At 37.3% G+C, this 72,089-nt stretch overlaps 3 protein-coding genes and 1 long non-coding RNA gene across 19 annotated transcripts; all 4 read left to right on the forward strand.

Annotated features, from left to right (window-relative positions):
- The first annotated feature begins 12,984 nt into the window (after positions 1 to 12,984).
- LOC145069102 (uncharacterized) lies at positions 12,985 to 17,623 on the forward strand. Of its 15 annotated transcripts, XR_013689286.1 has the most exons (11): positions 12,991 to 13,677; positions 14,430 to 14,732; positions 14,886 to 15,076; positions 15,206 to 15,325; positions 15,429 to 15,804; positions 15,890 to 16,038; positions 16,466 to 16,521; positions 16,743 to 16,836; positions 16,909 to 17,092; positions 17,169 to 17,295; positions 17,373 to 17,623. It is a non-coding gene; the product is annotated as an uncharacterized LOC145069102 (long non-coding RNA). The 15 variants fall into 15 exon arrangements; XR_013689279.1 differs by having other exon boundaries at positions 12,988 to 13,445; positions 13,520 to 13,677; positions 14,886 to 15,804; XR_013689284.1 differs by having other exon boundaries at positions 12,990 to 13,677; positions 14,886 to 15,630; positions 15,695 to 15,804.
- Positions 17,624 to 20,343: 2,720 nt separating this feature from the next.
- Positions 20,344 to 22,967, forward strand: LOC145068652 (uncharacterized). The gene is made up of 5 exons (XM_079015654.1): positions 20,344 to 20,520; positions 20,723 to 20,772; positions 20,873 to 22,266; positions 22,329 to 22,465; positions 22,599 to 22,967. Exons 3-5 carry the CDS (start codon positions 20,874 to 20,876, stop codon positions 22,818 to 22,820), a joined length of 1,752 nt encoding a protein of 583 aa, XP_078871780.1. The 5' UTR covers positions 20,344 to 20,520; positions 20,723 to 20,772; position 20,873; the 3' UTR covers positions 22,821 to 22,967.
- A 1,505-nt stretch (positions 22,968 to 24,472) lies between these two features.
- On the forward strand, positions 24,473 to 28,556 carry PEL1 (Eukaryotic release factor 1 (eRF1) family protein). Its single transcript, XM_079016270.1, has 13 exons — positions 24,473 to 24,586; positions 24,670 to 24,752; positions 25,615 to 25,690; positions 25,777 to 25,851; positions 25,947 to 26,049; positions 26,131 to 26,206; positions 26,310 to 26,385; positions 26,475 to 26,507; positions 26,586 to 26,761; positions 26,845 to 26,956; positions 27,041 to 27,135; positions 27,974 to 28,080; positions 28,254 to 28,556. Exons 1-13 carry the CDS (start codon positions 24,536 to 24,538, stop codon positions 28,325 to 28,327), a joined length of 1,137 nt encoding a protein of 378 aa, XP_078872396.1. The 5' UTR covers positions 24,473 to 24,535; the 3' UTR covers positions 28,328 to 28,556.
- An 8,205-nt stretch (positions 28,557 to 36,761) lies between these two features.
- On the forward strand, positions 36,762 to 45,514 carry PIR121 (transcription activator). 2 transcript variants are annotated; one of them, XM_079012586.1, is made up of 30 exons: positions 36,762 to 36,993; positions 37,108 to 37,217; positions 37,701 to 37,773; positions 37,872 to 37,936; positions 38,095 to 38,172; positions 38,256 to 38,375; positions 38,468 to 38,631; positions 38,720 to 38,789; positions 38,866 to 38,930; positions 39,039 to 39,234; positions 39,312 to 39,463; positions 39,574 to 39,667; positions 39,894 to 40,112; positions 40,209 to 40,420; positions 40,512 to 40,659; positions 40,752 to 40,920; positions 41,006 to 41,082; positions 41,165 to 41,335; positions 41,562 to 41,638; positions 41,727 to 41,829; positions 41,911 to 42,030; positions 42,104 to 42,247; positions 42,313 to 42,462; positions 42,543 to 42,686; positions 43,302 to 43,389; positions 43,533 to 43,660; positions 44,031 to 44,235; positions 44,314 to 44,486; positions 44,770 to 44,970; positions 45,051 to 45,514. In XM_079012586.1, the coding sequence occupies exons 2-30, from the start codon at positions 37,164 to 37,166 to the stop codon at positions 45,243 to 45,245; spliced, it is 3,855 nt and encodes a 1,284-aa protein (XP_078868712.1). In that variant the 5' UTR covers positions 36,762 to 36,993; positions 37,108 to 37,163; the 3' UTR covers positions 45,246 to 45,514. The 2 variants fall into 2 exon arrangements, with proteins under 2 accessions (XP_078868712.1, XP_078868711.1); XM_079012585.1 differs by having other exon boundaries at positions 37,134 to 37,217.
- Positions 45,515 to 72,089: the final 26,575 nt, after the last annotated feature.

Here is a 72,089-nt window from a genome sequence, read left to right on the forward strand (position 1 = left end):
ATGGATACGCGGGTGGTTTCCGAGAGGCCGAGTTCAGTTGAGGAGGTTCCGGTGGTGCGTGAGTTCCCGGATGTATTTCCTGAGGAGTTGCCGGGAGTGCCTCTTGTGAGGCAAGTTGAGTTCAGTATCGATTTGGTTCCGGGGACCGCGCCTATCGCTAAGGTGCCTTATCGCCTTGCACCTCCAGATATGCAAGAGTTATCCTCACAGCTTCAGGAGCTGCTGGGGAAGGGGTTTATTCGGCCGAGCAGCTCGCCGTGGGGAGCGCCTATCCTGTTCGTCAAGAAGAAGGATGGTTCACGCCGGATGTGCATTGATTACCGGGAGTTGAACAAGCTGACGGTCAAGAACCATTACCCGTTGCCGAGGATCGACGATTTGTTCGATCAGTTGCAGGGAGCATCTTGGTTCTCCAAGATCGATTTGAGGTCTGGATATCATCAGGTGAGGGTGCGGGATGAGGACGTCCAGAAGACAGCGTTCAGGACGCGTTATGGGCATTACAAGTTTGTGGTGATGCCTTTCGGGCTCACCAATGCCCCGACAGTATTCATGGATCTCATGAACCGAGTGTGTAGGCCGATGCTGGATCGGTCGGTGATTGTATTTATCGATGATATTCTGGTATATTCGAGATCTAGAGAGCAGCATGATGAGCATTTGAGAGAGGTTCTCGGAGTTCTGAGATCGGAGAGGCTTTATGCCAAATTCTCCAAGTGTGATTTCTGGTTGCGGGAGGTCCAATTCTTAGGACATCTCGTTAACCAAGAAGGGATATTGGTCGATCCGGCCAAGGTTGGGGCGGTGATGAGTTGGGAGGTGCCGAAGTCACCCTCCGAGATCAGGAGTTTCCTAGGATTGGCAGGGTATTATCGGAGGTTTATCAGGGATTTCTCTAAGATCGCAGTGCCACTCACCAGATTGACCCGGAAGGGTGTTGCTTTTTCATGGGGCCCCGAGCAGCAGACCTCCTTTGAGACACTTCGCCAAAGGTTGTGCGAAGCCCCGGTGTTAGCTCTCCTGGAAGGGATGGAGGACTTTGTGGTATATTGTGACGAATCAATTTTGGGGCTGGGAGTGGTGCTGATGCAGAGAGGGCATGTGATAGCATATGCATCGAGGCAGCTGAAGCCTCATGAGACGAGATATCCCACCCATGATCTAGAGTTGGGGGCAGTGGTGTTCGCCCTCAAGATCTGGCGTCACTACTTGTATGGGGTTCGGTGTACGATATACACGGACCATAAGAGTTTGAGGTACTTGATGGATCAGCCCAACCTAAATATGCGCCAGAGAAGGTGGTTGGATGTGGTCAAGGATTATGATTGTGAGATCCTGTACCACCCAGGCAAGGCTAATGTGGTAGCCGATGTGTTGAGCCGCAGGGCGGAGAGCACTCCACTGCGGGATGTATGTTTGAGATTGACTGTGATAGCTCCGGTATTGGACGCCATTCGTGGGGCACAGGCCGAGGCTGTGCAACCTGAGATGCAGAAGAGGGAACGGGTTGTTGGTTTGGTTTCAGAGTTCGTTATCGATGGTCGGGGGCTTATGACTTTTCAGGGGCGTATATGGGTGCCGTTTGTGGGAGGAACGTGTACCATTTTGATGGAGGAGGCTCATCGGTCGAAATTTTCGATACATCCGGGGGCCACTAAGATGTATTTGGATTGAGAAAGGAGTATTGGTGGCCCTGTATGAAGAGGGATGTTGCGTGGTTTGTTGAGAGGTGCTTGATCTGCCGTAGGGTTAAGGCCGAGCACCAGTGGCCGCATGGCAAGTTGCAGCCATTGGAGGTTCCCGAGTGGAAGTGGGAACATATCACTATGGATTTCATCACCAAATTGCCGAGGACCGCCAGAGGAGTTGATGCAATTTGGGTGATTGTGGACAGGTTGACGAAGAGCGCTCACTTCCTTGCCATCAGTGAGAGTTCTTCAGCAGAGAAATTGGCGGAGGTGTATGTGAGGGAAGTGGTATCTCGGCATGGGGTGCCGATCTCGATTGTTTAAGACCATGATGTGCGCTTCACTTCCAGATTCTGGAAGAAGTTTCACGAGGATTTGGGTACTAGACTGCATTTTAGTACCGCATATCATCCCCAGACAGACGGTCAGAGTGAGCGGACGATTCAGACGCTTGAGGACATGCTCCGAGCATGTGTGTTGGATTTCGGGGGTAGCTGGCATGCGTATTTACCCTTGGCAGAGTTTTCCTACAACAACAGCCATCATTCGAGCATTGGTATGCCGCCCTTTGAGCTGTTGTATGGGAGGAGGTGTCGGACCCCCATTTGTTGGTGAGCGGTTGGGCAGAGGGTGATGGGCATTACAGAGATCGTACTTCAGACGACAGAGCAGATTCAGCAGGTCAGACAGAGGTTGTTGACCGCTCAGAGCCGACATAAGAATTATGCTGACAGGCGCCGGTCCGAGCTTGAGTTTCAGGTCGGCGACTTTGTTCTCCTGAAGGTCTCTCCTTGGAAAGGAGTGATTCGATTCAGGAAGAGGGGCAAGTTGGGGCCCCGGTATATTGGTCCTTTCCATGTGATCGCGAGGGTAGGCCGGGTAGCCTATCGTTTGGATTTGCCAGCAGAGTTGGGGTAGATTCACGACACTTTTCATGTGTCGCAGCTGAGGAAGTGTATAGCCGATGAGTCGACAGCGGTTCCATTAGAGGATATTCAGGTGGATGCGAGCCTGAATTATGCCGAGAGACCAGTGGCCATCAGAGATCGGAAAATCAAGGTTCTGAGGAACAAGGAGGTGCCCCTAGTGTTGGTTCAGTGGCAACATCGGAAGGGATCAGAGATGACCTGGGAGCCGGAGCGTGAGATGCGTGAGCAGCATCCGGAGCTATTTTCAGAGCGAGACTTCGAGGGCGAAGTCTAGTTCTAGTGGGGGAGAGTTGTAACAGCCCAGATTTCCAGGTATCTTTTATGCATATATTTTTGGTGTTTTGTGAGGGGACTCGGCGAGTTGGAGCTCAAACTCGCCAAGTAGGATCGCGGTTCTGGATGCGGGTTCGCGCCTGGACTCGGCGAGTCCAAGGAATGGACTCGGCGAGTCCGCGCTGTTTAATGAAACCCTAATTTCTCGGGTTTGGGACCTATTTAAAGGGCCTTAAGGCCGTCATTTGTGCTCACCAGTCCCCTGAGTGAAACCCTAGCGAGCTTGAGTGCTTGGAGTAAATCAAGGAGCCATTATTGACCTTGGAGGTGTTATCTAGCAAGGGAAAGGAAGCAATAGCCAAGGGGAAACAAGAGGAGCCACTTCCTGAAGATTTGAGGTCCAGAACATCACATTTGAGGTACTATCTTTGAGCCATTCTCTGTTATGTTGATGTTTATGTTGATTTAGGGCTTATTGAGCCCTTTTGTGGCTAGATCTAGTGCTTCCTTGGTCCCTTAAGCGAGTTAGGTTCTGGATCTGGACCCTTGGAGGTCCAGAGTGTCCCTTTATCCAAGCTTTTTATGAATCCATGGGGGTTTTGGATTGGAGTCTTTGTGCTTGAGGTCAAAACACCATTTATGAGTCATGGGGTGTGTTATGAGCACCAAGATATGAACTTTACGTGATGAATGAGCTTAGGAGGGCCAGATCTATGAGTTGTTGGAGCGGATCTGACCTCAGAAGCAAGTTTGAGTTGACGCATGGCATGGACTCGCCGAGTCCGAAGAACAGACTCGGCGAGTAGCATGAAGATTGCCCTTAACCACTCAGCGAGTGGTCCTGTCGAGTTATGGGTTAACTCAGTGAGTCAGGGAGAGTTAGAGAGGGTTGGCAGGTGGTTTGAGTCGAACTGGAACTCGCCGAGTTGTTCTTGAGACTCGGCGAGTTGAGTCGTGGTAGCCCCGCGATTCATGCCAGGTGGAACTCGTCGAGTCAGGGGAGTACTCGACGTGTCAAAAAGGGAATCCTAGAGAGTTGGTGAAAACGCTTAGACTCGCCGAGTCGCCCTAGTGCACTCACCGAGTCCGGTCAAAGTTGACCGTTGACCGTTGACCAGAGTTGACCAGTGTTGACTTGATAGGGGTAGTCAACCTTAGTGGTAAAAGTGTTAATTAGAGACATATGATGTTATAGGAGGATTATAGCTCGGAGGATCGAGCACGAGTGATTTCCAGGATTCGCGAGTTATCGAGATACACGAGGTGAGTCTTCTCATTATACTTTACCTTGAGTAGGTAATCAGAGTTATGTGACAGAGTATTTGTATGCTATATGTATGTGATGTGTTGTACTGCATTATTTCTATGTGATTTATGCTGTGCATGTTTATAGAGTTGGAACCGGAAGGTTCACAGAGTTAGAACCCGAGGGTTCACAGAGTTTGGGTGCACGGACCCATAGAGTTATAGCCTCGAGTGGCTAATATGTGTTATGTGTGGTATTTTGGGGAACTCACTAAGCTTTGTGCTTACAGTATTAGTGTTGTTGTTTCAGGTACTAGCGATGACCGTGGGAAGGCGCCGACTTGATTTGTACACACGCATAGGATTTTTGATATATATATATATATATATATATATATATATATATATATATATATATATATATATATATATGATCTTGGGATTTTGTATGATGTGAATTGGGATTTTAAACTTAATGTTTCATGAAAATTAAATGAGAAATGTTTTTATAATTTGTGAAAAATTATTTTGAAATTCACGGTGTTACACTAAACGTGGAAGAAATAGGAACTAAACGTAAGTTTTGACATATGTATAATGAACGATCGGTGTAATTTACCCCTTTTAAAATATATATAATACTAAATGATAAAACATGAGAAAAACAAGCATAAATAATATACACATGTTTATATATTTTGTTTTTGATGTTTTTGATTTCTTAGCATCAATCAAATTTATAAATAAAAAATTAGGGTTTACAATACAAATAAAAAAGAAACTAGAAAAAATTATTAAAATGGTCCTTGTGGTTTGCAAAAATTTCACGTTTTGTCCCTAACATTTCTTTTGCACTCGGATTGGCCTTATTGTTTGATTTCATTATGTTTTTGATCCCTTTAAACATAGAAAGACTATAATGCCCTTTATATTTTCCTTTTCCTTTTTTTTATTATTTCTTAATTAAAAAAATGTATTAATATACAAAAGTCCCACCATCAAAATCTATCCCCAACGACATCGTCAACCACCATCATTTCCGTCGATTGCCACCCACTACTGTCGGCCACACCTGCAGATTCCGGCCGTACCTGCGGATTCCGACCTCATCGACCTCACGCTCTCTATCCAACACCACCAAAAAAACACTAGTGTGTCCTCTCTCTCTTTAACAAAAAACCCACAAAACAAACCACACATTGGAGCTACCATATACACCAAATGAAAGAGACAATCTCTGATGGAAGGAAATGATGAGGTCTTGAAGGATACGACAAGGTTTTTGCGTGACTCTTTTTTAACAATCACATATGGAATTCAAGTTTTTTGAATAAGTAGATATAGAAATGGAGTTTTAAACAAGCATATCTCTGAGCTTATATTTTTGGATCGGGGTTGCATATAAGTCTTTGAGCTCCTAACGGATTATCTAAGACGAAAGCTTTCCGCCAGAGTTTGCATCTGTCACACCCCGTCCACTGGCGGAAACGCCGATGTATGCGACGTAAATCAGTGATCACAGTTATTGAACAATACAAATATAATATTCTATTGTTATCGAAATAGAAATTATATTACCAATGACTATTGCTAAATCGTGACACATGCCTAACAATTTGGCGTTTACAAATGTATAATAAAGTAACGGAGAGTCTTCTGAGCGAACGTTTCCAACCTGCTAAGAAACCTGAGAATACATGCATTAAGATACGTCAACAAAAATTGTTGGTGAGTTCTATAGGTTTTGACACAAAGTACTTTTTATAACCAAAAGCGTTTTATAAAATCTATCTGGTTGGCCAACTTTTATAAATATGTATTTTTATATCAAAAGTATAAAAACAAATGAGTTTTAAAAGTGTATTTGGACTCATTTAGAAATCTCGTTTGTTCGAATCAGAAAGTTCAAAATTTAGTGAATATATAAGTAAATCAATCTTATATCAAAATTTTGTAGTTCTCATGACCAAAATGTATTTTTATATAAAGATTTTGAATACCATATATATATAAAAATAAGGCATGTCACCCTTTGTAAAACATAAGATAACCAACTTTACTCTTACGGGAATTGGTATGCCTTATATGTAAAACTCATAAGTTTTGAGTTTATAAAACTTGTGAGATTGTGTCATAGTAATTATTAAGTATTATCTTACTTAATTTATGAAGTGACACTAATAGTGGGGCAAACTCCTCCCATATAAACATTGTGTTTTCGTACAAAAACAAGGAGTTTTATATAAATAGCTTGTTTTATGTAAGTTAATAAACCTCGTTCAGTCGTGTCATGATATTAATTAAGTGTTATATTACTTAACTTCTGGTACTGACACTTATCTTTTTGAGTCATAATCTATCCCACTACATACATTCTCTTTCAACTAGTATAAGTAGATAGAATCTCCGTATATATCCTATTCCAATCCTATACGGTAATAAAAATACATTTGGGGTATAAAATGAGCTCATAATCGAACTGTGACGAACACCTCTGCACCAACACTTGGAAATTTTAGTGCTGAAAGTCCACACCCACGTTTATTTACTGTCGTGGACTTTATAGTTTAGGAACGCCATCGTTTCGACTTATCAGACGACGGTTGTAACTAGCAACCGATGGCGGGATGTCAACCCATATAAGTCTATAAAACCGAACTTATACCTGACATTCCTCGTTCCATACTAATTAACGTTATGACACAAAGGAATTTCTACTAAGATGTATGGTCTTGGTGTTGTTACAAGGTAGCCCATATAGCTTAGTAAATGATCTTAACTCATATGGCTTTAGAAATGAATGTAGCTTCTACAGAGAGACCTGTGAGTGTTGGATCCTAACAATGAGTCTAGGCATCCTAATCCTAAACTCTCCATTATAAGTATATTGAACACCTATAACTATTTGATGTTTAGGAATAATTATTGATTGAATTCTTATGGTATTTGATATTCGTAAGACTTAACACATTTCCAAATTTTATTATCTGTTGTTTTGAAATTTAGACAACATAACTGTTGTTTTCATAATATTTTCCTGGTTTCAACCAACATGAAACCAACAATTCCCATAACATTCAATAAATTGGATAATTGATGCGATGTATAATTTATTTGGTAACGATTCTTAGAATCTGAGAATTAATTATGTTGTCATACATGATAGATTTCGTATCACAGTAAAAATGATTTATATTTTTATAATAAATATAAAAATAAAGTATACATTATATTTTAAATCATTTCTACATGATGATCTAGAGTAAAATAATAATAATTGATTTTTGGTATATTTTTAATTAATTATTATGTATTTGTTTAAATGTCGCTTATCAACCGTTTAAGGTAATGTATATTTTTTGTACATAATTATGTTGAATATCATATTTGTTTATACGTATAATGTCTTTTCATGCTTTCTCAAACATATTCATGTATATATACAACAAGGCTTTCAATTTAAGATTCGCAAATATACTTATATCTTTATAACAATCTACTTAAAAATCTTGTGACTTTTATTAATATTAAGTAATATTTCATAACAATGTATAAGTATATTATATTTTAGCAATCTACTTTAACTTGTATGATTGATTTATGATTTATAACATTTTAGATTGCTATTTCATAAGCATTTGACAAATAACCTTTATGATGCATTTTAACATATAAAACTTGAAATCATCAAAACTTGAATAGACATGCATGTATTCTCCCCAAAATATTAAAACAGTAAAAGAGGGTCCATAGAAACTTACCCTTGAAGTGTGAGCTTGATTTGTCTGTAGTTGGTCCATTTTTGTGAAATTTGATGTGAGAAACCGCAATTTGACAATTCTCAAACTTTGAAACGTTTCCGAACTATTTTATAACGAATAAAACTAATGGGATTATTTTTGAAATGATGTAAATCGAAATGATTGATTTAAATATTGAAATATGAATGGAGGGTGTTTTGGTCTAAAAACAATAAGGAAGGGCTGATTTGATTAAATAGCTCAAACAAGGGCTTATTTGGATTAATTAATACAAATGGGGGGTTGTTTTGAATAAAAGGAGTCAATATTTGAGGATTGGACTGATCTTGAAATATATTGTCAAGTGAGGGTAAGTTTTGATTAATTTAAATGAAAGTTTGAGATTTCTTTGACTTTTAACTTAGGGGTGTTTGGATAGGGAAAAAAGTGGTTGCTTATTGCTTATTGCTTATTTTCACCACAATAAGTTGAGTTGAAGTGTTTGGATAGGAAGATTAAAAAATCAGCTTATTGTGGTAGGAATAAGCTAAATAAGCTGATTTTAATAAGCAGGGGGGGGGGAATGCTTATTGCTTATTGCTTATTTTTAATGATTTTGGAAATTACCTAATTACCCTTCAAAAAAACGATACATAAACCTATAAATCCTTTTGTCGATCAATCGCTTCACATCTGTTGTCGATCGCTATTCCCTCTTCTCCACTAGCCATCGACGATCTTCAAACTAGCCATCAATGATCTTCAAGCCATCAACCATCGACGATCAGGTAGGTTTGCTGCTTTGCTACTTCTTCCTTTTTTTCTCGTCTGGTAACACAACTTGTTTGCCTTTTTTTGTTCGTTCATGCATAAACAGACGATGAAGCCATGGATTGTTCTTTTTTCTTCATTCTTGATTGTTCTTGTTATTGCTGCTATTGATGCTTCTACCTGTGATGTTGTTTTTTTTGCTCCTACCTACTAAAAAACTGCCACTGTGATGGTAAACTGCCCCTGTGATGCTTGATCATAAACTTCCCCCCTGTGATGCTTCTATTTTTTCTTCATTATTCTTGTGGTTATTTGCTCCTATTGATGGTATTGTTTCTTGTTTGTATTCATAAATTCCTCTGCATGTTTTGATTCAACATCAGGTTGAAATTTAAGAATTTATTTCATTCCTTATCATGATGTAATATAGGTAATGGACACTGTCAATGTTCATGATGTGGATATTGATACACCCAAAGTGAAAGTTACAAATAGGTTTCATTGGGATCGTCATACATTCTAGATATTTCTTGAGGAATGTATGACCGAGCTAAAAATGGGAATATATTGGGTGCTTATTTCAAATAGCCCGTGTGCCAAAATATATGTAAGAGGCTTTTGGAACGAATGGGTATAGAATTGGACAAAAATCAAATGAAAAACAAATGGGACATTATGCGGAAATAGTTCAAATATTATGACCGTTTAACAAGACTAGAAATGGGAACTTCAACTGATCCCATGAGAAATATAATCTTAGCATCAAAGGAATGGTGGGATGAGAAAATAAAGGTAATAATTAAAATTTTTATCTAACAATGTATTATTTGTATTCTGTTTTTCGTGACATTCTCATTTTGTACATATAGGAAGATAAAGAGTATGCTAAGTTTAAGGATAAGAATTTGGATGTATATTAGACATATTATGAGGCTTTATTTCAGGATACCGTAGTTGTTGGAGACAAGGCCAAGGTACCTTGCGAATTTGGCGACAATAACACTCCGGATGATGTACAGTTTGTGGATATTACGGATGGAAAAGTGGATACTGACGAAGTCCGCTTATTTGAAGATGTTGATCATATTCTCACATATGATAGTTCTAGTATGAAAAGGAGGGGAAAGAAGTTAAATCCCAAGCGTGACAACAAAAGAAAATTTGAAGGGAAAAATGGGAAAAAGTATGGCAAACTCGTCATATGAAGAGAAACTGGACACTGTTTTTGATGTTTTGTTAACAAGGAGCACTCAACCCTAAAGACAAACCACACAGTCACCCACAACCGAAGATTGCATGGCAATTGTCTTTACTTTTCCAGGTTTTGAAGAAGGCTCAATAAGATATTTAGAATCGTTAAAGGTCTTTTTAAAGAAGCCAGCTCGTCAGAATTTTATGGTTCCAAAGACTAATGAAACAAAGGTGGAGTTTCCCAAGAGGCTTATAGAGAAAGAGAAGTAGTTGAAGACATGCTCTCCTTTTATGTCATGTGTTAGACTTATCCTTTTATGTCATGTGTTAGACATACTCTACTTTTGTGGTCAATTCTGCCCTTGTCCGATGATTTTGTTTTTGTTTCCTTTTCCATGATTTTATCTATTAGGTAGACTTTAAACGGTTGTCATGTGTTATGTGTTAGACCTTTCCTTTCATCCATTATGTTAAATTTAAACGGTTGTTTTGTGTTTGTTTTATGCAATGTCGTTTCATGTTTGTTTTGTGGTCAATTTTACCCTTGCCCCATGATTTTGCTCTTGTTTACTTTTCCATGATGTTGCCATGATTTTATCTAGAATGTGGTAAATTTCAATCTTACCCTTGTTTCCTTTTCGTTATGTGATGAAATTGAAGAAAATGAAGAGATTCAAACACTTCTTTTATGTGGGTTTGCTGTCAAAGGGTTACTATTGACTCATAAATTGAAATATGTATGTAGACGTCTCCGTTCATCTTTGCGCACAGGAAGCATGCTTATCAATGAAATACTTAACGATCATGAGAGCCGATGTTATGAACTTTTCAGATTACAAGTCTCGGTGTTCAACATGTTATGTAGGGATCTTGTTGCACATTATGGGTTAAAGAAATCATGTCGTGTATCTATTGTAGAGTCCCTTGGTATTTTCTTGTTGTACTTAGAGCATGGATGTGGAAATCGGTTAGTGCAAGAGTGTTCTTTAATCATTCTGGGGAAACAATCCACGGACATTTTCATAAAGCCTTGGATGTTGTGGTTAACCTAAGTAAGGACATCATCAAACCAAATGCTAACTACAACAAAACTATACCAGGACATATTTTAAATAACCCTCGGTATTATCCATACTTCAACAAAACTATAGGTAAGTTTTACCTTGTAGACGCCAGATATCCTAATAAAAAAGGTTATCTTGCTCCCTACAAAGGTTCAAACATCACTTATCATATTCCTGATTTTCGACGTGGACAGACTCGTGTCTTGTGGGAACCAAAAGGCTTCAAAGAAAAATTTAACTATTATAATTCGTCACTTTTCAATGTAATTGAACGAACTTTTGGAGTCTGGAAGGCTCGATGGGTGTTACTAAGAGATATGCATGTTAATTTCAACTTCGAGACCCAAGTTAAAATTGTGCTAGCTTCAATGGCAATTCATAATTACATTAGAATGAGCAGTAGTGGTGATGCGGCATTTCAAATAGCGAAAGAAGAATCTTGTATTCCACACAATGATGAAGGACCCGATGATGGTATTGAGCCACATGATGAACTATCATGTAGACAACATAGAAGTGACGATATGTATATGAGTGCAGTACGCGATATGATTGCGGGACAAATATTCTCAAGGTCAAACACTCGTGCATGTAATGACGTATGATTTGTTTTGAAACTCTTTCGTATTTTTCATTTTATGGTTTAATGTAGTTGCATGAAACTGTTTTGGATATTTAGGATAATATGCTGGATAATATGGATTTGAAATGAAATTTGTGGTCTCATATGGTTTTGCATGATAAATGTTTTTTTAATTCTTATGGATAAGAACATTATGGTCTCATGTTTCTTGAATATTTCGATAGGTGTATCCGATCAATTTAAAAATAGGTGTAAAAATAATGTGGGAAATGTTTTTTTAGTTCTTATGAATAAGAAAATTATTATTAGTAAAATTAAATATCCTCCTATTTTTTGTTCCTACAAATCATCCTACCAAATTAGATAGTGACATGTGTAACATTTAATGCTCATTTAATGATATTTTAGTATACTAATATGACACATGTCATCATTTAATTGGGTATGAGGATTTGTAGGAAGAAAAGTAGGAGGATATTTAATTCTCTTATTATTATTATTATTATTTAAGAAACAAAATGTATTGTTTTAATAAGAAAAATATGTTAACATATAAGAGGAAGCCCTTTTTGGTCATTTTACTCATATAAGTTGTCTTGTTTGCCAAACACTTAAAAATGCTTATTGCTTATTCCCATCGCAATAAGGTAATCCAAACACTTTTTAAAAAACTGTTTATTCCCACCACAATAAACTAATAAGCAATAAGCTAATAAGCTAAAAAATAATTTATCCAAACACCCCCTTAGTCAAAATTAAAACACGTTATTAGTCTTGAATCCCCAGAGAAGATGAAAGGATCACGGACAGAAAACAATCGACAAGAGGTCTTCGATCCCTCGTCTGATCAAGAAAGGAGAAACACGAAGGCAGTCAAAAAGGTGGTCCCTTGTTCACCGTCGGCGACAACAATCCAACCAAAGAGAGCAACAACAACCGTCGTTTCCACAGAGGGCGTCCCTGTCACTCAGTCCAACCGGAGAAGGAAGAAGAACGGAAGCATAAGAAGAGGTGGGGATGTTGGGCAGTGATGAATCGAAAAAGCATCACCGGTGCTCGATCGGTCGGAGAATGAAGAAGTCGATTGACTAGAAGCAGCAACAATGGACATTCGGGGATGTTTTGGACCCGTTATCGCCGGAGAAGGGAGCGAGGATGGCAACTAGTGGCTGTTGTCTCCGACAATGATGGTAAGAGGGGCTTCTCCGACCGTTCCTCATTGATTCCTTTTTCTGTTTCAACAACCACTACTAGAAAACAGACCTTTAATGACGCGCGAACAATGACACATGCAGATTTACGTTATGCATTTTGTGCGTGTCCTATAAATAATGTCAGGTTTTCAAAATTAAAAGGATAGAGCATACGCATTTATGCGTGCCCTAAAATTAAGTGTCCAACAAAAAAAAATTACAAACACGGAGGGCACTTAAATTAAACGGCCGTCATGTATAAATGTCGTTTTATAAAATTTTAATACGCGCCTATGGGAAATCAAATCCCCCAAATATTTGATGTACCCCGCTTCCTGACCTCTGCACTTTATCCTCTACATCTTCACCCACCCACTTTCTCCTCTCGATTGTTGGCTCCTCAAGCGACGAGTCCTCTCTGCTCGCCGCCGCTAGCCATCGCCTCACTGTGAAACCACCAACGGCCGAATCTTCATCAAAACCTTACAATTCATCTCCTCTATACTGTTTTTGTCTACATCTTCTTCCTCAATGCCATAGCCACAATCACCTACAACACCTACCATGGCTTCGTTGGAAGACCAGTCAAGTTTTTCCCCGCCATGAAATCCCTAATCTTTTCCTTCTTCCCACTCGTGTCGACCACAATCGTTGCTCAACTCATCCTATCGCTCATCTCGCTTCCGTTCTCCTGTTATTCTTGGTAATCATCAAGATTGGGGAAAACCTAGGGTTTGTAATTGAATACAACTCGAATTACTTTATCAGGTCATTCATTTTGTTTCCACTCAAGATTGGGGAAACCTAGGGTTTGTAATTGAAGATGTCTTCTTTGTCTCTAGTTACTATATTCGTGGATGGGTATATAGTTGCATAAGTGAGTCTTCCTGCTAGTGATACACCTGCTAAGGTGAAGCAGTAAGATGAAGCTTGTGATGACTCCAAAGATGCTTTTGCCTCAGAAGCGACATTTATCGCTGGTCGAGATCGTCTTCTAAAGGTATGGTTACATTAATCCTTTTTATTTTACAACTATGTATTTTGTTCGAGTCACATTCCCACATATTTGATAACACTTGAATGGAGTTTTAGCACTTTGATTGACCTCTTTGGGTAGAAGGTTCCAAGTATCTACGATTTTGAAACATGTGATTTTGATTGAATTGAAGGTTCCCACAGAAAACATTAAAAATTTCTCCATCATTGCACATATTGATCATAGAAAATCGAAATTAGCTGATAAATTGCTTCAAGTGACGGGTACAGTGCAATCACGTGATATGAGGGAGCAGTTTCTGGTATCGAGTATAAGTAAAAGCCTACAATTTTATGGTTTATATATTCCATAGAACAAAAAATATGAAGTATTTATTCAATTCATTTGAGAGTATATAATGCAAGATTCTTATTTTAGGTTAATAGAATTATGATTTATCTTATAGATAGAACAATAATAACAATAGATTATTCGATATTAAGTAGTATGGGAAACTGTTACTCTATTACTACCAGGCACCAGGGCTTTGGCCACTTTCTGCAATATATACATGCTTAGGCTTTTATATTCCTAAATGCTACTCTTTTACCTGTTGTTGATCATATTGAATGACAATTTTACAAGAATGTTGCTATCAACTTCTCAGGTAACTTGTCTGATGGATTCAAATGTTTGATATGAGTTTTTGGATCTGAAGTTTAAATCCAGATTGTTCTTCAATTGTCACCTATAACATTGAATTCGTTTTTCTATAGGTTTAATGGTTCTTCTCCAAAAGGGGTCACAAACCTTGTGCATGTAGGGAATGAGCAGAAAAGATGTCAAAAACCAGCTGTGGTTATAACCTCATCAAGCGCTCCAGTTTCAAATCTTTTACCTGCTGGAAGTCTATAAAAAAATCATAATTTTTTACCCTTTTCCATTTTTTATAAAAAGGTGGATAATTTACACTTTTACAGGTAGTGGAATCTTCTCAAGATTTTTTACCTCTTCTATTACTCACAACAAATCGCCCCCCTGAGCTTTTGAAAAGTGGAGCCAACCAAGCAATTAACCAAGTATGTTCGTTAATAATTAATGATTATTATTTATTAGTTTTGTTTCTAAATATTCATTTTTAAACATTTTTTTTCTAAATTGAGATTTCCTCAATTGAATCATCCTTATTTTATGTCCTCTTAGTATTTATTCTTTTGTTTTGCAACTTACAGTCTAAAACATCATAGTGCAAGTTCAGTTCCAGAACAACCACCTGAAACTTCCCTATCTGGATGAAATCCATTGGTATTGGTTTTCAATCTTTTTATATTGGTTTTGTCTTTTCAGCTTATATATCTAGAAAGGAACACACAATACTTTTGAACAACAAGAATGGGCAGCTAAAATTGTTGATTCTTTAAAGGTATAATGTCCTTATTCAGACAACAATTAATGTGAAAAAAGAAAGAATTCAATAATCAAATACTTTTTTGATGATTTTTTTATGTTGTCTTTGATGAGCATGGGGTATAATCAAAATTCCAAAATGAAGGAACAGAAAGTTGATCAACGTTTTGGCTTGGATTTGGAGGGAACCAAAGCGTCACTAGCACCAAAGTATCACTGGAGACTTCTAGATTTCCTCACTTGTTCGCATTCTTGCTCATTAAAGGTTTCAATTTCACAAACATATAATAATACCACTTTAGTTTTACTTTTTTTTCTTTTATTATTATTGTTAATTAAGATTGAAGAAGTTTACAACTTTGATCAAGATGACCTGTTGCCCGAGGATATGTTGATATTAGATACACATGCTGAGGTGTTCGTTTGGATCTCATGATGGATTGTCGCCACATGGAACAGGCACGCCAAGTTGATCAGGCACGCCAAGTTGACGCAAATAAGAATCCAGATGATCCTCAAGCTGCAGAAAGATTTCAGGAAAGTATTTGATCCTTCATTAGAAAATAAAAGGTAACTATAAAGGGTATTTCTGGCTGAATGAGTACGAAACTAAGGGCATTTATGGAAATCACAGATTACTGCAGCAAAAGGTAACTATAAAGGGTTAATTGCAAGAAAAAAAAGTACAATTGATGTAATGGAAATAAATGAAAGCATGATGATGTAATCTACAAAGAGATAAAGGTAGATTGCTATCGCTTGTAACTAGTACTAAAAAAATGTTATCTTAATTTACTTTTTTTTTTCTTTTGGATGAATTTGATTTTAGAAATACATAGAATGGGCTGGATCTCTTGATGGATTGTCGCCATATGTGCCATTATACAAAGTAATGGAGGAAAATGAACCTTGTTTCTTCACAACATATTTCTCATGGGATCCTTCTAAACCATCATTGCTGTTGCTGATTGGCTTCAAGTAAGTTGTGGAAAACAATTTTCTTTTTGTGGGTATGTGATAGTGGATGACTTTTTATTTGATTCTAGTCTGAATTGTAAATTAATAATGGCTAACAACAACGTTTCCATTGTTGGTTAGTTATTATTAAGCTCACATAATCTGCCACATTTATTAATTTATACCTTTTCTGTTATAACGAGTATTGAGATTTCATTGTTGGTTAGTTATTATTAATCTGCCACATTTATTAATTTATTAATCTGCCACATTGTTGGTTAGTTATTATTAAGCTCACATAATCTGCCACGCATTGCAATCATGTTACTTTGAGATTTCATTTATTTTCAAATAGCTTTATGTTAACAGTATTGAGATTTCATTTATTTTCAAAGAGCTTTATGTTTACATTTTTTCCCTCATTTTTCATGTGTGTTACATTTCACAGGAGTTATAATGAATGATGAGACTGTGCATCAGTTGTGTAAACAGGCTGTTTCACAGGTATTTACCATTTCAACTTTTGACTTTTGACTTCAAGGTGTTGATATTCTTACAGGTTCATACTTTTAACATTTATATTTATATTTGTTATGCAACATGAAAGTATTGGTTTAATCAAGTCTATGTCTTATTATATTAAAGGAATTTGTGGTGTACTATAATAGATGACAAGGCTGTTGGAATGATTGTTTACTAATTTTAATTGATTGTAAACATAACAGTACACTATAGAGGAGAAAGTCATTGAAAGAGCTTATAAAAAGCTTGCACTTGATGCTTTGGTTATTCAACAATGACGTTTAGCTGAGCAAAAGAGTAAGCATTTCTTCACATCACCTTTTTACTAGTTCCCATTACTTCTAAATAACATGACATTTTTTTTGGCAGCTATAAACAAAGATGAGATGCTACAAATGATGAGGTTTGGTGCTGAAATGGTATTCAGTTCAAAGGATAGTACAATCACAGATGAAGATATCGATAGAATCGTTGCTAAAGGAGAAAAGGCGACTGCTGGGCTGTTGGAAGTTGGAACTTTGTGAATGATTTTGTAAATGCTGGCTTTGGTCAGGTATTTAATATTTTCAACTACTTTTGTCAAAATAAATAAATAATCTAATAATTCAATTTATGTTTCTCTTTTTAAGGATAAACTAAAGAGGTTCATATGGCCTTCCAGTTGGAGAAATAAAGTTGATCTTGCATTAGGAGATATACATGTTGCAAAGTGTATCAAGTCTGACTACCCATGTGTCCCACTGGAGGAAGCTCAAGGTTCTTTACTTCTCTTACAATGTAATAATCCATCTTCACACATATTTTGTATTTTCTTTTCTTTTCTTTTTTTGCAGGCAATATAGATACTTTGAGCAAGTTCATAGATTTAGAGTCATTGAGTGGTGTTACTAAGGAAGAGTGGACACAATTGAGGCACACATTTAAAAAAATCGGCACAAATCTTGTTTATAGTGAGGCACACATTAGGTTATTAGAACTATTAGTTTGTAAATTTTTGTTACAACTCTACTGATTTGTTTTATCTTTTTATGGAACGATTATTTGTATGACATTAAATCTTATGCAATGGATTGTATTTTTTGTATATGATATTTTATTTTCTATTATGAGACATTAAATACAAATTTAATTTCAAAATTAGTAAATCTATAAATAATATTTTTTTTAAACATTTAATATTATGATACGCAAAAATGTGTGTCATCTTCATTTATGACATGGCCTTTCTTGACAGGGGCTTTCTTGATACGCATTGCGTGTCATTAACACGCGCGTCGTAAGGTTACGACATGCGAATGCATGTCGTCTTTCTTTATGACAGGGCCTTCCTTGATACGTATTGCGTGTTGTAAATGTGCGTTGTAATTGCGCGTCGTCTCTAGACGACGCGCAAAAGCGCGTCGTCTCTCTTTATGATAGGGCCTTCCTTGACGTGCATTTGCGCGTCGTCTGAGCCTTTTATGACGCGCAATGAGCGTCGTAAAAGGCTGTTTTTCTAGTAGTGAACAAAACTTGAAAGGGGAAAAGGTGGTTTTCCTGGGTTCTCTTTTGATCGGAGAAGAAGATGAGGGCATAAAATGTTTTAGGGGTGATTGGGTTGTTTGATGTTCGTCAGGAAGCAAGGAACGAAGGGGGTTGCTACCCCTCTTGGTATTGTAGGAAAACCTCAAGAAGAATACCTTCGATGAAGGTGGTTTCGGTTGTTGTGGTGTTGTAAAAATACAAAAGGAATAGGAGGCGCTCTTTGTGGGATAATTTAGCAAACGAAGGAGAAGCTGATGCCACCTCTTTGGCCAGAAAAATGGTATCACCTGTGGGAGGTGTCGAAAGTCGATTCGAGAAGAAAGAAGAAAAGGAGAAGGAAGGTTTGAGTGATTGTAATTGGTGAGGGAAGAGAAGTGTAACTTCTTATTGAAGTTAGCTGCATTATTGAAAGTCAATGCTGACTTTTTAGTAGATATTTTTGGGAATAAAGCATGTGTAGTATAACTTCAAGCTTTAGTCAATAGATCGTAAATCACGTTTCTCGATTCTTGGGCCATCGTATAGTCTCGTGAAATTTTTCTGAAAATGCCTGCTTTTTGTCTTGGTCGTTGTGATTCTAGGAATGCATGCGAAATTCAATTCTGATATACCAAACTCCGAAAATCAATGTTTAAAGTTTCGTGGTTAATTGCTTCGGATTCGACAGATTTTTACGAATCTGACTTTGGCCGAGATTAAAAATATTACATAATATAATAAAATAATATACCATAATCCGAATTAAAAAACATGTTGAGAAACATTCTACGAGACTCGTAGCTATTCCAAATGAAATAGTGTACGGTTCGGTTAAAAAAATCAGATTAATACTGACTTTTATAACATTAAAGAGGCGTAACTTTCTCATACGACCTCTGTTTTGGACGCTCTTTATATCTACGAAATAAGGAGAACATAATTTATTCAAATATCTTATCCATAACTCTCAAATATACTTAATACGCAAATTTATTTTTAACGTCACCAATAAATTTAATTTTTGATGATTTTCGATTCGGTCTTAAATGATAGATGTTTTGAGATGTTCTAAAAGAAATTATGAATATAATATATTTAATATACATATTAAACAAAAAATTACACACAATTGGTCAATAATACATAACGGTTCGCAATGGTTTGACCGCCGATCTCTGACCGATTTTTACCAATTGTTACAACATCTCCCCCACCAGATCTTCATCTTCCAGTAGTTCTTGATCTGAATCTGTCACCGTCATTGTTGTCGTAGAGAAAGACGTTGGGAGGTTAGATATGGATCTGATTCGCACCACCAGGTAGCATCCACCAACGCCTTTGTCGATCTGGTTCAGAGCGACGATGAACAAGCAGATCAGAGACGACGCAAATTTTTTCTGAAGAAATGATTCTTGAAGTGGGTTGCGCCGACAGAAATAGCGGGGAAAGAGAAGAAACAACAAGCGATGGGGAGGTAGATGTAAGTGGCGACGGTGTGATAGGGTGGAAGGCACTGACATCTCCGACGATGGAAAGGTGGACGGAGATGGTTTCCGATAATGGGGGATGGGATAATATGGTAGTAGGTGGTGGTTAGCGGTCATTAATGGTGGTTTCTGGTGGCTGACACACGAAGGATGGCAGTGATCGGTTATGATGGTGGAGGGAGGTGATGGTAGAGATTGTTAAGGGTTTTCTATGTAGAAAAGAGACAGACCCGGTAATTAGGAGAAATGTGAGAAGAAAAGGGTGTGAAGTGAGTCCATCTTATTTATTATTATTAATAAACATAAAATTAATAATAAAAAAGTGAAAAAAAAACAAATCAAAAAGGGTAAAAAAGTATTTTCATGTTGGTCAGAAACCAAAATTGAAATAAAATAAAGTTTATTGAAAAAAATGTTAGGGACCAAAAACTTAATTTTAACAAACCACAAGGACGATATTAGTAATTTGTTCGAAAAACTAAACAAGTTGTTTCATTTTTCCTTCCATGTACATATAATGGTATTTCTGTAATTTAATTGAATATCGAGTAAATTAGTTCATTTATCTAACAAACCACATTAAATTAAAAATTCCAACCAACCCACCGATTGAAAAAAAAAAGTCTGTTACCAATTGAAAGTCATATACCAACCTAACGTGACCAGGAGTGACCAATCTATATTTTTTTATATATTTGTAAAGGAAAGAGAGAACGGACAATGAAGATAAAGAAATCGATAACTCCTATACAACAAGACACTGCATAGTGCATACGCCATCAACGTCATTGGTATGGAGACGCCTGTCACCTTCTCACTGCATTCAACCATTCCCTCTTCCCTCCTCTCAACGCGTGTCTTCTCTTTTCGCAACCTAATCAACTCTCACTTTCTCCAAAACCCCATATGCTCATTTTTCCTTTCACCAACTCACACTTCTCTATCTGCATTCTTCGTAATCGCAGCAAGCTTACGAATCAACGATACTCAGGTGTATATCCTATTTCTGGTCTCATTTTCAAAATTTTACGTGGTTTTGTTGATTTTACGTATCATACATGCCCTCGTTGGATTTGAACTTTCAAATTAGCAATTTTTGTATGAAAATTAGCGCAGAAAAAGTGCAATTGAGTTTACGAATGATAAGTTCTTTCAATTAACTAACATACATAGTTGTTTCTCATGGAAAAAAGGAACTCTGATGCAGTTGGGAAAAGAATAACCGGGTAATCGTTTCTTATAGGTATAACTTACTCACCAACAATAATGTTAGCATTATATATATAACGTTTAATTGGCTATTTGATTGAAGTATTGAACTTCACTTGGTTTTAATTCATCAGCATGGAAGATCAAGATCCAGATCCAGAGTCGGAATGGGCAATCCAAGAGTATTCACCTTCAAAAGAAGGTGAAACCACCATGGTGAAATGGATTTTGAACAAGGGATACAGTATTGGAAAGAAGATGGTCGTTACTGGTATTGTCATGTCATCTGCACCTCTGGTCCTTCCTCCACTCTTAGTTTTCTCGGCTATGGGGGTTGCCTTTTCTGTCCCTTTTGGGCTTGTATATGCGAGCTACGCCTGTACCAATACGCTCATGAACAAGTTATTCCCCACCCCAGCATCCGTATCCCCACTTTTGCTGGAGTATTATCCAGATGAAGAAGAAGTTGACTCCAAGTTCGACTTACATGAGGGTGGTGATGATTATACCAATGAAAATGAAGAAGGCGAGCTCAGAAAAGAAAATATGACACAAGAGGAGGAAGAAGCACGAATCTGGGAAACAGAAGAAGGGACTGAGAGCCCCAATGGTTGTGAACAAGAAGTGGAAGCTTTGGCAACAAATGTAGATGGAGATGTGGATGAAAAAGGTTATTATATCGATGATGAAGCAAAAGGAGAAGATGGACCTGAAAATGTGGTGCAAGTGGAATACCATGATTTAATGGAGGAGAATGAAGATGAAAAAGAAAGGGAAGATGAAGATGATGTGCTACAAAGAGAATATGATATTGAAGTGGAGGAAAGAGAGCAAATGGAGGATATAAATGAAGGAAGCGAGATGGCTGATGATGAGCATAAGCAGACACAGGAGGTGTCGACCACAAACTCCAGTGGTGAGGATGAGCAAGGGTATGAAGAAGATGATGGAGAGTATCTGGAAGGAACAGATGATAGTTTACAGGAAGAAAGAAACAAGGAGGAAGTAAACAAAGATGAAACGGAAGAGATAGTGAAGGGAAGTACTGGATTGTTGGAAAATTTAAGAGATGAAGGGACAATCGATGGACATGAAAGTAGTGCTTCTTCGAATGAAGTTTTTGAAGAAAACAAGGATGATGTTGAGATGATAGAACCTCAACTGGTTATAGTCAAAGAGATTGAATCCCAGAAACTTGTAAAGGATGGAAGTAAGAATGAGGAGATGCATAGAGTTGTGATTTTGTCCGAAGGAAATGAGGAAAATAATTTCAATTCAAGAGAAGTTGAAGAATTAGATCTGGTGGCAAGAGAAGTGGTTGGAGATACCAGAAAAGAGGCGTCCGATGCAAAAGCAACGAAAGAAAATATGAAGAAAACATCCAATGATGGAAGTGAAGATGCCATGTTGAAAACAAACAAAGAACATTTGGTTCATTCAGATGAAGATGCGAGAGAAATTGGCGATGAGAGTGGCTTGGATTTGTTTGATAAAAGAAACACAAGCATCGACTTTGAGATTCTTGAAGGTATTTACTCTACAATGCTCAATAACTTTTCTACCTACTCGATTGATTCCTGTAACTTGTAGGTGGTGATGAATTGAAAAAGAACACTGTGGATGACAATGAGGATGTCATGTCACTTCCTGGTTTCAGACATGCACCATTGGATTCAGACAATGTTAAAGTCGCCTCTAAAACCGATAGAAAAACACCATCCAGAGAGGTCAGTAAATTCTTACATTTTTTTTTTCCTATAAGATTTTAGTTGTTTAAGGTCAAATTTTACAACTTTAGGAACAAGTAAGTGTGGATATGTAATCTTGATTTGGTTATGTAATACTATGTATGTATTGTAGGATGTTTTGGAAGATGAGAAGATCTGGGAAAAGATAGGGGCAATGAGGGCGATTGTGGGATACAAAGCACCAAGTGAAGCAACATTTATGGAGGAACTGAAGGCTCTGTATGTGTTCACCGGTGTAGAGCCACCGGCATCTTTTAAAGGGGATTCAAATTCAGACAGAGATGAAGTGAATGCCAAGCTCAAGTTCCTCATGTCAATTGTTGGGGTCAAGTAACTTAAGTGTCTTCTGCACTTTCTTGAATTAATGAGTCTTTTATTCTTGTTGCTTTGGTTTGGTCTTGAGAATTTAGTTGGTTTGTTTGAAGAGCTTTATTTTCTTTGATTAAACTGTGTTCAAAGAACTTGCAGTTTCCTTGTCTAATCTGTGTGTGTGTGTTTGAAGTTGTGCATGTGTGTTTTGCTGTTAGAATTAAACTGACCATCTTTCTACTTTTAATTTTTAATGAAGTTTTTATGGGACTTTTTCTAATACATTTAAAAGTCGTATTTTACATGGGTTGGGTTTTTAAGGTTCCATGCCCAGCAGGTAAACAGCTACGACAGTGTACATGAATGCCACAGTACTACAGAAACAGACAAACAGGAGTGGAAGTAAAAAGGTCTGTTGCTAAAATTAGACATCTTCCAGTGCTCCATCAGTAGCTACAGTTGGCCCCGTATTTTCTGGCCCATATTCTTTTCCTTCTAATTTTAACAAGCCAACAGCCCAATAAATAGCATCTGCATCTTTGGGTAAATGTTGGACACTTTTTTCAAGCCTAGGAAGATTGCTTGCAGCAAGTGGCCCAGTAGAATCAACGAAAGGTCCAGCAAGTTGATCAACCCCATAACATAAACTAAAACAAGGCGATTACTTGTTTTAGAGGTGCACAAACCGTTTTTTTTTTCCTTCCCAAATCTGATTGGTTTTGGTTAACAAAAAACCGGATTTGTTAAAACTCTCGATCGTTTTCAAATTGGTTTCCGAGCAAAATATCCAAACTATAGGTATGGATTGAAACCAGTTAAAAAAAACATATTTTTTTCGTATTTTGCCGAATTTGTTTTCGGTGACGTACTTAGAAAAACTCTAAGACTCTGTGTAAACAATTTTTTTTTTGGATTCTTTTTTTTTTTTTTTGTATAAACAAAAAATTAAATAAATAATGAATGAAAATAATGTTTTTTTTTTACTATATGAAAATCATTGGTTTGAATTGCGGCTTATAAATTGGTTTCACCCAAACCCGTTCCAATTGTAAAATCTCCTAATCAATATAAACAATCGGCAAAATACGAAAGTTTTGGATATAAACGGATTTTTTTTGGACATTTCCACTTGTTTGGCCTTCTTTGAACAACCCACCATCAATGGGATCTGGCCCAACAAGGTGTTGACCAACTTCACCAGACTTCAACCCATTGGTCTGACCATTTATAATCTTGTATGAATAAAATTAATTATTTTATTTTCCATGTTTGGGGTATTTGACCATTTATAATCTTGTATGAATAAAATTAATTATTTTATTTTCCATGTTTGGGGTATTTGACCATTTATAATCTTGTATGAATAAAATTAATTATTTTATTTTCCATGTTTGGGGTATTTGGCTAATCTAATGGGTTGCTTGGTAACCTTTGAATCATTAGGGTATGATTTAAATTTAAAATTCTTACTAATTTATCAAAGTAGCAAAATACATTGAAAATGGCTACTACCTTGGGCTTTAGGACCAAATTCGTATGAAAGTAAACTCCCAAGCATGTCGATGATGTACAAAAAAGTGACTGGACTAAATACGCATGATAACCAATTCTACAGGGACTACTTTTGTAATTTACTGCGATTAGTATATTACCCCTCTGACGCTGAAGAAAGGGTTTGCACTTTGCAACTAGCATATATATACTTTGAAAAATCGAAACAACTGCACAACCGTTGTTGAGATGAAGATCGTTCGGAGAGATTTTGTTCCCAATGGCCCTGGCAGCGTCAAGGTAAACCCTCTTTACATCATCGATTACATAAAGAGGAAAACCTCTCATCATTCCTTCTAACTCGAACTGGGTTTTCAAAACAGATGATTCCCGATGAATCAGACGATTTGTGGCTCGCTTATAATTTAATTGCGCCGGGTGATACTGTCATGGCTGTTACAATCAGGTTTGTATTTAGTTGTTGAAGGGTACACGGAACTATAAAAGATAATTTTATAAGTGGCATTATACTCTATGCGTATTGTTCTGAAAATATACAGCTATACAAGGACATAATATTGGTTTTTTGATTTTTTACAAGAGGCAAGATATATGATTGAGCTTAGTTATTAACGAATAATTGTATTCTACATATACATCATTGCCTTAGCGAGGTAGTATAATCTTCACAATTCTTCAATTGATATGCTGAGTTGTCAAATACAAACATAGGGTTGAGACTTTAGTTTAGTTAGATAACCTACAAATCGTTAATTGATCTGCCGAGTTGTCAAACAGGAACCTAGGTTTGAGGCTTTAGTGGGAGAAAAGAATAAGTCCCAAAGGGATTCTTATTAATTCCAAGGTGTTATAAAGGTTTACATTCAACCCTTTATATAGAATTATAGGGTAGAGCTAGATTTGGCAGGCATTGGCATTTGGAAAATTAAATTAACAACTAATCCGACATAAACCCCAATTTTACTTCATTAAACATTAAAATATTCTCAAGATTAGAGTGATTGTGCAACATCCACATGTGAAATAGACAGAATTTCTATTGACTGTGTTAGTAAAATTGGGCATCTTTTTGTAAGCAGCTAACTTTATCTCTATTTTCTTCATCTCGCCATCTCATTATCATCTTTCACTTTCCAGATTTCTATTCTATTGATCAAATGACATCCTATACAGCTATATATATATATATATATATATATATATATATATATATATATATATATATATATATATATTCAATTAAAAAACAATAAGAATCTTCGTTCAGGAACTAACATCTGTTTTTATATTTCTTTGTGTGGTTCTAGAAAAGTTCTTAGAGAAGCAGCTTCTGGATCAAGAGAAGCAGAACGTGTGAAACTAAAACTTGAAATCAAAGTTGAGGTAAGGTAGGTTTATGGCATTTGAATTCTCATGAGGTCATATTAAAATATATTAACAATATTTTTATTTGTGAAATTGTTTTGCAGAATGTTGATTATGACAAGGAAGGTGCTGTACTGAGAATACGTGGGAAGAACATTCTAGAAAACGAACATGTTAAAGTAGGTTCCGTGATTTTACTATAATACCCTTACCCCTGTGGGATGTTAACATATTCTAGGTCAAGTTTGTTTACCTCATGTTTTTTCATATGCAGATAGGGCAGTTTCATACACTTGAAATTGAACTGCATCGGCCTTTTGTGTTAAGAAAGGTGTTATGGGACTCACTCACCATAGATGCACTTCAACAAGCTGCAGGTGCATTTTTGTAATTTTACAAAAATCACATCTTTTTTTTTTTTTTTTTCACTCTGATGGTTTTTTTTTCTCCTGATTTAGATCCTTCTGCCAGTGCTGATCTGGCAGTGGTGCTTATGCAAGAAGGATTGGCACATATTCTCCTTGTGGGTAAAAGGTAAAATAATTACAATATACACTCAGAATCAATTTTTTGTATCTTTAATCTTTTAATTTTTTTTTTTTTTTTTTTTTTTTTTTTTTTTTTTTTTTTAAATTAGTGTGACCATAACCCGTTCTCGAATAGAAGCTTCAATTCCTCGCAAACATGGGCCTTCTGTAGCTGGTTATGACAAAGTATGTAACAGGATTAACTCATTTTTTTTCAAGGTTAAATCATTGTTCTTAAATTATTTTAAGTTAACATTGATTGTTTTGCATTACAGGCTTTGAATAAGTTCTATGAGAATGTCCTACAGGTGAGTTGACTCAGAGTTGTTGCATCAGTTTCAGTTTCATTTATACAAATGAAAAAAAAATAAAATATTTTTTTGCAGGCATTTGTGAAGCATATTGACTTCAAGGTTGTTCGATGTGCTGTAATTGCAAGTCCAGGATTCAGTAAGGACCAATTTCATCGGCATTTAATGTTGGAAGCAGAAAGGAGAAATTTGAGGGACATAATTGAGAACAAATCACGCATCATTCTTGTACACTCCACTTCAGGATACAAGTATGGATTTTTCTTATATTTCATTTCTTCAATATTTTTAATGTCATATTTAAGTAACATTTGTTGTTTTGTTTGTTGCACAGACATAGTTTAAGAGAGGTTCTTGATGCTCCAAATGTGATGAATATTATCAAAGATACAAAAGCAGCCCAAGAGGTGCGAGTTCTCAAGGATTTCTTCACTATGCTTACTAATGTAAGTTTCCAACTTTGATGGAATGGCAGTATTGTAAATTAGTCCTTAAAACATATGCAGATAGTCATTTTGATATTATTGCAGGATCCACATCGTGCATGTTATGGACCAAAGCATGTTGAGGTTGCCCATGAAAGAATGGCTGTTCAGACATTACTTATCACTGATGACCTTTTCAGGTTTCTAATTTAATTTTTGAAATACTATTTTTTAGGTCGATTTAAATAGGAGTTATTTGGGATTTTTCTTTTTTGCAAAAATAAATGTAAGTGTGTCACTACATCTTCATTAAAAAGTAATTTGACAGGAAGATGGAAATGGGAATCTGTAAAATCATGTCCTGGAAAAGATAAAATATATTTGAAAAGGGTAAGAAGGTCATTTAACAAAATCAAAACATAAGGACTCACAAGATTGAAACAAAGAAAAAGCTTTATTGAACCTGCAATTTTTTGGGGGGGTATAACACAAAGACCATTCTTGTTTTTTTTAAATGGCCATTTTGTCCATGGGCCAAAACTGAAGAAAACAGTCTACATTGGGACGAAATACGTAGTTTGCTCCTTTTTTTTTTTTTATATATAATTAAGGTTTATAATATTTGAAATATATTATTTTGTTAAAAATGTTATATCTGAAGAACATACACTGATACAAATATAAATCATACAGTTTTCCACAGTATTAATAAGTATACTGCTTTTTCAGCTTTGGTCCAAGGGCAAAATGGGCATTTAGATGAACAGCTGGGCTGTCAACTTAGACAATCGAGGGACCAAAACTTCAAAATAATGAAAAAAAGTACTACCCAATTCTTTTAGCGACCAAAACCGAAAAATTCACAGCTAAACTCAGAGATCAAAATTGTAATTTACTCAAAAACTAATCAAAACAATCCTACTTTTACGAAACGTGTTTGGTTCATTGTAATTCTTCTTTATTCCATGTTGATTGAAATTTTCTTATTTTAAAGGGTTTAATAATATAATCAGAGTTTTATTAAATGTATGGTTACAGGAGTTCTGATGTAGCAACAAGGCAAAAATATGTGAATTTTGTCAACACGGTCAAAGACTCTGGGGGCAACGCTCATATCTTTTCGTCCATGCATGTTTCTGGGGAGCGTAAGTATATCTTTATCGAATTTATTCTTTTATCCCATTTAACAGCGTGTATTCAGCTTTTTTTTTTATTGAGTAAATTACAGCTATACTCAAGGACCAAAATGTAATTTGCTTTTTATTTAATTTGAAACATGAAGGATATAATATAATATGGGTTTTGCATGATTTTGCAGAACTGGCACAGCTGACAGGAATTGCTGCAATACTTAGGTTCCCATTGCCAGACCTTGACGATATTGAGATGTGATTTATGATTTATTTAATCAAGTATTGATATAGTTTGGTTGTTTTAGCTACACAATGTTGTACAAGCAGTAAATATATGTTGACCAAACCACAGGAGGGGTGAGGTTTTAAGATATATATAAGTTCATCACTTGTTTCATGTTTTCTAAATTATTTCAATATCATATGTAACCTGTTTACCATTCACTTTATAGTTGAATTCAATAATATTTTATTTTGTTTTTCCTTTATTGTTGTTATTTTACTAATAAAAATACACAAGTCGCATACATATTACAATACTGGTTCAAATAAAAACACACAATTGGTAATTTGGTATAAATATTCACATCCTCCAAGATCATTAATAGTAGGAATTTATTGATATTGTTGTTCTTCAACCATCTTTAAAATTTGTGTTTTGTATCTTGAACATATGTCGCCATGTTTGAATCCAATATTAACTTTGGTTCTTGCAACATCATCTTTTTTTTTTTTGGCTTTATCGAGCTGCCTATCAAATTTGTTCATTATTCAAATGGAATGAGCTGCTAAAAAGATATATATTTTTACTCACAATATCATAACATGAAGCAAACTTGGTGTGTATTCTCACATTGTTGGCTGCATGTTTCATTTTGCAACTATTCCATCCAAAGTAGTCAACACTGAAATCTTACTTATAAAATCGTTTTACGTTTTCCAACATCGTGATCGTAATATCCTACAAAAATGAACTCATTACCATATTTGCTCGCAAGATAATGTAATCAACTTTCACTTGGCTATTGGGTGTGGGCAACATGTTATTCATGTTATTACACCAAAAATGTCCACTTCATCTTCCTAGTCATACTTTGGGTGTTATAACACTCAACGTGAAAATGGACAATACCAAATAACATGTGATAACACCTATTATTTATTATTATTATTTTTTTTTTATGTTTTTAATTTCTATTTTTCTATTTTGTTTTATTTTTTAATTTATGTCATAATATTTTTTAAAAAACATAAAAATTAAATAAAACATAATTAAAATAAATACTTAATTAAACATACCATTTTAAAATAAAAACGACATTACAACGAAAAAAAACATTGACCGAAAACATAATAAATTTAAAACTATAAAACCGATACATTAATCTTCGTCTAAATATTTCCGCTCGATCTTCGCATTCATTTTTCGGAGCACCTCCAACCGTCTTGGTGACATATTCTCTTCGCTAGTTTGAAGAATTGCCAAATCTTTCGCAATGTGATCTTCCTCGACTTCACGACGAAGGAACTCCAAATGATCCCGTTGCAACTCATATCTTTTACGTGCGATTTCGTTATGATCGTCAATTTTTTGTTTCATTTCGGCTTGCTCTCGACGTCTACTTTCGCCGTCCTCTGCGTGTCGTTGAGCACGCCTCACTTTGTTGCAGCTTATCAGTCGTCGAGGCGGGGAGATCTCTTTAATGTCGTTCAAGTCGTCCGATATCTCATCCGTGTCCGCATTGAGGTCGATGTTCGTGCGAGGAAAGTTTGTTTTAGACGTAATTGAACTTGGCACACTTCTTACTCATTTGAGTCCATTTGCTACTCAACATGTCGTGATTGCGATAATTTGCATCCTTCTTTAAAATGGTCCGAAATTTCCCGATCACGGCTTCCCAAAAAGTAACTTTTCTCATATTGTTTCCTTGCGTTGCATTTTTTGATGTCCTGCACCAAGTCCACCATGTTAGAGGTTCGTCTTCCGATTGTTCCACCGTAACCGCTTTCCCTTTCCTTCGTGCTCTCCCTTTGTTGGCTGTTTTTTTTTTCAGCTCCCCCGCTTGCGTTTCGGGTACCGTTTCTTGGGTGGGTGGTTGTGTAGTATTTTATTGCATTGTAGCGAATGTGTTGAATTTTTTTTATGGAAGGGTTGTAGGGAATTGTGGTAGGGGTGAGGCGAGATTGAAAAGGTTGCCTTGAGTGTTATGTTCGTGTACAATTTGTATTGTGCAAAACCGAAAGGTGGAGATGTATTTGTGTTTGGAGGAGGAGTGTTGGGGTTTTGATCCTTAGTGATGAAAAGAGAATTTTTTTAAAGATTTGAAATAAGATAGTTTGATATGAGAATGTAGATAAAAAAATAAGTTATATATATATATATATATATATATATATATATATATATATATATATATGTTTAGGTTATTTTGATTTTACTAAGTATTATGTGTCTGTGAAATTGATTCTAAGCCAATCATTTGAGGTAATTTAAGAAAGGCTTTCATATTAATTAACTAATTAGATCAATTTAATCACACAAATTTCAGCATAAGGGTATTTTAGACAATGAACTGTATTTAAAAAAGGAAATTTTCGGAAATTTAGAGATAATTAATTCTCCTACTTTTAAAAATCAGATTTTTTTAAAAGTAATTTAATATTAATTCTAACATATTTTTTGATAATAACCGAATTTATTCTGTCAGAATGACATTTGGTTGGAATGCTACATTCTACTAAAATATCATATCATATCATTTTCAAATGAAATAACAACATTTTTTGATTGAATGAACTTTTTAAGATTAACAAATTTTTTGATACAAGTTAAATTTTTGTCATCACATTCTTAAAAAATAAAAATATTAATATATTATTCTATCATAATGAAACACTCACTAATAAAAAAAACAAACACACTTTGTAGATTATTCTAACTGAATGTTCTACCAGAATATACTATAACATATAGTCTTATCATTATATTTTAAATGCCAGTGCTTTCTTTTGTAAAGATCATTGACCATTGTTCATCTTCATCCTACATGCCATTATCTAACCTTCAAGCACTTGATTATTATGTTCTTTTCACGCATTCTTTGATATCAACTTTCTTAAAATCGAGCATTCTATGAGAACAACTGCCATTAAAATCGAATATGTAAGAGTAACATTCTATACATTCACCATGAGCATTCCAAGTCTTTGTCTTGTATGAACAATATTTGATCCTTCTTGGAGGCATTCTAAAAGAATAACATGCATTATGCGTTAGTATTACCCTTTAAGTGAGTATACTTGTTGTTAACAAACATTCTCAAAGACATTCTTATAGAATGCATTTATATAAATAAATTTTGACAGAATACAAAAATTACTTATTTAATAGAAACGATATAATGGAGAATGATAACATATTCTACTAGAATGTTTTTTAATTTTCCTATCTTACAATGTTTTTAACTTTCCCTATCTTGAAAAATAATAAGATTGAAATCGAATTCTAATAGAATAACAGACATTCTGAGAGTTTTGACAGAATACATACAACATGGCCAGATTCTCTTTTAGGCATTTCCACAAACACTTTTTGTGTAACATATATAAATAATAGAGAATCAAAAGCTCAACGTATAAAAAAACAAATATCCTCATTGTTCTTCATTGAGCAACAATCTGCTGCCAATTTAAGGAAATTTATGCAGATCAAGAGAAAAAAGGGGTCTGGAAATGCTAATCGTGATCTCGATTGGATGCAATGATATATTCGACTCCATTGTTTCCATTAGCAATTTAGCACATCCTAATTACATTTTCAACAGAGGTAAACCTAAATAAAATAATGTTGATCGAAAGCAAATCATAAGAATCAGGGGGGGGGGAGATAGCTTTTCACATAAATTATCAAAGAAAATGAAACTCAAATAAGAGGAATACATACATAATAGAGAAAATGTGAAAATTATAGAGCATTCATGTGGCCATCGGCTAAATGGTGGAACAGATAAGGTTTTGATCGAGTCTGAACCTGAAACATGGATTCGTCGGATTAGGTAGATTACAGTAAAGAATGGAGGTATGCAACCAAGATATCTCTCACCTGCAATCAGATTTAAGCAACAAAAAAACTTGAATCAATCAATTGACGCAAAAGCCAAATGGAAGAACCCTAATTCAATGCGTGTAGAGAGTTTGGTCGATGTTAGTAAGATATATTCTACAAAGGTATTCCCGGATAGAAAGAAGAATTGTTTTGAGGTTTGCTTGGGATTGAGAACATCACCGGAAGAACCGAATTGCCAGTGAATGAAGACGAGGATCGTCGACAATAAGGAGATGATGGCAGGTCGTTCTTCCTCATTTTATTTTGGTGATTTTAAAATCAAATCCCCAATTTATCTCAATTATCATAATTTTAGAGTCATTATTTACTAATTTATCCTTATTAATTTATTTAATGATTAAATTATTGATAAATTCTCATTGGTTCATACATGCATACAATACTTGTAGGAAACATTTAAACCTATCTTCCTCTCTCTCTCTCTCTCTCTCTCTCTATATATATATATATATATATATATATATAGGTGTAAAAGAGTTAAAAGTTGAAAAAATTATTATTATTATTATTATTATTATTATTTTACGTTTTTGACCATTTAACAACGGTTCAAAATATTACCATTTGCAATTGTTTTTGATCGAAAAGGGCCGTTTCTATACTTATCACAATAACGCATTGCAACGTAACGCAGTATAACGACTATGGGGCGCGGTGTTTGCGCCGTTATACCGGCGTTTTCTTAAGGTCATGTCGGATTAACAGGAGAGCCCGTTGCCCACTCCTAGCCGTCTTAAGTCTTACCCATAATTTTTGTTGCTACAACCCGTAAATATTAAGAGTTAAACATCTTAATTAGAAATACAATCATTTTGATAATGTACAAGTAAGACATAAGATCACAAAAGGGATTATAATGGGTGTGCACTACCTAACTCGTGAGGAATTGAAAAAATGGTGATGCTCTCGAAGATTTTTTGCAACATGTGATGTTCGATTTCAAGTTGAATATACAAAATTTTGATACTTGGCTATACAATAAAACTAAATAGGTGAGATCGGGATCGTAGTGTGATCGGGATCGTTTTTCACTTATAAGATTTTAAAATCGAGATTTTAATCACCACTTCCATCGTTGCAAGAATAATCACCTCCATTAATATTAATTTCTTTTCGTTTGAAGTATGTTAGGTATGTTTTTGTTATGCTATACGGTTATACCAACATTATTAAAAACATAAAGTTAAATATTCTAGTTTGTATTCTTTTTTTGGATTTTTTTGTTGTCACTTTAGATTTTTTTTTTTTGGATAAAAATGACATCAAAATCTATCACCATTTTTTTTTTGCCTTTTAATCAATAATAAAACACTTAGGGTCTGTTTGATTTGAACTTACTGGGTCCGCTCAGTGCTAGACTGCTGACTCGGTCAGCAGTCGGATGTTTGTTAATGACATATTAGAGCTGATTCGGTCAGCCCATTCTACCCCCATTCCACTTATTCGGTCAGTCCAAAAAAATCTCCTGATTGGAAAATAAGGTCTGCGTTTTTTTGCGATTGCTCGCCTTCAGCTTCCTTCGCAATACCCTATTCAAATATCGCCGATCGCCTCCATCGCCTGCATCTTCTCTTGCGACTTCACCTCCTGCGCCGATGACCACACAACGCCGGTGAGGAGCTCGGCTGCAGGTAATGTTTCTCCGTTTTTTTTTGCTTTATTTTCCTGAAATCACAAAACCCTTCATGTTTGTTGTCAAATTGTTGATTTCAGAATGAAATCAAAGTTTGAAATTACTTCTTTCATTATTCTTGGATTCAATTAGATTGAAGGATTAGCATAAAATCAATTCATAATGTGTTTTTGTTTATGAAATCTGATTTCATAATGTGTTTTTGACATGAACTAATGTTTGAATAAAATCATATTTTAGGTTGCTGAAATCAGAAAATGTTGAATATGTTGCTAATGTTTGTGTGAAATCAGAAATTAAAGATTGTTATATGCATATGAGATCAAAATTTATATGTTTTTGTTTATAAAAGATTGTTAAAGATTGTTGTATGCCTATAAAATCAATTCATAATGTGTTTTTTTGTTTATAAAAGATTGTTATATGCTCTTGAAAATATTATGAAATCACATTTATGTGTTTTTGTTTATAAAAGATTGTTGCATGCTTATAAAATCAATTCATAATGTGTTTTTTGTTTATAAAAGATTGTTATATGTCGTTGAAAATATGATGAAATCACATTTATGCTTGATTTATTTGTAAATGTGTGTTATGTGGATGATTTAGCTATTTTTTTTCTTTTTTACAATAGACATGACAGATAAAAGAACTAGGGTTAGTTGGAAGTCATAATTGGTGGACAAAACTTTTTTGAAAACAAGAATGGCTGGGAGGGTAGTGGCCTAAAAACGAGCTCATGGGCTGTGGTCGGGAAGAAATTGAAAACAAACCATAATTTTGTTGTCGACAAAAAACAAATGAAAAACCGATACGACTATTTAAAAGCAACGTATGCAGTGTGGTTAAAACTTAAAAACAAAACAGGAAATCTTTACAATCCCATAACAAATTCTTTTAACATGACTAATGAAGTAATGAATAATGGGAAGCAGAAGCGAAGGTATATATATATATATACACACACACACATAATTTTTTAAATTAGATTATTTTTTTACTAATAATATTTATTAAATTTTCAAACAGTTGAACAAGTATGTAGATAAGCTGAGAAATGCACCCCTCCATTGCCCTAATCTTTGTACCCAACCATTTGATGGGGCGACCTCGACCGGTGTTATGCTTTTAGTATTTACATGTTATGGTTTGTTATGTTATTGTTTGTTATGTTACTGATTGGTATGTTATTAATTGTTATGTTATTGATTTAAATGTAATTTGTATTTGACATCTAACAGGACACATGGATGAAGAAGGTGACTTTTTATATTTCCTTATATTCTCGTGGTATTGGTTGATGTTGGTCCGACAAAGGCAAAGAATAATTAAAAGAATAAGAGCTAGCGAACAGGTATCAAAGGGGTATGTGTATACACAAGATTTGATACCCTGATGTCCTATACAATGTTACGATATGATACGTCTTTCACAAGATGCATTTGTACTATTATGCAATCACTTTACACAGAGAAATTGGTTGCAATGTAGTAGGACGATATGCGTTGAAGAAAAGATGGCTATGTTTTTACATGTTATAGGACATAATGAACGTTTTCGAGTTGTTAAAGAAAGATTTCATCACTCCACACAAACGATTCATCAATGTTTTCATGAGGTCTTACATGCAATGATGTGTTTTGCACGAGAAATTATAGTACCAAACTCGTCTACTCCAACAAGAAATACCTCAGAATGACATAGACGACTAATGCACATATTTCCCGGAGCAATAGGTGTACTAGATGGAACACTTATACATGCAGTTGTGCCCGTTGATCAACAAACTCATTATAGGGGAAGAGGAAAAGGTGAATGTTATCAAAATGTAATTGGAATTTGTAATTTTGATATGATATTCACCTTTGTATGGGCTGGATGGGAGGGCATAGCACATGATTCTAAAGTTTTGAAAGAAGTTGCATTTAACCCGACTTCCGGATTTCCATTCCCTCCACAAGGTTTGTAACTTTACTATACGTTTTATTATCTATATTATTTATATGATAAATTTGTCAATCATCTACAGATAAATATTACCTTTGTGATGCTGCGTACACCAACAACCGTGAATTTATGGCTCCCTACCGCAATACTAGGTATTGGTTATCAGATTTTCGAAGAAACAGAGCTTTAACTAAGGAAGAAAGGTTCAATCATGCTCATGCACAACTTAGAAATATCATTGAACGTGCTTATGGTGTATTGAAGACAAGATTTCCAATTTTAAAAGAAATGACTCCTTATCATTTTCCAGTGCAAAGAGATATAATTATTGCTTGTGTTGCGATCCATAATTTTATAAGGAAATACGATATTCAAGATGACTTATTTACGAACTTTGAACAAAACACTATGGTTACTCCTAATATGGGTGGTGGAGGAAGTGAGGGCCAAAACATAGAAGACATAGAATGGGGTTCAGAAGCCGTTGACTATATGACTACTTTGTGTGACCAGATTGCTAACCAGTTAATTTCAAATGGTTCACATTAAATGAAATACTTTTTTTTTATTATGTATGACAATTTGTATTTGGATTTTGTATTACACTTTGTATTTAGATTTTAATCGATATATGTTTAATTTGGATTTTAAATGATAATTTGTGTTTTTATATTTATTTTATCCAACACAAGGTTAATATGGTTATTTTTTTCATTCAGCACAATCATTTAGATAAATTATCAAACAGCATAAACTCAACCAGATATAGATCCAGTCAGCATTTCTAACCCAGTCAGCTTCTAACCCAGACAACTTTAAACCAATCAACAACTATCAAACGACACTTATATTATCTATCAATTTATCAATTATCATAAATAATACTATCATTCAAATATTGCAATATGTTTTGAGATATGTCAAGGGACAAAAGGGAACTAATAAGATAGTGCAGTCAATAGAAAGTCACTTGCGCCAATTTTGGGGAAAATTTTGTCACCCACACCCACCTGAAGGAAATTGTTAAAATCCTCGTCTGTTAGATCTTGTAAAGTTGTCTTCAGAAGTACTCTTAGCTAAAAGCCTAAAGTTGTTGAAAATGGGTTCCACGTCGTCATTAAACTTCTATTTCAAGAATCCGTAGAAGCAAATACTTCGATCTTTTCCTCCATATTCTTCAGATATCAATAGCTGCTCAACGAATTTTCATTTTCATTGGGTAATAACCAGTATCCACTGTCAATCTAACTTGATTCGTATTGTTATCGAATGCCTGGATTGGACCACTCAAATTGTAATGCGACAGCGGCGTACTGTTCATTAATCGTTTCAGGGTTTTCAATTTTCATCTTTTGACAGAATCGTAACGCTCAGTGGAGGTAGATTTCCATGGCTGTTCCCGTTGAAGAAGCAATTGCTGCTCTTTCGACATTTTCATTGGAGGTATGTATGTATGTAAAAGACCGCTGCATTGAATAGCTAAGCTTGGTAAAACTGATGTTAGATGCTATGGAACATTACATAGATTTCGTGTTGTTATTATTTACCTTTCGACCTTTATAATCCAATTTTGAGTTCAGATGGATATTGATCTTGTTGCTAATTCGGTATCAGTTATATCACATGTCTGTTATCTTTTATACAATTTGAGGCAGATATCATGTTTTTTCTTGAATGTTTGTGGAGTTATTAGCAAACTCGATGTTGGAAGTTGGATGGCTTGAGTCTTGACCTAAATGTTAACATTTTCTTTGTTCTTTCTTGTTACTTCATGTATTCAGTGAGTTAGGTTTATTGTCTCTCTCTCTCTCTCTCTCTCTCTCTCTCTCTATATATATATATATATATATATATATATATATATATATATATATATATATATTCATTGTTGCATATGTTTATCTCTCAAACTCTCTGTAACTGTAGGATGATCAACCAGAGGTGCAAGGCCCAGCGTTATGGGTTTCATCTGAAAGAGGTGCAACAATTAGTCCAATAGGTATGAGATTGCTTCTTTTCTTCATTTTGAGATGCAAATTCAGATCCTTTTATTCTATGCCCTTTATAGTCAATTAATATGCTCATCACTTTTTGCAGAGTACAGCGATGTCCATGCATATCGGCTGTCTTTATCTGAGGACACAAAGGCACTAAATCAACTGGTATGTTGCTCTTCCAGCATTTCATTTTGAATCTTGAAATGAATGTTCCCAATATATTTGTCATTTGGCTATAATCTAAGTTCATCTAACTTGATCTAGAACTTTTTGTACATTGCATTGTTAATACCTCTATATAGTAATTTCTTATATATTTGTAGAATACTCTTATCCAAGAAGGCAGGGAAATGGTATCAGTCCTCTATGCATACAGGAGTTGTGTCAAAGCACTTCCTCAGGTTTGCTAAAGAAAATTCTTGAAAAGTATTATTATTATTTTTTTTTTATAATGACTTGATATAATGCAAAAATATATTACCAGCTTCCAGATTCTATGAAGCAAAGCCAGGCTGATTTGTATCTAGAAACTTATCAAGTACTGGACTTGGAAATGAGTCGGCTTCGTGAGATACAAAGATGGCAAGCATCAGCTGCAGCGAAAGTATGTGCCATGATTTTATCATTTTCCAGTATTGCCCCTATATTCAACTTTTCTTCCAAGTTGCCATCTAACCATTTTTCCTTGTAATTTAGTTAGCAGCAGATATGCAACGGTTTTCCAGACCTGAAAGACGCATCAATGGGCCCACTGTAACTCATCTTTGGTCCATGTTGAAATTACTTGATGTTTTGGTTCAACTTGATCATCTAAAAAATGCAAAAGCCAGCATACCTAATGATTTCTCTTGGTATAAAAGGTAAGCTTGGTATTTATCATTTATCATGCTACTCCAACAAGTATTATGATATGAATAAAGTTGACTGAAATCTTTTTGCTATTGTCAGGACATTTACTCAAGTCAGTATTCAGTGGCAAGACACGGATTCAATGAGAGAGGAGTTAGATGATCTACAGGTGTTTGCTTGTGCTTACATTATAAGGGACGATTTGATAAGTTGACTTAATGAAGTAATTGTTGAGTTTTTTGCAGATTTTCTTGAGCACAAGGTGGGCCATACTGTTGAACCTGCATGTTGAGATGTTTCGTGTAAACAAGTATCCTACTAGGCTATCTTATCACATTTGATTTAAGGGTTGTGAGCTTATTATTATTATTATTATTATTATCAAGTTTGTTCTTTTGAGTTCCTTGACCTGTGATAGTGTGGAAGACATTCTCCAGGTTCTGATTGTGTATGCTGCTGAATGCTTGGAGTTGGATTTTGCACTTCTTTTCCCTGAAAGACATGTGCTTCTTCGCATTCTCCCTGTTCTTGTTGTCTTAGCAACATCATCAGAAAAAGACAGCGAGTCACTGAACAAGAGGGTGAAAATGAACAGACTCATTACTATTTTTAAGGTATGTATTATATTAGATTCTTTTCCTTTTGAAACCAAGCTTCTAGAAATAAATATTTTATATTTATTTGTTTGCAGAATGATCCAGTGATACCTGCATTCCCAGATCTTCATCTTTCACCAGCTGCAATCTTGAAGGAGCTCTCTATGTACTTCCCAAAATTCTCTGCACAAACCCGCTTGCTAAATCTTCCGGCCCCACATGAGCTTCCACCCCGTGAAGTTCACGAATATCCTCCATGTCATTTATTTTATAATTTTATTGGATTCTACAGATATATTTACACTGATTCATATGTTAAAAAATATCTTTTTTTGCAATTTCCTTGACATGATTCACTTATCAGCGACATTATTTGATCATTCATCACATTGGAGCCATTCGTTCTGAGCATGATGACTTCACTATCCGTTTTGCTTCTGCAATGAACCAGGTCTTTATTTCTTGTATACATTTTTTACTTTCTGTATCTGTATGTAAATGTCTTAGGGGCTGTTTCTTTTTTTTTTCTTCCCCATTAAGTCCTCTATAGGTAAAGTGGCTGAATGGGTAATGATGTTTGTCTAGATATTCACACAGACTTATTTTTCTGTCTTCATAGCATTCTGAGTTCTTTTCTACATTTGTCAATGAATGTGTTTGTTTCCTGATTTTGGCAGCTAGCACTATTGAAAACAATAGATAGTGCAGATATTGAATGGTCAAAGGAAGTCAAAGGTTGTATGTACGATATGGTTGTTGAAGGTTTTCAGCTTTTAAGCCGATGGAGTGCACGCATTTGGGAGCAATGTGCATGGAAATTCTCACGCCCCTGCAAGGACTTTGCCCCTAATTCAGAGTCACTTGAAACCACATCACCAGTTTCTGATTATGAAAAGGTCTCTCTCTTTTTTTATGTATGTTGTTATGATTGAATTTGAATCTCTTTCTGTGGTACCTCCAACAAAAGTCAAAACTTTATATATCTTTTGTAGGTGGTTCGGTTTAATTACAGTGCGGATGAAAGGAAAGCTTTGGTTGAAGTTGTTAGCTACATTAAAAGCATTGGATCAATGATGCAGAGGTGTGACACATTAGTAGCAGATGCCTTGTGGGAAACTGTCCATTCTGAGGTTCAAGATTTTGTACAGAACACATTGGCAACCATGTTACGGACCACATTCCGGAAGAAAAAAGACCTTTGTAGGTTGGCATCCTTTTTCTTTTTTCTTTTCTTTTTCATGCCTTTTTATGTTTTCATGATGGCTCTACAAGGTTGGTTCTTATATGTTTTTCAGGATACTATCTGATATGCGGACCCTATCAGCTGACTGGATGGCTAACACCAGCAGGACTGATTCTGAGTTGCAAACATCACAACATGGAGGTGAAGAAAACAAAGGAAGCTTCTTTTATCCAAGGGCAGTTGCACCTACTGCAGCACAGGTTAAAACTTAAAACTAAAAGTTTGAATCACTAGTCTAATCTATCCAGGAAATTTCTTTGTAAACTTGTCTGTTGATCTCTCTTTCTTTCAGGTACATTGCCTGCAATTTTTGATATATGAGGTGGTATCTGGTGGTAATATGAGGAAGCCAGGTGGTCTTTTTGGGAATAGCAGCTCTGAGATTCCTGCAAATGATTTGAAACAATTGGAAACCTTTTTCTACAAGCTTAGTTTCTTCCTGCACATACTAGACTATTCAGGTTAGCTATTTTTTGTATTCTGATGAATGATTTTTTTTTTGATCGTATCATTGCTAAAATAACCTTTTTCTTTTTAACATTTCAGTTACGGTTGCAACGTTGACAGATCTTGGTTTCTTATGGTTTAGAGAATTTTATTTGGAATCTTCACGTGTCATTCAAGTAAGCCTAAAAATTCAGTAATAAATATATATCATCATGACTGTTTTACTGTTGACAGTAATTTTGGCTCTTATGAATGTAGTTTCCTATTGATTGCTCCCTTCCTTGGATGTTGGTGGATCATGTACTGGAGTCACAAAATGGTGGTCTTCTTGAAAGTGTTCTGATGCCATTTGACATATACAATGATTCTGCTCAACATGCCCTGGTTGTGCTCAAGCAACGCTTTCTCTATGATGAGATCGAAGCTGAGGTAATTTACCTTCAATATCTTTAAGATTTGCATTGTTGCATAATTATGCTTTCCTAGATCATTGTTTTCTATTCAACAATAGCTATAACTCTAGATATGTGACTTTATCCTTACAGTTATTGAATTTCTGTATTTCCAATTCAAATTCTCAACAGAAAGGAAATCATGCTTTGCTTCTGTTTGACTTTTTGAATATTTACTAAATGTCTGCATATGTTTTTTTTAGGTGGATAATTGTTTTGATATATTTGTCTCGAGGTTGTGCGAAGCTATATTCACACATTATAAAAGTTGGGCTGCTAGGTAAAACCCTTCCCTTTACTTTGACTTTATCCTATTAGAGTTGACCGAAAAAATGTAGTTGTCACAAATGAGTTTCCAAAATTTCCAGTGAGCTTCTTGATCCTTCATTCCTTTTCGCATTGGATAATGGAGAAAAGTTCTCTGTCCGCCCAATGCGGTTCACTGCCCTACTCAACATGAAAAGAGTCAAGGTAAGCAAAATACCTATTTTGCCCTGACTGTGTAACTGTAACATTATCTTTCTCACACTCACAAATATTTATAATCTACAGTTACTTGGAAGAACAATCAACTTGAGAAGCTTGATATCTGAGAGGATGAACAAATTATTTAGAGACAACCTTGAATTTTTGTTTGATCGTTTTGAATCCCAGGACTTGTGTGCTATTGTTGTAAGTAATAGCAACTTTTATCTTTTGTGTCATTCTAGCTGTTATTTGATGTTCTTTTGTTTAATCTATCTAGGAGTTGGAGAAGCTTCTGGAAATCTTAAAAATGAGTCATGAATTCTTGTCGCGTGATCTCACTATAGATTCATTCAGTATAATGCTAAGTGAGATGATGGAAAATGTCTCTCTTGTTTCTTACTCAAGTCGACTTGCTTCTCAGGTATAAACTTAGTCATTATACTTTTTCTGTTTTTTTGCATAAAATAATAGTTTCCTTTATCCTAGATATGGACAGAAATGCAAAATGATTTCCTGCCAAATTTCATCCTATGTAACACAACTCAACGTTTTGTCCGATCGTCAAAAGTCCCTTCTGCCCCTGTTCAGAAACCATCAGTTCCATATGCCAAACCTAACTTCTATTGTGGAACTCAAGTAAGAAACTATTACATAAAATCATCAATAATTCTTTTTCATGTTACTTACAACAATGTTATTAATTTGGGGTATTTTAGGAATTAAACAATGCACATCAAAGCTTTGCTAAATTGCATAGTGGGTTCTTTGGGCTACCTCACATGTTCTCAATTGTACGACTTTTGGGTTCTAGATCATTGCCATGGCTTATTCGTGCACTACTGGATCATATATCAACCAAGGTACACATGATTATTTTACAGGGTTTAGGTAAAATCAGCCATCCAAGTATTTGTTGTGTGCACATTTGGTCACTCTGGAATTTTCTTTTGTACATATCTTATTGGGTCCCTAAATATTTTAAATTTTTATCAAATACACTGTTATGACCGGCTATAGCTGGCTGCTGCTTGCATGGTATAATCAGTACAACAAAAAGATTTTTAGGGAGCTTTGATGGACAAAAATTCTAGTGACCAAATTATATACTTTTTTTTGTCTACTTTTGAAATTACATAAATTATATCAATTGTTATCTATTAATTAAGGTTAAATGCAAGAAACAGTAATAAACTTTATGTTTCCTCTTTGCAGCATTGATGTCCACATTTGGTCAATCTAGAATTTTCTGTCCATTAAAGCTCCCTAATCTATTACTGTTGTTCTGATTATACCATTATGACCAGCAGACAACCTGCCATACTGGTGTATTTGATACAAGCTTAAAAAGTTTAGGGACCCGATATGTACAAAAAAAATCCAGAAGGACCAAATGTGGACACAATGAATAGTAGGATGGTCTTTAATCGTATATAACTACCATGATCTAACATCACAGTTGGCTGTAACTGATTCAGATAACAAACCTAGAACCAATGGTAACTGGATTACAAGAAACATTGCCCAAATCCATTGGTTTACTCCCTTTTGATGGTGGCGTTACAGGTGACTGAATCTTTTTAAAAAAAATGTTCTTTTTTGTTGTATGTATCTAAAATTTATTATATATATATATATATATATATATATATATATATATATATATATATATATATATATATATATATATATATATATATATTTTTCAGGCTGTATGAGGCTTGTGAAAGAACTTCTTAAATGGCAGTCAAAAACAGAACTTAAAGCAGAGATTCTACATGGGATCAAGGAGGTTGGAAGTGCATTATATTGGATGGGCCTGCTTGATATAGTTTTGGTAAGCTCTCTAGCCTCTGCTCTAATTATCTATATTACAGTAAGTTGCATTTTTGGTCCCTGAATATAGCTGATTTTTGCAATTTTGGTTCCAAAAAGTTTTCTTATGCAATTTTGGTCCTTATTTGAGGTTTTTGGTTCCCAACTATTGCTGGTTTTTGCAATTTTGGTTCATTTAACTTGGAACATGGATCAAAATGGCTACAACAACCTCTCGAATAAGGACCAAATTTGCAAAAAGAAAACTTTTTGGGACTAAAATTGAAAAAATCAGCTATACCCAGGGACCAAAAATGTAATTTGTTCTTATTTGTTATATTAAGTTAAATAACGAACTGCTGCTTAATCTTCTAATTTCATATGATCAACAGAGAGAAATTGATACAACACAGTTCATGCAAGTGGCCTCATGGTTAGGCTTAATACCTGGTGCAGATGGTCAAATACTTCAAACTCAAGAAGACGGAAATACCCCTGTTGTCACTCTCTTCAAGTCAGCTACCGCTGCCATTGTATCCAGCAACCCCGTAAACCCCACACCCTTCTACACAATGTCAAAACAAGCTGAAGCTGCTGGTGTGTGATGTTTATCTTATAAAAAAAATTAAGGGATTATTATATTTATAAAAGTAATAATTTTTGAAATTGTTGCAGATTTATTGTACAAGGCCAACTTAAATACCGGAAGTGTCCTTGAGTATGCCCTTGCTTTTACCAGTGCTGCACTTGATAAATATTGTGTCAAATGGAGTGCTGCACCAAAGACTGGCTTCATTGACATCACCACATCAAAGGATTTTTACCGAATATTTAGCGGTCTCCAAATTGTAAGTCTACGATGATATTGAAGAGGAGTGAGGGCATTTACGTCTTTTTGCACATACGACAGTCCTTGTCCCACCTTTCTTGGGTTTGTAACGTTTTTGGTGATTATTATAGAAAGAAATCAGGAGGAATACTCAGGGGACTAAAAGCAGAGAAGAGTCATCTTACTTACAACTTGGACAAAAACCCTCAAATACGGACCAAAATTGCAAGAACCAACTAACTATAACTATATATATATTCAGGGACCAAAGTTGTAATTGGAGTATTTTTTGTTATTTGCAGGAATATCTGGAAGATTCTATGCAAAACAAGCATGAAATGCTGGGGGATTCAGTTGCATGGGGTGGTTGCACGATAATCTACTTGCTTGGTCAACAACTCCATTTTGAGCTGTTTGACTTTTCGTATCAAGTCCTGAATATTGCTGAAGTTGACAATGCAGCAGCAACTGGAGCTTCAAATAAGAGTCCACAGTTTTCTCAGGTTTAATCATATTTTGAGTCATGTAATTTTAAAAAATGAATTAAAGTCATGTGGAGTAATTATTAAGTTATAAATTGTAGGGGTGGGAAGGGCTAATAGAAGCTATGAAGAAAGCAAGACGGTTAAACAACCATGTGTTTTCAATGTTGAAGGCACGGTGTCCTCTTGAAGACAAGCAAGCCTGTGCTATCAAGCAGAGTGGGGCCCCTCTTCACCGCATCAAATTCGAAAACACAGTCTCTGCCTTTGAAACTCTCCCACAGAAATCTTCTTGACACAATTATTTCTAAATCTCCATCTCCTTATTTTCTTCCATATTTCTTGTTGTTTCTTGTTTGTTGTGATAACTACCGGTTGTACTCCTCCTGGAAATTTGAAAAAGATTAAATGGGGAAAAATACCCATGTTATGGAACTTGATTAAACTAATGATTGGAGGGAGAATTCTGGGGTTGGGCTGAAATTATTTTTTGAGTTTATGTAAACCTATTTACTGGAGTATTTTATATGGAAAAATAAAAAATTGGCCAAATTAAATTTATCAATGAAGTCGACCAGTTGATATTACCACGATTATAATGGTGTAATTAGTTTCAAGATCAGATGGTTTTTAGGGTATCGGGGTTTAATGAAAAATGACATACAACTTATAAATCATTGTGCATTCGATTGTCTCTAGTATTTTATATTTCATTAGTGTGATGTAAGAAAAATGTAATTTATAACGATACAAAGAAGAAAAGTATTTTATAATGATATAAATAAAACAAATTTTGAGACATTATATGTTGGATATAAGATAAATTTATATTATTACGTAAATAAAAATGAGTGGTTTCAACAGTATATTTAGATTTATACAAATTTAATCATTATGTAAATAAAAATAGGCGATTCGAATGATATATTCAAATTCATGTCGATTGTTATGTAATAAACGTATGATAGAAAGTCAATGTGAATAACTTGAATAACTTATAAAGGTAACAAAAATAATGTTAAGATTAGTGTTCAATCAATGCATATTGTTAGCAACTCATTTTTGGAAACCTTGAAAATGATTAAACGGGAAAATTACTAAAGCATTTTTGGATTGATATTATGGAACTTGATTAAAATATTGGTTGGAGGCAGAATTGTAGGCTTGTGATTATTTTATTAATTTATTTACATACGTTTAGTTATTCACAGATAAATAATAAATAAGTTGAATTCTGTATTTTTGTAATATTTTATATTGAGATAAATTATAAAAAATACAGAGGACTAGCAAGCGTTTCTTAGCAAGTCTATAGTTTTAATGGAAAAAGTCAACAGTTTCTACCTCTACAATATGTTAGAATTGTGAGGACTAACAATTGTTACTTGTGAGGAACTTTGGAACTAAGACATGCTTAAAACATTGCCATGTTGCATTGACAAATATTCCTATGTCTTGAACCAATTTAAGATATTATCGATGTATGTATTGGAATGTTATTCGTCATAAAAAATATTCCATCTACATACAAGATAAAGAAAACAATAACTCTCACACTTGCTTTAATATAAACACTGTGACCCATCTTGATTTTAAGTAAAACCAAATTTTTTGATTTTGCTGTCACAACAAAGATTTAATCTCTGATATATATATATATATATATATATATATATATATATATATATATATATATATATATATATATATATATATATATATATATATATATATATATATATATATACCACCTTAAGTCACGCTTTACAAACAACGTGGCTCGCCACGACTCAAAAAAGTTTGAGACTTGACATTACCGTCAAGTCACGCCTTACATTATTTAGAACTATGAAAAAAAGTGAAAAAAATTAAAAAAATATTTTCCATTATTTTCGTCATTTTTTATATCCAAAAAAAGTTTGAAAAAACTTTTTTGGTTGCACCATATAAAAGTTGTTAAGACGGCCATTTTGAGAAGATTGCGTTGACATCCATTTTCCATATTTTATAGATTATGGTAAACAGTAACCTAATAGCTTTAATGCTCATTGTTGGGGAAAACGTTTCCTTATAATCCGTACCACGTGTCTATGCACAACATATCATTATAATTTGGATTTAAGGGTGTGCACATTACTGAACATGTTGGGTTTCTTTGTAAGGCTGGAGGGTGTGGTGCCATCGAAACCGGACTTCCTCCCCCGCCACATCAGCGCCATGTCATTTTTTACCACACAAGTGTGGTTTCTTGCCACACCAAAGGAGTGGTGCCACACTTTCAAAAGGCAAAAAAGAAAAATAAATAAATAAATAAATCAATTCATTTATGCCTCCAACGGTCACACTCACCAACAACCAATCACAAACCACAGTCTTCGAGGACCGCACCGCGGTCTTGGCCGCACCTAACCGCACCCTGGGGGCGGTGTTCCCTGGCCACATGTCACCATCGCGGTTCCATACCGCATCCCACTCCGTGAAGCCTAACGGTTTGCATTTAACAAGCATGATGTGGGGTGGAAGATCAATCACGTTCTAAATTTGGTTATCCTCCATGGACTACATAGCAACATTCTTGGCTTCTAACTCTTTATCATATTATGAATCTAACATAGCTTCATGGTAGTTAGTGGGTTTGCAATGGTCCCCTAATTCTTCATCAATCATGAAAAATCTATATTACTTTGGTTGTTGAGACACACTATTAGATTTATGAATGGTTTGTGTTTCTTGTGGTGCCTCTATAATAATTGGTATGGGTTCAGCATACTATTTATTAATACTTTCAGAATGTAACGTCTCAAAAACCCAGAACTAAAATTTTTGTTTTTATATTAAATAAACATCAATCGTACGTGATAATAAACCCATAAGTAAGTCATAGTGTATGAATAATCATCCAAAATACATCAGAGACAATAAAGCGGAAAAATCATGGTGTGTGTGCCATGCGATCATCCCGAGCTCTTCCCCATCAAACTGGAAGTACCTAAAAAATAAACTGAAAACTATAAGCACAAATCTTAGTGAGTTCCCCAAAATACCTCATACCATGCACAAATCTTAGTGAGTTCCCCAAAATACCTCATACCATACATATAATGCATACATACATACATTGGGCCCCACCCGATACATCCATCATGCCCCATCCAATATACATAAAAACACATACAAAACATGCAAGATTCACACAAACAACTAGCAAACTAATAACCATAATCCATGAGCCGACATTGGTGCCTTCGACCCGCTAAACACGGGGAGGAGACTCACCTTAATCTGCTAAAAAATCAGATAAATGCTTGGGCTGCTGATACGAAGACTCCTCGTACTAAATACATACAAGTTACCTTAATTAGAATTTAAGGTATATAATCAATATCAAGGGCCTAAATAGTCAACCTTCTCTCCCTTAGGGTAAAAAACCATTTTACCCTTTCAACTCAAGACCTTACAAAATATGCCCTATAACCAAGATGAGCAAAATCAATCCCGGACAATGAGTTAACCTGCTAGATCGATCAATAACCCCAACACCAAGCCTTACGTCATGTCTAAGACTTGGTTATGTTGTTAGAGTCACCCTGTCCGATTCAAAAAACTCTATCCTAACTCAGACAACTCAACAAGGGACGGGTTTTTCATGTCTCACGTCGTGAGAATTGGTCTGAAGCCAAAACCAAAGTTACAACGTTCTTAATCCATTCAACCTTCAAACTCAACACTTACAAAAGCTTAAGGGGACCCTAATGGTCCATAAAGTAGAAATATGGCCTCAAGTTCTCATGAATGATTCTAACACTTCACCAACTTCCATATCTGGATGATATGAGACTCAAAAGACCATTTGGAATCATAAAGTTGCTAACTTTATGGATCTCTTCACTCCAACTAGTTATAACTTAAGGAAATGGGACCAAAAAACCTAGATCTAGCCATGAAATGAAATAAAGTTTGAGTCTTGGTACTTACAAGGGGTCTAATAGGAAAAGAGCTAATGATAATGATGCTTCCTTGCAAATTTCACCACAATGATACTTCTTTATCTTATTTTCCTTTTCTTTAAGCAAGCAAAACACCAAGAATGACCAAGGATCTCAAAGAGGGTCGAAATTAGGGTTTTCAGGAGGCTTGGAGGGTGAGAGAGGCTGAGGATGTGAAACTCTAGCCTCTCATTCCCTTAAATACTCGCAATATTAGGGTTTGGAGTCATCAGGTCGTTCTCACGCCGTGAGAATGTATGCCTCATGTCGTGAGACTCAAAAGGATGTGGGTCAACTGGTCAACTATTACTTACTACGTGACCATCATATCTCACGTCGTGACCCTGTTACAAAATCTATAAATTCATGGAATTAAGTACATCAAGGATATGCATGTTACAATCTCCCCCACATGAATCAGAATTTGTCCTTGAAGTCCACTATATCAAACAACTTGGGTTAATGTTCTCTCATCTCGACTTCTGTCTCCCATGTCCATTATGAAACCTTTCGGTGCTGCCACTACACCTTCACGAGATCTACAACCTTGTTTCGCAAAGTCTTTGTCCTCATGTCTAGGATCACCAGTGGTCGCTCTATATAAATCAGACGATCATCCACCTGAATTTCCTCCAATGGAACCGCTGCGGAATCATCAAACCAAACACTTCTGCAGCTGAGAGACATGAAACATGATATGAATCTAACTGAGCTCCTCTGGTAGATCCAAACGATACGCAACCTTGCCCAATCGGGCTAATACCATAAAAGTACCAATATACTTGGGGCCCAACTTACCCCACTTACTGAATCAGATGACGCCTTTCCCAGCTGACACCTTCAGGAGTACCGTATCTCCAACCTAAAACTCTAAATCTGACCGACGTCTGTCTGTGTAGCTCTTCTGTCGACACTGTGTTGTATGAAGTCTGTCGCAGACCTACTGAATCAATTCTGTTGTCTTGAGTACCACTTCGATACTCCCCATGAACCACTGTCCGACCTCTCCTCGACATATCGAGGTCCTACACTTCCTCCCATATACCATCTTAAAAGGAGGTCGATCAATGCTGGCGTGATAACTATTGTTATATGAAAATTCCGCCAAAGGAAGATGCGTATCCCAACCGCCGCCAAAATCCAGAACACAAGCCCGCAACATATCTTCCAAAGTATGGATAGTCCGCTCACTCTAACCATCAGTCTGCGGGTAGAAAGCCGTACTGAAATGCAGATGAGTACCCAACTTCTCGTGGAACCTCTTCCAGAACCTAGAAGTAAACCGAACATCCCTATCAGAGACCACAGAAACCAGCACCCCATGACGTGTCACCACCTCTCGAATGTAGATATTGTTGGATTAGGTGTCTAAGTCCATAACTATTTTGGTATGTAATTGACCCGATTATGAGCATGTTCCTTTTTGGTTGCCTTCACCATAGCAACTGATAGGATGAATTAAGGAGAAAGAGGATTAATTATGATTTATTAATATATTATATGAATAATATATTATAGGATAAATCATTCCATTAAATAACCACAATATTAGGGTTTAGGGTCATCAGTTCGTTCTCACATCATGAGAACTTATGCCTCACGCCATGAGACTCAAAAGGATGCGGGTTAACTAGTCAACAATTACTCACGACGTGACCATCATATCTCACGTCGTGACCCTCTTACAAAAGCTATAAATTCACGAAATTAAGTACATCAAGGATCTGGATGTTACACTAAAGGTTCTGTATTTTGTGCTTCTTGAATTTTGTCAAGATCTACATTTCTCCCACTTGCTTCTTGTAACATGATACTTCTCTTTATAAACTCAACACTCCAAGGAACAACTAATTTTTTTTCGACATTGTTGTAAAATCAAGGGCATGCTTAAGGATGAGCATAAGAAGTAAACCAACCACATTATCCAGAGATTGAACCGGTTATACTGGCTCCTAAATCTTTGGAAACCGGTTCTGGTTATGGATATCTGATTTCTTAATTTACAAAAAAGAAAATCGTCTGTTCCAAACTAAAAAAAGAAACACATCATAAAATTTAGGGATAATTGACACTGTAGCACAATTAAGTTTTGACTTTGTCCCGGATTGGCCACTTATTTTTTTTTTGCGCAATTAGTTCCCCAACTTCACCTTTATCCTCAATTTTAGAGGTTCAGTCGGTTACGACGCTTCGTTGGCAAGGCTGACCAGGAAGCACCGACCCTTGTGTAAGACATGATATTAGGGGTTATTAATTGAAACCCTTAATCGACACACTTACTTCACCTTTATTCCCGTATTTTGTAACCCCTTGTTTGAGATCATTTTGTAATTTAGGGTCGTGGGCTGGAAGTTGTATGTGTAAAGGCTTTAGGCCTTAAGGAGGCGATGTTTAGACCTTTTAGAAGGAGGTAATGATGTTTATGAGATCTAAACCTTTGAATTGTGTTTTGGAGTCAAAGGGTAAAACGGGAAAAGTCATAGGCCGAGTTCTTGCATGAAATATGGATTTTTGGTCGAGAAGTTTGTAGTTCAAGATATTTAGAAAATATTATAAAGATCCTCAATACCTTTACATGGATATAAAGAACACCAATATCAGAGTTAGAACGAAGATGTTATGCCCGTTTGAAGTTTGGTCGGTTTTGGGTTAAGCTGAGTACGCTGGGCGTACATAGGGGAGTAAACTAGGCGTACTGAGGCACCCATGATTATGCTGGGCATACCAGGAGCACGTTGGGCATACGCGATCAGTGTCCAAACCCTATTTTCATGGTTTGAGCCCTATTTAAGCTCCTTAACTCCCCCAAACCCACTCCATTCTCAGCCTCCACCCCTCCAACACCCCTTCGACGAAACCCTAAACCTAGTTGAGCCTTATGAGCTAAAAGAAGGTGTTTATGAATGCTTTGGAGTATGCATGATGCACCTTGGAGAAGAAGGAACTTCTTGGAGAAGTGTTGGTTGCACTGGAGCTTATAGATCTGGACTTTGTTCACATTGATCTATCTTCTAGAGGTATAAAGTTTGAATCTTGATGATGTATTTGTTAAATCTAGATAGTTTTGGATGTTATGAGCTTTTGGTCATTTTAGTGCATAAAATTTAGATCTTGAAAGTTTGTGACCTTGTTATGGATAAAGTTGGAAACTTTATCCATCTAAACATCATTTTGATTCAGATCTGAAGGTTGGAGACTTGTACTTAATGGATTAAGTTGAAAAGATGAACTTTTGGGTCCTTTTGGGACTTAAAGACAATATCTTGTTTGTTGGGACCATTCTAATGGACAAATGTTGGAGACTTTATCCATTATAAAGCTATTATGAACCATATAAATGTGATCTTCGCCCTTCTATCCTTTCCATGCAAGAGTTGTGATGTTCTATTGGGTTAAGAACTTAGGGTTTTGGACATTAAGCACTTTATAGCCATGCAAAGTCATAAAGTTAGAAAATTTATGAATTAAGTGTAACACTCGAAATCAGAAAGGTCAAGAAAGGAAAGGAAACCATAAGTTAAAGAGGGTCGACTCGTCGAGTCCAGGGAGGAACTCGACGAGTCGGAGCGGGATCCGAGTGTAAAGTAAGTGACCGACTCTGCGAGTCGGCAAGTGGACTCGGCGAGTCTGGTCTGGGTTGGGAAACCCTAATTCCGGGACTTGGTACCATATTTAAGCATCTTATTCTCTTCCCTAGGGCTCATTTGCGGCCCCTATAGTCCAGAACCCCAAACCCAAGCCACCATAACCGTTTTTGGAGCAAGATCTACCCTTGGTGAAGTAATTTGGAGCTTGGAAGAGAAGAGATTCATAGTGGTGCAAGAGGAGGCCTTGAATCTAGAGTTGGTGGAACTTTTTAGAGCATTTGGAGGTAATGAATCGTTATCCTTGGCTTTCTCCTTTCTAGATCCATCTTTCATGGAGTTTTAGGGTTTCTTTGAGAGTATTTGATGAGAAGTGGGTGAACAAGTTAGATCTGGAGTTGAAACTCCAGATCTGAGCTCTATTTGGACCAAAGATGCAGAAAGCCCTGTTAGTTGCTATGCAAAAGCCATTCCCCATGAGTTAAGTTCCTTTTTAGCTTGGTTTTGGTATTATGAGACAAGAAGCACGTAAAGGTAGCAACTTTATGTTGCTAATGGACTATAGGAACCCAGATCTATTGTTTGGAGCAAAGGAGTAACTCTGTGACTCGAGATCATGAGAATACACGAAAGGACTCGGCGAGTCGGGCTAGATACCAGACTTAAATCGCGTAGCAACTCGGCGAGTCACATGGGTGGACTCGGCGAGTTGGATGAAGATAGGCAGGAACTCGACGAGTTGGAAGAACAACTCGGCGAGTCTGTTGAAGATTGCCTTGGACTCGGCGAGCCTGTTCTTGGACTCGATGAGTCAAGTCGCAAAACCCCAAACCCTTCTAGTTAAGACTCAGATCAGTGAGTTGAGTGAAGACTCACTGAGTTGGACAAGTCCGAACTCAAAAATTAGTAGACTCGGCGAGTCATGGTCTGACTCGGCGAGTCGAGTCGTGAATGAAAGGGCTTTCTGAGCTTATAAACTCGGCGAGTCAGTAGGCTGACTCGGCGAGTAGGGTCAACCTGGAAGGTTGACTGTGACCAGGACTTTGACTTTGACCAGAGTTGACTTAGTTGACTTTTGGAGGACTGTCAGACTAAGTGTCATATTGATATTGGTAGCTCGGAGAGCTAGAGGAGCAGCGACTCAGAGGGTTGTCGGTTAGCAGCCAGAGGGTTATCAGCAGAGCTTAGCAGTTCAGGTGAGTTTCCTTCCAGTAGGAACGAGTCTAAGGCCACAATGCCAGCCCGTCTAGCTAGCAGTAGTTTCCGGACTTCGGTCCGATGCAGTAGCTAGTACGTTTGATGCCTTCGTGGCTCAGACAGGATTTATGTGTTATGTGTTCCGGGCTACGGCCCGATGCAGTATGCAGTTTATGTGTTCATGATAGTGGATATGTTTATGCTATGCTATGTTCAATCAGTTTCCAGATTTCGGTCCGATACAGGGGGCAAGGTCCCAGTTAGTCCGAAATTCGGTCCGATGCAGGGGACAAGGTCCCAGTTAGTTTCCAGACTTCGTTCCGATGCAGGGGGCAAGGCCCCAGATAGTCCGGACTTCGGTTCGATGCAGGGGACAAGGTCGCAGTCAGTTTCCGAACTTCAGTCCGATGCAGGGGGCAAGGCCCCAGTTAGTCCGGACCTCGGTCCGATGCAGTGGGAAAGGCCCAGTATGTGCTTTATATGTTTGTATGGTATGTGGTAGTTTGAGGGAGCTCACTAAGCTTCGTGCTTACGGTTTTCGATTTTTGGTTTCAGGTACTCAGTTTTCAAAAGAGGAGCTCGGAGAGGTTGCAGTGCACACACCATAGTCAGTTAGCCTGGGAATGTTTTACTATAATAATAAGATTATGTTTTGAATTGATGCTCGGAAACTATGTTCTGACTTATGATACGGTTTTTATAAATATGGTTTTAGTAATGTTTTAAAAGAAATTTTTAGTCGTGATTTTGGGTCGTTACAAGTTGGTATCAGAGCCTTGGTTTGAGGGATTCAGACACACTTGAGAGTGTTTCTGGACTCAAACTAAGAGAGCGGTAAAATGGTTTTCAAAAGAAGAACATTTTTGAAAAGAATTTTGGTAAAAGGAGTTGAGAAAAGAAAAGAGTTTTAGAAAAAGCGAAAGGAATATTTAGAACTAAAATAACTTGAAAAGAGAAAAAGGGTGTGGTGCATGCAATCTGTCGAGCTCAAGTAAGTACTCCCAAATTACCCATACAAGTTTATGATCATCAGTTTCAGTTTCAGTTTTAGTTCCAGTTTCAGTTCCAGTTTCAGTAGAACAACATGCTAGTATAGGACTAAGGATCTAGGAAGATGCCTTATGTGCTTGCTTTATGTGTTTCATCTTGATAAGAATTGCATACTAGTACTGAGTAGACAATAGTAGGATAGCCTGTGTAGGTTATGCCTGATAGTATGAGCTTAGCATTGTATGCTAGTACAGTTTCTTGTTATGAGAATAGTTTTGCATGAGTATGTTTCCTTTATCTGAATGATGCTTGCTTTGTGCTTTGTGGGACTCTGAGTGATGGGAGTTAGCCATTAGGTGAATACGTCACATCACATGTGATCAGGGTTGAATAATCTCAGAGTGCTGGATTTGGCCCTACCGCGCAGCTCTCGTTTGAGTCTAACCATTGTAGGGACGAGTCTTTTACTCGAAGGATTATCCGAGCCTCATTGCATGTGATGGTATTCAGGTGGTGGCTAATTGGCATTACAGGGAGGCCTTCAGCAGCTGAGGACTGGATTGGTGGAGTTAGAAGTTCCCTAGGGCAAGCCTAGGAAGATAGTAGCAGAGATCAGTAGCAGTAGAGTGACTTGGTGGAGTTGAGGTAACTCTTGTGGAAAGTACGGATAGATGTGGAAGGTAGTATGGGCCCGTACTACTGAAAGCAGAGGATCCGTACTCGAATCAAGAGGGGCCGAGACAAGACCGGGGAACTTTTAGAGTGTGTGAGAGATCCCTCAGCAGCGGTGTGTATATTGATAAGGAAGTGTTATATTTTCAGCATGGTGACATTGCACGAGTTACCAGTTAGCAGTTCAGGTACCGGGGAGGGATCTGGTTTGGGCTCTGGAGCCGGGCAGCTTGATGATCAAATGAGGGATTTCATTTCCACAGAGATTATGTGCAACATTATTGATCAGACTCCAGTAATTTTTGGCTCGTTTAGAGAGGCCATCGTGGAGCTTATGGACAGTCATCTTGAGGCCTTTAGGGCCGGGATAGTTTCAGGACAGATTGGGGCTCGTCTAGATCCCGATTCTTATAGAGTTCAGGGATCCATCAGGGAGGGAGATCCCATTTCTAGTTTTTGCCATCAGGGGACAAAAGTGAGTGGGGCACCCTGTCTCCAAGAGAGACCTCTGCATGATTGGATAGTTGAGGAGGTTTCGCGAGCCATTCGCGAGGATCTGCCCGACATGGTTGTGAGGATCACTGATAGGTTGACCGCGAAGCTCCAGGATCAGACAACTGTTGTTCAGACGACGGATGGGTCGACGAGTTAACGCAGGAGCGAGAGACGGGCAGGGAGTCAGAAAGGAAGAGGAAAACGGATGAGACTCAGGTAGCCACAGGTTCGGGAAAGAGGCCCAAGGGGTTGGATTTGAGATCGAGGGACTATCAGATCCGTAGTCGATGCGGGAAGTGTGGTAGGGCGCACAAGGGTGCGTGCAGGCGTAGAAGTGGTGGCGATGCTGGATGTTTCATGTGCGGCCGGATTGACCATTTTAGCAGAGATTGTACTGTTACCATCGCCCAGGAACTTGACCCGATATGTTTCCATTGCAGTCGGAGGAGCCACAAGAAGGCCCACTGTCTGAGTTTGTATACAGCAGAACAGGTGATAGCTCCTGCCCCTGTGACTTCGAGTACCACCAGCGGTTGCCGGGGCCGGGCAAGGGCGCCCACGGCTCGAAGCAGAGTATTCCGGATGATTTCAACAAGGATTCGTGCAACACTGGATGTTGGGGGTACGTATCTTTTACCTTCCTGTCAATTATTATTCATGATATTATTGTTATGTTGCTGCATTGATATCAATAAGCATATGTGTTGGGGTATTATATTACCTGCTTGTGACGGAGTTTTATGCGATCTGCATACCTTGGAATTAGAATGGAAAATTGGAGGTCGTCCCCTCTAGATCAGGTCACTTCAGATGCGGTGACTGTAACATGTATGTGTAAGAATCAGTAATGCCTCACTACTTTCGAAAGGTGTCATTCTGGATTGATCAGTTAAATCCTTAGTAGTAACAATTTAGAGCTTCTAGTGAGGTAGCCAGCGGACAGTAAGGAAGTGGGTTGGGGATGTGCACCCCAAACGCAGGTTCTCAGGATGTAGTCCCTAAAACAAATACAATTAAGGATTGAAGGGTGCTCAGTTAGATAGCAAGAATGGTTCGGATCTGGTAAAAGTTAGTTGGAGCGCCGACAGAGGTAAACGTTGGCGGACAGCAGATCTCACTTTTAATGGAAGGAAGGTTGGGGAAACCTTTTGACCAGTGAGCATTAAGGAGTTAGCCGAATCCAAGTGGGGGAGAACCCTCCGAGTATACAAGGGTAAGAGCACGCAGACCCAGAATGAGTACACGACCTCAGAGAAGAAAAGATAGTAGTGCAGCGATTGATGGATTGAGGAGTTCAGGATTGGGAGTTTGAGGAACTTCCCAACAGTTAGTTCATGTAATTGAGATGGTTAGTAGCTGGTTGGGAATCCAGGATTAGAGGAACGCCTGTAGGACTCTAGTGAGTCGGAATGAGGATCTTGAGAACGGTTAGGAAGAGATGCTTTCGTGTTAGTAGTCAGTGGCAGAGACGGCATGTAGGGATGTGTGGATTTAGGAGTTGGGGGTTTGGAAACTTCCCAATGATAGTTTCATGTATCCGAATTAGTAGACGGTTGGTTTGGGAACCAAGCCGAAGAATTCCTCGACGAAACGCTAAGTGTATCAAGGATATAAGATGTCGAGGTTGATGCAACATTCGATGACTGAGGGCTGGTTTTGAGAAATCAGGATGAGGAATCACTAGCAGGACTAGGGATAGTCAGGATGTCCTCGGAATAGTAGTTAGTAAAGCAGTCAAATAGTAGTAGAGTGTTGTAAGTCTGTGGGGGTAGCCGTAGCATTCACTAGCAGTCAGATAGTAGTAGTGTTGTAAGTATGCGGGGGTTGCCGTAGCATTCACTAGCAGTCATATAGTAGTAGTGTTGTAAGTCTGCGGGGGTAGCCATAGCATTCACTAGCAGTCAGATAGTAGTAGAGTGTTGTAAGTCTGTGGATGTAGCCGTAGCATTCGTCAGGTTAGTAGATAGAATGAGCGCGTTGTTTGGACGCGTGGGAAATAGTAGTACCCACCAGTTCGGGTGTAGCAGTGAAGATATGGGAACCCACGGGTTAGATTTCGGATTTCCCAAATGGTTCAGTTATGGTTAAGCCGACGATTCGACAGTCGGATCGTCACCACAACTATGAGATTAGGGTAGCAGTGGACCATTTGCTAAGGGCTACCGTTAGTCTGGGAGCCATCATGTTTTAGTCGTGGAATTGATGATGTCAGGATGTGACGTTTGGAGCTGATCGGTGGATCGGGAGGTTGTTAGAGCCACAGTGACAGGATAACTAGTGGAAACTAGTTCCAGAGAAAGATTTCGTTCAGAAGTCGTGGGAGCGACTAAGTGAGGAGTCCTTGGACTCCACAGTTGAGTTGGAACTCGGTGTTGTAGATAACCGACGAATTATTGGAGACCAGGAAGGCCTTGAGATATTTTGGGAAGCAGTCATATAGGCAGTTCAGTGCTTCAGTCAGTTCAGTGTTTCAGGCGGTTCAGTGTTTCAGGCAGTTCAGTGTTTCATGCAGTTCAGTGTTTCAGGCAGTTCAGTGTTTCAGGCAGTTCAGTGTTTCATGCAATTCAGTGTTTCAGGCAGTTCAGTGTTGTAGGCAGTTCAGTGTTTTGGATAGTTTCAGAGTTATGGATAGTATTTGTACTTGTGTTGGAATGCAAGTGCTGACGGTATAATTGGTTGATTTGGAAATGGCAAGTCCCTCTCAGCAGGATCAGTTGAGTCTTCTGTCAAGTATAAGTGATCTGCAAGGGTAATTAGGTAGGTAACCTTTCTTTCAGGATGGAAGACTCAAGTTATTGGAAGTTGAGTAGTCAGATGAGAGATAAGCAGGCTGGTTCCAGCAACATCGATTCAGTATGAGTGGCAGAATGGATAGAACAGTTATAGATAGTCGAAGTTGATGGGTTTTAGCCATAAGAACTTTCCTATATGCGTATGCAAAACCCTAATGCTTGGATCTAGGCTTTCTAATTAAACATGCTTTGAATCCAAGACTTCTAATGACTAATTAGGTATAAGAACAATACTAAATCAGATCTAGAATCATACCTTTGAATCTCTTGTTTGATCTTGTTGTCTTGGAGCTCTAGAGTCACAATTGTCACTCCTCTAATGGCTTACAAACACCAAATAGCAAGGAGGATGATTTGAGAGAGAGGAGAGGGGAGGGAATTCGGCCAGGGTTTCTCTACTTTAGATCAAGTGCCGATTTCCCTTTGCCATAGGGTCTATTTATACTTGTAGACTCCTTAAGGGTTACAACTTAAACCCTAATTGGATAATCTTCTCTTAAAGCAATCCAAATCCATTCCTTAGATAACTTTGGACGATTTGAAGCTATCCATAGCTTCTAGAATCCGTCCACTATCTATCTAATATGGATTTACAGTCTAAAGTTTAACTATCAAACAATTGACAGTTTATACCCTCTTTAATTAATCTCTTTAAGTCACCAAATTAATACCAATTAATTTATGACTTATATTAATCAAATAACAATATTATTATTCTTTATATTATTCCCATAATATATTAATAATATTTATTCTCTCTTAATAAATCATCCTATCAAGTTGCTATGGTGAAGGCAACCCAAAAGGACCATGCACAACCGGGTCAAATACTTGCCTAATATAGTTGCAGCCTTAGACACTATTCCAACAGTCTCCCACTTGGATAAGTCTAGTAACTATATGCACAAGTACAATTCGATTTGCAATCGTAGCTCTCAAAGACGCTGTCAAACTCTGATCTAATCAATCTTGTCCTTTAGATAAGGGATCGTACAATCCTCTGTTAGATATCATGCTGACAATCCTATGGAATGGTTAGTCAAGCATTTAGGTTTCTCAATCTCTGATTTATTCAACATAGAACTTAATCGAACACATCAATTCAGTTCTGACCGGGCCCGACACATAAGTCAAATCAAATCATCGAGCGGCCGAGATATCGCTTTTACCTTCTTAGATAAAAGTTACAGATAAACTTCGACTTATATGCATTTACTTATTCATTAACCAATTATACACAACAATGCGCTTTATAACACTGAGTTACTGATGCGTTTTCGCATTATCAATATACAATCAATTAACAAATAACAAACCATATATCTAGGTTTTAAGACTATATGATATTATCGTCTTGCGATCACCCTTTTATATCATATTCCATAAGGTGATTCCAGCAAGCGCGGGTTTGTTCCAATCCTCAAAACTAGTTCATAAGCACTCATGAACGTTGCAACAACCTTTTGCTATGTCTAATACCAGTTAGACAATCTACACACCAATTCATGACAATCTTCATTCATATCTACTTCCAACATATGAACGATTGTGGACAATTTGAATAATTCGATTATTCCTAATAAACTCAATTATTCTGGAAGTCAAAACATGCAAAGTGAAACAATAGTTAAATAATTAACATAAGACAGTAACATTACTCATAAATAAAACTCCTTTATTTAATCATCAAATGTTAATTACATTTATCTATTACACGTTTCTAATACTACCTAATCTATGATAATATCATCCTTCAGCCCAATACTCCTAGCATGCTGCAAGTGCTTAACCCTACTCAGTCTCTTCGTAAGCGGATCTGCTGGGTTATCCTCCGATGATATCCTCTTCACTACGAGTTGTCCTTCTTCTACACGATGTCTAATAAAGTGATATTTTTTGTCGATATGTCGTGATCTACCATGATCCCTCGGTTCCTTGGTCAAGGCAACCGCTCCTTCGTTATCACAGAAAATCTCCATTGGCTCCTTTATGGCAGGTACAACTCCAAGATCACCGATGAAGTTTTTCAGCCATATTGCCTCCTTCGACGCTTCGCTCGCTGCAATGTACTCTGATTCGCACGTTGAATCAGCTACGGTTTCTTGCTTGGAACTCTTCCATGTCACTGCTCCTCCATTCAGGGTAAAGACCCAGCCCGACTGCGAACGGTAGTTGTCCCTATCGGTCTGAAAGCTGGCGTCACTATACCCTTGCACCTTCAAGTCATCACTCCCTCTGAGGACTAAGAACCATTCCTTCGTCCTCCGAAGGTACTTAAGGATATTCTTCACCGCAATCCAATGGGATCTGCCAGGGTTCCCTTGATATCTACTAAGCATGCTCAAAGCGAAGGCTACATCAGGGCGAGTACAAGTCATAGCGTACATGATTGAGCCAACTGCGGAAGCATATGGTACTCGGCTCATTTATGCTATTTCAGCTTCGGTACTCGGACTTTGAGTCTTACTCAATTTGGCATTACTTTGTATCGGTAATTCTCCCTTCTTTGAGTTTTCCATACTAAAACATTTTAGTACCTTCTCTAAGTAAGTGTTCTGACTAAGTCCAATTAGTCTCTTACTTCTTTCTCTTACTATCCTTATTCCCAAAATGTAAGAAGCCTCTCCGAGGTCCTTCATAGCGAAGCACTTCCCGAGCCAGGACTTAACTTCCTGCAGAGTCGGGATGTCGTTTCCTATGAGTAATATGTCATCGACATATAGAATGAGGAAGCTTACTATACTCCCACTGGCTTTGACATATACACAAGATTCATCTTCGCTTCGTACAAATCCAAACTCTTTGACTTTCTCATTGAAGCAAAGATTCCATCTGCGAGACGCTTGCTTAAGTCCATAAATGTACTTCTCAAGCTTACACACTCTATTTGGATGCTTCAGATCCACAAAACCCTCTGGCTGAGCCATGTAAACATCCTCAGCCAACTTTCCGTTAAGAAAAGCGGTTTTGACATCCATTTGCCAAATCTCATAATCATGAAATGCGGTAATTGCTAGCATCACTCTAATAGATTTTATCTTCGCAACTGGTGAGAAGGTCTTATCATAGTCAACTCTGGGAGTTTGAGTAAAGCCCTTCGCGACCAATCGCGCTTTATATGTGTGTACGTTTCCATCCACGTCGGTCTTCTTCTTAAAGATCCATTTGCACCCAACGGTCTTACGTCCGGGCAAATTATCAACCAAATTCCAAACTTGGTTATCATACATGGATTGGATCTCGCTATCCATTGCCTCTTTCCATTTTGCAGACTTCGGGCCTGCCATGGCTTCCTTATAGCTATTAGGTTCATCAAGATTTATTAGTGTACCATCACTAATATACGTGTCCCCTTTGGTAGTAATATGAAAACCATAAAACTGGGGATGAACTCTAACTCTATCGGAACGTCTAAGAGGTAAGGATTTGTCAGTCAGTTCAACCGGAGTTTCCTCCTCGGGTTGAGTGCCAGCGGTAGAGGTTCCCTCATCTATCGACTCTTGAATCTCTTCAAGTTCGATTTGCCTCCCACTGTCTCCTTGGCTTATGAGTTCTCGCTCTCGGAAAACTCCTCTCCTTGAAACGAAGACAACATTGTCCTTCGGTCTATAGAAGAGATATCCAAAGGATTTCTGCGGGTAGCCGATGAAAATACATCGCTCACTACGAGGTTCAAGCTTGTTGTGAGTATCTCGTCTTACGAAAGCCTCGCAACCCCAAACCTTGATATGTGCCAACGAGGGAGCTTTCCCTGTCCACATCTCGTGAGGTGTTTTGGGAACCTTCTTTGTAGGGACTCGGTTAAGGATTTGGGCGACAGTCTCTAAGGCATACCCCCAAAAAGAGATTGATAGTGAAGCACGACTCATCATAGAGCGAACCATATCCAATAAGGTTCGATTACGCCTTTCTGCCACACCATTCAACTGTGGTGTCCTAGGAGGCGTCAATTGTGAAACTATTGCACACTCCTTGAGATAATCGTGAAATTCAAGACTTAGGTACTCTCCTCCTCGATCGGATCGAAGCATCTTGATTTTCCTGCCCAATTGATTCTCCACTTCATTCTTGAACTCTTTGAACTTTTCAAAGGTTTCTGACTTTTGCTTGATTAAATAGATATACCCATATCTACTATAGTCATCGGTAAAAGTCACGTAGAAGCGGTTTCCATCCTTCGTGGTTGATCTAAATGGTCCACATACATCGATATGTATTAGGTCCAATAGACCCTCACCCCTTTCACACGTACTCGTGAATGGTGATTTAGTCATCTTTCCAAGCAAACAAGACTCGCACGTGTCATCTTCCCTAAGGTCGAATGACTCCAACACTCCATCCTTTTGGAGTTGGGCTATGCGTTTCTTGTTGACATGTCCAAGACGACAATGCCACAAGGATGCTTTATCCATACTATTGGAAGAATCTATGTTCAAAACATCATTTCCTAAGTTATCAACAATCATAACAGTTTCATAAATTCCATTACATGGTATAGCTTCAATGTAAAAGACACCATTTAGATAAGCCAAAATAGAACCATTCTCATTATTAAAAGAAAATCTAAAACCTTGTCTATATAAACCATGAAATGAAATGATGTTTCTAGCCATTTCTGGCGAATAGCAACAATTGTTCAAATCTAAACATAAATTATTCCTAAGCACTAAAGAATACACTCCAATCTTGGTCACAGGCGACGATCTTCTGTTCCCCATGATTAGATTGATCCTTCCTTGCTCCACATCCCTACTTCTTCTTAGTCCCTGCACATTTGAACAAATGTGATAACCACAACCGGTATCAAGAACCCAAGAAATAGCATGATTAGAATCGTTAGATTTAATAGTGTATATACCTGCGAAAGATGGCTTGATCTTTCCTTCCTTGATGGCTTGCATGTACTCTGGGCAGCTTCTCTTCCAATGTCCTATCTTGTGGCAGTGGTGACACTCTGCCTCCTTAGGGTTAGGGCAGGGCTTAGCGGGATCAACTTTGGTCCCACTAGAAGAGGCACCATCTCGGGCTTTAACCTTGCGATAGTTCTTAGACGAAGCCTTCCTCTTCTTTCCCTTTCCTTGACCAATAGCCAAGACAGGAGCAGCGGGTGGATTGGGAGTTGGTGCAACAGACTTGTCTTTGAAGTTGCTCTCAGCGACTCTCAAGAGACCTTGGAGTTTGCTTAGGGTGACGTCTTCTTTGTTCATGTGGTAGGTCATCCTAAATTGATTGTACATCGGAGGCAAAGAGTGAAGCACCATGTCGATCGCCAAATCTTCCCCAAATTCAACATTTAACTTGCGAAGGCGGTTGACATACCTTTGCATCTTTTGCACGTGCACGGTAAGAGACTCTCCATGACCCATCTTAGCGGAAATAATGTTAGTGAAAATCTCATAAAGCTCTTGTCTCGCGTTTTGGTGGTATCTCTCCAATAAGTCTTGATGCATCTCGTACGGGTACATGTCCTCGTAGGACTTTTGGAATTTGGAGTTCATGGTGGCTATCATGATGCAATGTACTTTCGTTGCATCGCGCTCATGAGTTTCAAAAGCGGTAATTTCGGCTGGAGTAGCGATTTCAGGGTTGATCTTCTCGAGCTTCTCATCAAGGACATACTCTTTATCCTCATAGCGAGCAATGGTGCGAATGTATCTTATCCATTCGCTAAAGTTCGTTCCATCGAAGGTGACCTTTTGGCAAAGGCTCATTAACGTGAAAGAACTAGCAGCAAAGTTGTTTGCGTTCGACATCTACAATTAGGAAATGGACAAAGATAGATTAGAATATGAATCCCTAATTATCACCCAATACGAAAAATTAGGGCTAGGATCCAACAACAACATTTACATATTAGAAAAGGGATGCCGTAATCTAACATGCAAATAAATTGAAGGTAAGTGAATGACGATTCACTAATTCTCCACCATAAAACCTAACTATTAGTCCTAAATGTATTGAGAATTCCTAGGTTCGGATGAGATTCATTGAAACTATTCAATGACATGTTTAAATCTCGATATGCCCCTCTAGTTTGTGACTGGGATACCTAGGATCACAAAGTGGGTGTGAATTACCATGCAAATTCACATGGTGCCTTCATTGTAACGATCACCTATTCGATGTGCCGGTAAACCACACACGCTCCATTGAACTATGATAAACAATGAATCACCCTTTTCCACCTTTGCTTATAGCCAATTAGTGTGTCGGTAAACCACACACGCTCCACTAACTTCTTAGCAAGGGTGCAAAGTGTAATTTCATGGGATTGCATCAATTCACTTTTCCTAAAGTAACTATGATTGGGAAATTTTAAAATATATGTAGTTACTTTGTATTACTTATTATACTTTTAATGAGAGGATGAGGTTGCCCTATCCTACCCGTCGGCTAACGACCCTCCACCGATCAAGCAAGCGGTGGGTGTGAGTGTACACCCATTAAGCGCCATTTTATAGGCCGCAACCTTATACCCACCTTATAGATCGGTTTCGTGAATGAGGCCTACTAACGGTAAGACTAGCATTTTAGTTATACATATATATATATATATATATATATATATATATATATATATATATATATATATACATATTATTCTTGTAATATTATATTAGTATAGGGTTGTATTTTAAACCTTTAAAAACTTAGGGTTTGAAATTTAAATTGTCTAAATTAAAACTTTTAATCACAAAATATAAATTTCAAAACTTGAGGACAAGTTTTAAACATTTAAAACATGGAGGATCAAATAACAAATAATTTCAATTAACAATTAATTTCCTAATTATCTATATTTGATTTATTCAAGATTTCTTTCAAGATAATTACCAAAATAATCAAAATAATTAATTAATTATCATATAATGAAATTAAATATTTTATTAGTTGATAAATATCTTTAATTAGATCAAGATAATAGTCATATATATATAAAAAAATCGGATTAGGGTTGATCTAATATGATTAAGGTAAGTTTCCATAAGATAATCATGAAGAAATCCCGAATCTGGCCATTTCTGACGCTTGGACTCGCCGAGTCAGGCCAACTCGCCAAGTCCGCTATGGAACTCGCCGAGTCCATGACTCAGAAACACAAAAAACGAATTTTGCAGTTAAGTTTCAAACAAATAAGCAGGAATTTAATGAAAACCAAGCTAGGCTCTGATACCTCTGATAGGTTTTAGCCATAAGAACTTTCCTATGTGCGCATGCAAAACCCTAATGCTTGGATCTAGGCTTTCTAATTAAACATGCTTTGAATCCAAGACTTCTAATGACTAATTAGGTATAAGAACAATACTAAATCAGATCTAGAATCATACCTTTGAATCTCTTGTTTGATCTTGTTGTCTTGGAGCTCTAGAGTCACAATTGTCACTCCTCTAATGGCTTACAAACACCAAATAACAAGGAGGATGATTTGAGAGAGAGGAGAGGGGAGGGAATTCGGCCATGGTTTCTCTACTTTAGATTAAGTGCCGATTTCCCTTTGCCATAGGGTCTATTTATACTTGTAGACTCCTTAAGGGTTACAGCTTAAACCCTAATTGGATAATCTTCTCTTAAAGCAATCCAAATCCATTCCTTAGATAACCTTGGATGATTTGAAGCTATCCATAACTTCTAGAATCTGTCCACTATCTATCCAATATGGATTTACAGTCTAAAGTTTAACTATCAAACAATTGACAGTTCATACCCTCTTTAATTAATCTCTTTAAGTCACCAAATTAATACCAATTAATTTATGACTTATATTAATCAAATAACAATATTATTATTCTTTATATTATTCCCATAATATATTAATAATATTTATTCTCTCTTAATAAATCATCCTATCAAGTTGCTATGGTGAAGGCAACCCAAAAGGACCATGCACAACCGGGTCAAATACTTGCCTAATATAGTTGCAGCCTTAGACACTATTCCAACAGAAGTATCTTCAGAAGTCGCTAGAAGCGACTAGGAGATTGTGATGGGGTGTAGTGACTGGTGGGAGTCCGGTAACCCAAATATCGGCAAATTAGTTGGACCAGGGTGGTCTCAGTGCATCCGGTAGGCGGATGAGGGGCAACATAAATTTCAGTCAGAGGCAGTAAGGACAAGGAAAGTATGGTAAGAGGCAGCAATTAGGGCGCCAAAAACTTGATGTGTGTGAAACAAACTAGTTTTAATCCTACTAACTTAAATACAAAGACAATCACACGAAAGGCAGTGTACCTATCGATTAGCAGTATAGTTCAAGCAAGTAGGGTATCGAGCACAGGGAACGATAAACAATTAAAATAAATGCTAATATTATCTAAATAAAACAAGTAATAAAAGAGGGGGTTTCTCTAGTTTTGCAAGACTAGAAACTTAAATAATCAATTTAACACTCAAACAAAGACAATTAACAACTAAGAAGAACAAGAAAGGACAACTAGATTCAATGATAAATGAGACTTCTGTTTAGATTCGATTCACTTATTCCTATGGTTGATTTTGTGGCAAGTGCAATGAATTAATATGTAAATGGTTACTGATTCCTAATGTGATTGGGTTCATGTTCATTATTACCAATCCTTTAGTAGACAAGTTAATTCAAACAGTGATTAAGTGATTAAATAAACAAGTTTCCTAGTGTTCAGTTCATATCAAGCAAGACTTATAACAATAGTTAATTAAATTTGTTCAATTCAATCAACTCATGTATGGTTGTTCATCACACATGCTCACACATTGATTTACACATTTTATAGTCAACCCTAGTTTCATATTCACTATTTCTAGGCATACAATCTTATATTCATAAAACTATATGAATCAAGTAATATGTAAGGATCTTTAATAAGCTTAACAAGATAAATAACCAAATTAATATCAATTCAACCACTCAATCAAACTATGTTCATAAGATTATCTCATCCAAACAGAAGTAAAAAGCTTTTAGCTTATATCTAAAGCAAGTAATAACCTAAAATCAAAATCTAATGATTCAAACATGGTTCAAAACAAAGATTAAGAAAAGAATAATGATTATTTGCCTTTGATTCTCTTCTAAATTGTTTCTTAGGTTGCAATCTCGAAAACTGAAGCTTGAAGAACCCTTCTGGTCTTCAATAATCGCACCTAGCCTCCAGCAAAAGTTAGGGTTCGAATGAGAAGCGTTTCTATATATAAATTCTGAAAATAGCGTCAACTCAACGAGATTTTAAGAATAACTCGTCTAGTTTTTTCGATAATCCGCGTATACAGCGTGTACGACAAGGCATCTTCGAACCGGGAACATTCTAACCAACTCGTCGAGTTTAGGCCCAACTCGTCGAGTTTTTTCGGACTCAACATTTTCTCAAAACACAAAAGTCGTTCGAAATTGTGTCTAGTTTTCATAACATTTTGAATCTCATCAATCGGAGTTACGGTTCATGAGATATGGCCAAAACACTGATAAGGGGTCAAGCTGTCCAGCAACATCCTTCTTTCTTCAAAATCCAAGATCCGAGCTTCCAATCGCCAATTCCGCTTCCTTTTCCTTCCGAGTATGTCTTTATTGCTGAAAATGAAATATTTAAGCTAATTAAGCACCTTTTGTTCATTAAATGAGATAAAATCAACATAAAGTATTAAGATAATGCATGCAATTTATAACTAAATATGCCCATATCAACAAGGGAAGTATGGTAAGAGGCAGCAAGTTGACAGAGGGTGCTACGCCTCTCACGGCAGGGTTGGATAATCTCAGAGGGGAGGGTTTGACCTTGTTTCGCAACTCTCATATGAGTCTTAACCATTGCAGGGATGAATCTTTCACTCGAAGGATTATCTGATCCATTCGCTGGGACGGGTGCTCAGCACCAAGTTATGGAAATAAGAAGCATTCAGTATGTACCAGCAGTAGTGACCAGCACTGAGAGTGGTTGGAGTGATGGGCAAAAGGGTTAAAGTCACCAGGCAGGGTGTTTGAGGCGGATTGCAGGTCAGTTGACCATAGAGAACTTCGAGGACGAAGTTTAGTTTAAGTGGGGGAGAGTTGTAACACCCGAAATCAGAAAGGTAAAGAAAGGAAAGGAAACCATAAATTAAAGAGGGTCGACTCGTCGAGTCCAAGGAGGAACTCGGCGAGTCGGAGCGGGATCCGGGTGTAAAGTAAGTGATCGACTCTACGAGTCGGCAAGTGGACTCGGCGAGTCTGGTCTGGGTTGGGAAACCCTAATTCCGGGACTTGGTACCCTATTTAAGCATCTTATTCTCTTCCCTAGGGCTCATTTGCGGCCCCTATAGTCCAGAACCCCAAACCCTAGCCACCATAACCGTTTTTGGAGCAAGATCTACCCTTGGTGAAGTAATTTGGAGCTTGGAAGAGAAGAGATTCATAGTGGTACAAGAGGAGGCCTTGGATCCAGAGTTGGTGGAACTTTTTAAAGAATTTGGAGGTAATGAATCGTTATCCTTGGATTTCTCCTTTCTAGATCCATCTTTCATGGGGTTTTAGGGTTTCTTTGAGAGTATGTGATGAGAAGTGGGTGCATAAGTTAGATCTGGAGTTGAAACTCCAGATCTGAGCTCTATTTGGACCAAAGATGCAGAAAGCCCTGTTAGTTGCTATGCAAAAGCCATTCCCCATGAGTTAAGTTCCTTTTTAGCTTGGTTTTGGTATTATGAGACAAGAAGCACGTAAAGGTAGCAACTTTATGTTGCTAATGGACTATAGGAACCCAGATCTATTGTTTGGAGCAAAGGAGTAGCTTTGTGACTCAAGATCATGAGAATACACGAAAGGACTCAACGAGTCTGGGAGATGACTCGGCGAGTCGGGCTAGATACCAGACTTAAATCGCGTAGCAACTCGGCGAGTCACATGGGTGGACTCGGGGAGTTGGATGAAGATAGGCAGGATCTCAACGAGTTGGAAGAACAACTCAGCGAGTCTGTTGAAGATTGCCTTGGACTTGGCGAGCCTGTTCTTGGACTCGACGAGTCAAGTCGCGAAACCCCAAACCCTTCTAGTTAAGACTCGGATCAGTGATTTGAGTGAAGACTCACTGAGTTGGACAGGACCGAACTCGGAAATCAGTAGACTCGGCGAGTCATGGTCTGACTCGGCGAGTCGAGTCGCGAATGACATGGGTTTCTGAGCTTATGAACTTGGCGAGTCAGTAGGCTGACTCGGCGAGTAGGGTCAACCTGGAAGGTTGACTGTGACCAGGACTTTGACTTTGACCAAAGTTGACTTAGTTGACTTTTGGAGGACTGTCAGACTAAGTGTCATATTGATATTGGTAGCTCGGAGAGCTAGAGGAGTAGCGACTCAGAGGGTTGTTGGTTAGCAGCCAGAGGGTTATCAACAAAGCTTAGCAGTTCAGGTGAGTTTCCTTCCAGTAGGAACGGGTCTAAGGCCATAATGCCGGCCCGTTTAGCTAGCAGTAGTGTCCGGACTTCGGTGCGATGCAGTAGTTAGTATGTTTGATGCCTTCGTGGCTTAGACAGGATTTATGTGTTTTGTGTTCCGGGCTACGGCCCGATGCAGTATGTAGTTTATGTGTTCATGATAGTGGATATGTTTATGCTATGCTATATTCAGTCAGTTTCCGGATTTCGGTCCGATGCAGGGGGCAAGGTCCCAGTTATTCCGGACTTCGGTCCGATGCAGGGGACTAGGTCCCAGTTAGTTTTTGGACTTCGGTCCGATGCAGGGGCAAGGCCCCAGTTAGTCCGGACTTCGGTCCGATGCATGGGACAAGGTCCCAGTCAGTTTCCGGACTTCGGTCTGATGCAGGGGGCAAGGCCCCAGTTAGTCCGGACCTTGGTCCGATGCAGTGGGTAAGGCTTAGTATGTGCTTTATATGTTTGTATGATATGTGGTAGTTTGGGGGAGCTCACTAAGCTTCATGCTTACGGTTTTCAGTTTTTGGTTTCAGGTACTCAGTTTTCAAAAGAAGAGCTCGGAGAGGTTGCAGTGCACACACCATAGTCAGTTAGCCTGGGAATGTTTTACTCTGATAATAAGATTATGTTTTGAATTGATACTCGGAAACTATGTTATGACTTATGATACGGTTTTTATAAATATGGTTTTAGTAATGTTTTAAAAGGAATTTTTAGTCGTGATTTTTGGTTGTTACATTAGGACATCATTTTGGGCTTGGATCCGAGTTTTGGATGTAAGAACTTAATGGAATAAGCTCTTAATGGAGTTTTGGGGCTGGGCTACGTACACTTGGCGTACCTGGTGGTACGCCACGCGTACACGGTTAGCGCCCCGCTTTTGGTCAACATCAAAGTACGCTGGGTGTACTCTCTTGGTAAGCAGGACGTACTCTGTTGGGAAGATATATTGACATTTGGACCTTGATTGTTGACTTTAACTTTGACCAGGGTTGACCAAGTTTGACCTAAGGGCATTTTGGGTAATTTGATTTATAGTTTGAGATTTGGGTTCCTGTTAATTATATAGGTGACCGGTAGAGATAGCTTTTAGAGAAGTGATTGGTGCATCTCTTCTTTCGAATTGTGAGGTGAGTTTTCTCACCATATGCATGGGTCGAAGGCACCAATGCCGACCCATATCTTGTTATGTGGAATGCTTGTTGTCTTGTGATAATTGTATGAAAGACCATGAGGGTAGCCCCTGACACTTTTGTGTAAGACTAGGATTTGGCCCTCGACATCGCAAGGAAAGACCATGGGGTAGTCCATGGAACTTGTGTGTAAGACTGGGATTTGGCCCTCAACATCGCAAGGAAAGACCATGGGTGTAACCCATGATATTAATGTGTAAGACCGGGATTTGGCCTCGACATTGCGATTAAGGACCATGGGGGTAGCCCATGACACTTGTTTGTTTTGGTATGTGGTATTTTGAGGAACTCACTAAGATTTGTGCTTACGGTTTCATATTTATGGTTTCATGTACTTTCGATTCGAAAGGGAAAGGCTTAGCGTGACTACACAACACCCCCTCTAGAGTTTTCTGCGTTGGCAATTAACAATATTCCTTTGATGTTTAAATGATGTATTCACTTTGATCGGTTTTGTAACAACTCGTTTGTATGACTTATTGTTTTAAAAAAATTAAAAAAATTACATTGGATTTTTGGGACGTTACAAGTTGGTATCAGATCCTTGGTTTGAGGGATTCGGGCACACTCTTGGGTATGTATGAACTCAAAGCGAGGAATTGGTAATCTTTTGAGAGAAATAAGTTTCTAAAAATATTTTTGTAAAGAAAATAGGTTTCTGAAAAGATTTTTATAAAGAAAAATGGTATGTGATGTGTGCCATAAGCCGAGCTCAAGTAAGTGATTCCTGGAGTACCCATACATGTTGATATGATATATGATATGAATGTTCACATGTTAGGATAAGGCTAGGGATACTTTCAGGAATTACATGATAGATCGGCTTGATATTTGATACCTTGTAGCCTTGAAAAC

The sequence above is a fragment of the Lactuca serriola genome, chromosome 8 (genome assembly GCF_051521515.1).
Source record: "Lactuca serriola cultivar US96UC23 chromosome 8, Lser_US96UC23_V15, whole genome shotgun sequence".
NCBI classification, from domain to species: domain Eukaryota; kingdom Viridiplantae; phylum Streptophyta; class Magnoliopsida; order Asterales; family Asteraceae; genus Lactuca; species Lactuca serriola.

Bases quoted from the DNA above. Each gene is read 5' to 3' on its own strand.
- PIR121 (XM_079012586.1), top strand. From the start codon at position 37,164: ATGGCTGTTCCCGTTGAAGAAGCAATTGCTGCTCTTTCGACATTTTCA. The intron at 39,235-39,311 runs GTATGTATTATA...ATTTGTTTGCAG, and splicing joins GACTCATTACTATTTTTAAG to AATGATCCAGTGATACCTGC. The intron at 42,687-43,301 runs GTACACATGATT...TAACTGATTCAG, and splicing joins TGGATCATATATCAACCAAG to ATAACAAACCTAGAACCAAT.
- LOC145068652 (XM_079015654.1), top strand. From the start codon at position 20,874: ATGGAAGATCAAGATCCAGATCCAGAGTCGGAATGGGCAATCCAAGAG. The intron at 22,267-22,328 runs GTATTTACTCTA...TGTAACTTGTAG, and splicing joins CGACTTTGAGATTCTTGAAG to GTGGTGATGAATTGAAAAAG. The intron at 22,466-22,598 runs GTCAGTAAATTC...TATGTATTGTAG, and splicing joins GAAAAACACCATCCAGAGAG to GATGTTTTGGAAGATGAGAA.
- PEL1 (XM_079016270.1), top strand. From the start codon at position 24,536: ATGAAGATCGTTCGGAGAGATTTTGTTCCCAATGGCCCTGGCAGCGTC. The intron at 24,753-25,614 runs GTTTGTATTTAG...GTGTGGTTCTAG, and splicing joins GTCATGGCTGTTACAATCAG to AAAAGTTCTTAGAGAAGCAG. The intron at 26,050-26,130 runs GTGCATTTTTGT...CTCCTGATTTAG, and splicing joins TGCACTTCAACAAGCTGCAG to ATCCTTCTGCCAGTGCTGAT.